Below are 72,089 nucleotides of genomic sequence, written 5' to 3'. Positions count from 1 at the left end.
AATCCAAGTGGATAGGGTACAGGTGATTGGAGTGATACAATAACTGCCTTGGCCTGCATGTTTTGAAGTCGTTCACATTTGAAAACCACGTTTCCATTATAACCAAAGAAACTCAGATTTTTAGGGAAGTGGGGTGTGAGGAGAGGAAGCAGTGGATAATAATTTTCCCTGACTAAGCTTCTAGCTCCTTTCCTTTACCAACCCCTCTCCTATAGATGATGAAAAATACAGCTTGCAAGGAAAATAATAGTGGTTTCACCAGCCAGCTCCAACTTTGAAATATTCAGAGATGAGGAATTTCTCAATACTTTGGCACTATGTATGGGTTTTTGAGATGAAACTTTGCACAAGCCTCCTCTAGATTTGATTACTCAGATTATGTGCAGGAAAATGGATCCCTCATTCTAACTGAGCTATTCTTGACTTGCACCCCATACAAGTATAGCTCTTACAAACTTAAAAGGACCTGGTTTGTTCTTCCTAATTCTATCATTGCTTATTTATGTATTTGTTTTCTGATCTCCCTGACAGTCCTCAAATTGTAGCCTCCTCCATCACTTGACTCATTCTTCTTATTGCAATCAGGCATTTGCTACATTCTTACACCTGCCCTCCCTGAACTCCTAGTAAGAAATACCATTTTTTCATTCTATCCTTGCTGCTTGATTTCTTCCTCGTTTTCCTTGGCTGTTATTACAGAGCACACATGTTAACTGGATTATTTTGGCGGTTGGTGGACTTGATTGTGAGAATATACACTCTCTGAGAGTAGGGACTGAGGCATTTCATTATATTTCTAGGACTAAGAACAGTTCCTAGAGTGTGGAGCATGATGAATAATGTGGCTTGATTAGTCTCCCTGTCTTCTATGCATGACTGGATTCGTGGGATTTCTTTTTATTCGCTTGTTAGCTGAGAAAATTATTATTTGGTGGACAATTCCATAATTGCCCACATGAACAATTATCAAGCACTCACTCCTGCTCTTCTCCCATATCTGCCCACTCTTCTTTACCAGCCTAGGAGGTTTTAAATTTAAAATAGAGGTGTGTTTTTGTTAGATGTCTGTTTTCTGGATCATGTTTTCTTCTTTGATAGTTTATCAGTGTAACTATGTCCCCTTTCCATCTTCAAAATTACGTTCATATCTCTGTCCCATAGTTATAATAGATTTATCCTATTTGTACTATTTACTTTATCACATTAATATAATCTTATGGGAAGATAGAAATGGATGAGTTCTACCTTCTGACTTGTGCCATAAACTCCTGGACAACAGTTTATCAAACATGAGACTCTTATATCTCTATGTCTTTCCATCTCTCTCACTGTCTGTCTGTCTGTCTGTTTCTGCCTGCCTCGACTCTCTCTCCCTTCTTTCTCTCCCTCTCTGTCTGTCCATCTCTCTGTGTCTCTCTCTGTCTCTCTGTCTCTCTATCTCTCTCTCTGTGTGTGTGTTAACTGTACAATAGAGCCAGACATGGTGGCATGCACCTATAATTCATTTTATTAGTTTGGAGGAGGGTGCTGTGGCTGAAGAATCACAAGTTTGAGACCAGCCTTGCTACAAAGCATATTTGGGGCCACCATAGGCTAAATACACTTAGCTAGATAGAAAGTAAGCCCCTGTCTCAAATCCATAGCTTGAAATGAAAAGATATACAATTGTACAGTACAAAGGACTATTATGGGGTCATAGTTTAAAGAAGTCTGAAGTTCACAAAACTCAGAATGTTAGAAATTGGATTTACACACCAGTAAAATGACACTTCTGTTATCTTCTTATAGGTAGAGTTGTAATGGATGGAAAAAGTAACAGGAGAAGCTGCATCCTAAAAACTGATTCAGTAGTTTTTCAGCACTATTAGTATTTAATGTTGGCATTTCACATTTATGAAAGGATGCATGTAAATGAAAAGCAAAACATTTCATGGTAATTCTGAGAAAATCCCCCAAACTTAGATACACTACAATGTATTCTGGTGCTTCTGTTGTGTCCTGATTTTTGTTCAAGAAGAAAATAGCTTATGTATTACTGGGATCTTTTAAGTGTAAATAAGCTTTAATTTCATAATAAATGCCTTCTTTTCAGACAGAAAGGATCATACCAAATAGGCTCAACCTGTTAAATGTGTTGAACTTGTTTAGCATCTGTTGGAAGTTCATTTAACGTTTTTATTATGATTATATATTGATTTGCTAGGTATCTTATTAAAGTTCTTTGATTAAGGGTCAGTAGAGCATAGCCTTCCACATTTCAAGGCCATTAAGTCCTATTAAAAGGGTAAATTGTATAATACATTGCTTTTTGTGTGAAAACCTCAGCTGTATTTCATTAAAGTGGTGCATATAGTGCTTTTCATTAGCACTCAATCATTTACATGTAATATGAATGGGAGGTCCAAACAAGCATACATAGTAAAATTCTAAATGAAACCCCTAGAGCTTGAGGGAGGAAGTAAAATGTCCTGTAAAAATCACAAATTATAGTATTTTACTTAAAATACTATATATTTTACACATTTATAGAATTTTATTGCATGAAATTCTCAAAGAATTAATTAAAACATTAAAAAACTCTGACATACTGTTAATTGAAATGCAAATTAGTGCAGGTATTGTGAAAAACAGTATCCATGCTCTCTAAAACTTAATAAATAACTACCATATGGTACTCAAAATACAAGTACTGGATATGTATCTGTAAGAAGTGAAATCAATCTATTAAATCTATATTTCTTGAATCATTATTCCCTGTAGACAATGCTTGGAATTAGAAAAGATGGCCATCAACATATGTATGGATGAGAATAATGCGTACACAGAAACACTGGGTTATTACTCATTCATAATAAAAATGAAATGCTATTAGTGGCAGAGGACGGTACAATAAGTAAAATAATTCAGGTACGAACAGACAAATTCTGTATATTTTCACTCTTGTGTGGAAGCATAGATGTTGATCTTATAAAAATAGAGTAGAAGAGTGATCATTAAAATTTATGCATGCTAGTTGGGGAGAAAAATAGAAAGCTTAGATAATAGGGACAAAAACACCATTACAGAAAAGAATAAGTTCTAATGTTTTATATCATAATGTGAGGATTATAATCCAAAACAATTTATTATGGAGTTTAGAAGGAGCTAGAAGACAGAATTTACAAGGTTACTAACATGAAGAGTGGTAAGTTAGAGATGGGACTAAAATGTTAATTACCTGCTTTGATCAGCATATATATGCATGAACAAAAATATATTCTATATCATAAATACATTTACTTATTGATCTCATTGTGTTCTAAAATGGCTCTATATTGTAGATATTTGTAGTACACTATGTCCTAACTATACAACCTGTGTCTTCAAATGAATATCACCTGGGAGCTTGGTAGGAACACAATATCTCTGAGCTTCTGCATACCAATGTAGAGTTTGAACAAGATGACCAAATGGTTTATATTCACATCAAAGTATCAGGATCTCTCTGTAAATCTCGACTTCTCAACATGGCTGAATTTTGGTATCATCTGGAGGGCTTATAAAGTTACTGAGGCTCTGGTTACATGAAAACAGGACATGGTTTGGTAAGAAGTAGCCAGGACAGGAAACCCAATAAATAGCTATGTTTGAGAATAATGGAAGCAAAAATAAAACACAATACTGTCTTTTTTGTATTATAATAATTTGAAGACATCACATTTGGGATAGTGTAGTCTTCAGAAAACACAAATGAACTTTAAAATGAGACTTGTAATTAATAGGAATATTATGTCCCATGCCAAATCTATATTGTTCAGCTTATCATATTAGCAAAATGATAAGATGGGACAGAAATGGTAGTACTAATTAGTAACACTTGAAACTTGGAGTGTAGGGTAGTTAAACAAGGCACTGGGAAATAACAGAACTTAGGGTCTTCATAGGAAGAATGCACTATACAAACTAATATGCTTAGAAAAAGGTCACTAAAAATCTTCTTTGGAAAAATCTAGATTCCAGGAAGCTACAAGCGGATCTCTTGTGCTTTCCTAACTTGTTTTGAGCATCCATATATATGTATATCACCTAAGGAAGTCATAAGAAATGGAAAGATCAGTTCCCATGACTGCCTTAACATAGATCCTCATCATTCCACCAAAGTAACAGGAATTGCAAGGAAGGATGTCTCAGGTTACACAGACAAATGTGATGTCAATGAAACAGGGCTATGTAAGCTTCCTATTGGAAGAAAGGAATCTCATGTTATCTAACACAGTACTACCTACACTGCAGAAATTTTCTGCTCCTCATAAAATGAAGTTGTATCTTACAGAGAAACTTACAATTCTTCATTAAAAATGTATCAATGTGTTCAAATATTAATAACAGTATACTATTAGCATAAACTTAGATATAATGACATTTCCTTATTTTAAAAAATTCATTCCTAAACTTTAACTTCAAGACTGTAGGCCCAAGTCTCATGGTAGCACTATTTTAACTAGCATAGGGAAATACCATAATCCATTATCATGACTAGTCTTTAATAATATGAGATATCAGAGAACAAAAAAAAACTCTTACAAAACTTTCTCCTACTGTATACAAACAATTCCTGTTTCACCAACCTATTATTAAAAATATAATCAACATGTTCAATTCTCCTATGGCCACTAAACCACTTACACAGAGTATGGCCAATTGTTTTTCTCATTACTCTAAGGAGTGAAAAGATAATACTGAGATTTTTCAGATTAGATGATTCAAATTTTTCAAATTTTAAATCAGGATCTCTAGCATTCCCCTGCTTAATACAGGAGTTACAGAGTCCTGGTTCTGTTGTTCATTTTTCAGTCAAGTGATTTAACAGGGCTTAACTTTTTCCTTTTCTTTACTAATATTAACTAAATAAGCACTTGACCTAAGAAGGGTCAGCTCTGCTTCATAAATGCTAACAAAAGCAAATAGAAGAAAATTAACTACTAATAATGGTTTTCTTTTTTCTAAATGCAACATAGTTGTATTTTGGACACATTCATTCCATAGTATCTTAATTTAGTAAGGTGCGACAAATGTTATTTAAGTTCATGACACCTATCATTTCTTCTGCATTACATGTTTCATTTATGCTCTCATATGTGTGCCGCTCATAAAATTCTATGATGGGGTTCAATTTTCTTGTGGTTAATTAGAAAAAGGCTTTCTACTATGCATTAGTTAGCTACTTTTCTTCTTGCCATGACTACATGTCAGACTAGAAAAAAAAAGAAAGAATGCAAATTTAATTTTAGGTCACATTGCAACAGACAGAGTCTATTGCAGAGACAAAGGCAGGGCAGTAGGAGAGGCTCCCAGTGCTGCAATGGGAACTTGCTGTGAGCAACTCGGGAAGCAGATAGATGTGCTCAGTTTAGTGCACAGGCACCCTTATGAGGTGTTATTTCCCATATGAGGCTAATAAGTGTCTATGGGAATTTCCACACAAACACAATAGTTTCACTTGTTAACACCTTAGGTGTTTCTTAATCCAATCAGGTTAATAATTGAAATTAGTTACTACTGTAAGATATGAGCAGGTAATCATAATTGAAAATTGTTTACTTAAATATATACTGATAAAAGTAACACATTAGGTTACTGTAGGATATGAGCATTAAATAGGTTTCTTAAATCTTTACTGAGGAAAGTAACACAGAAAGCTTCCAGACCTCCACAAACCTAAAATTCATTCACCACATGTACTTTTAAATGTGACTTTTGATGTACTATTGAATAATGGCATTCTATCCATCCAAGGGATTTTATGAGCACATATATCCCTGGTACCATGGTATTTTGTTTCTTTCAGCCTAAAAGCCTTGTAAATAGCAGGGCATTGGTGGCACATGCCTTTAATCACAGCCATTGGGAGTCAGAGGCGGAGGCAGAGGTGAAGGCGGAGGCAGAGGCATCTCTGTGAGTTCGAGGCCAGCCTGTTGTGCAGAGCTAGTTTCAGGACAGGCTCCAAAGCAATACAGAGAACCCTGTCTTGAAAAACCAAAGAGGGGGAAGGGGAAAATAAAAAAAAATAAAGTAAAAAAATAAAAAATTGTTAGATTAAAAATTAAATACAAAGAAAAACCAAAGTGGGGAAGCCTTGTAAATAAAGTATATATTCTAAAATAAAAATGTCTCAACAACACGGTTTTTGTATAATCATTTATAAATCAGGTCCTTCCCTCGGGGAAGGAAAAGTCTTTTGAATTGCAGGTACAAGTGGCCAAGTCTTTAGAGTAGAAGAATCATGACATGTCAAGGAACTGAAAAATAATGACTGTCACTAAAACAGAATGTGACAATGACAAAGTGAAATATTAAAAACCACCATTGCTAATTGTGAAGTTTTTAGTTAACATGTTATGAATTCAGTTTTTGAATGTTAGTTTATATATAGATATACATACATATACATATACACACATACATATATACATACCCATATTTGTGTTACTTTTCCCTGGGAAGATGTAAAAAATGTGTTTACATCTCCAGAAAGAGAACAGAAAATACATAAAAAAAAGAAAAAAAATATTTCATCCAAGAGATGCTTGGTGAAATTCTGTGGAATAATCCTCTAGTAAACTGTAAACATTTGTCACTTGAATTGGTATAATAATGTGCTGATTGGCTAGTAGCCAGGCAGGAAGTATAGGCAGGGAGACCAAACTAAGGATGATGGGAAGGAGAAGGGAAGAGTCTGAGGAATCACCAGCACATACAAAGGAGAAAGGAGATAAACATGCCATGTTCATAAAGGTATTGTCACATGTCAGAGCATAAATAAGGAGTATGGGTTAACTTAAAATGTATGAGCTAGTTAGTAATAAGCCTGAGGTACTGGCTGAGCATTTGTAATTATATAAGCCTTAGTGTGTTTATTTGGGAGCTGCTGGTATGGCAAAAAACTCTACCGACAGATGTCCATTTATAGTGGAATAATTACTTTAATTCTGGCACCTTACAGGAGTGTGCGTGACTTTTAGGTTGATAAAACATCATGGGAAGTCTTGTGTATGCCTATATCTGTGTTCTGGACACTGGCCATCTCCTTCTGATTCATGCACCCCAAAATGTTTATATATCCTTAGGGGAGGAGGAATTTTGTGAGCACCTTATGTGCTCCCTCATGAATTCTCTCCCTTCCAAGCCAAAACTGTATTGGTCCCATTCTTTGACTGATTTTCTGTGAGGCATCACAGCTGCTGAGAGTTCAAATGGAACATAGCCTTTTGATGTCTGACCATTTTTTTGTTTGTCTTGTTTTTTTTAATTTTTTATTTAAATTAAAACAATCATATTTTACATACCAGTCCCAGTTCCCTCTCCCCACCCACTCCTCCCACTATAGCTCCCCATCTCAAGCCCTATCCACTCCTCATAGAGGGTGAAGCCTTCCATGGGGGATCATTAAACACTGTGAAATTGTTTAGGATAGGGCCTAGGCCCTCCCCCATGTTTCTAGACTGAGACAGTAGCCCTCCATAGGGAACAGGCTCCCAAAGTCCATTTGTACAGTAGGAGTAAATGCTGTTTGCATTACCAGAGGCTCCATAGACTGCCCAGATCCCCTCAACTGACACCCATGTTCAGAGAGCCTGGTTCAGTCTTATGCTGGTTTCAAAGCTATCAGTCTGGGGTCCAAGAGCTCTCCCTTGTTCAGGTCAGCTGTTTCTGTGGGTTTCCCCAGTATAGCCTTGACCTATTTGCTCATCACTCCTCCCCCTCCTGCAACCGGGTTCTAGGAGTTTGGCTGAGTGCTTAGTTGTTAATCTCTGCTTCTGCTTCCATCAGCTACTGGATGAAGACTCTAGGACGGCATTTAAGGTAGTCATCATTATCATTATAGGGGAAGGCATTCAAGGTAGCCTCTCCACAGTTGGCTAAATTCGTAGTTGGAATCATTCTTTTGGATTCCTTGGAATTTCCCTAGTGCCAATTTCCCATTAAGCCCATAATGGCTCCCTATATTAAGGTATCTCTTTCCTTGCTCTCCTCTGTTCTTCCCCCAACTTGACCTTCCTGATTCTTCATGTTCTCCTCCCCATCTCCTGCTCCCCTCCTCTCTCTTTCTCCTACCTCCCTCCATACAAGAAGTGGAAAGCAACAAGATCTCCTGAGTAAATTGGGAGCATGGATGACTGGCCATTTTACAATAGCATTTAAAAAGAAACCTTTTCTTTTTTTCTAAAAAAGAAACCTTTTCTTTTTTTCTAAAAAGGAAACCTCTTTTTCTAAAGTTCATAGACATCAAAAACTTTTGAATTGATTATTCTGCAACAAATAATTTGGCAGAAGAGCAATTATGGTGTCAGCTATTATGGTATTCAGGTTTCTACCAGACTAAAGAATTCATTTTTAAGCATCTGTTTTTCTTTGATATGTAAAATAAGAAAACATTTTTTAAAAAAGAAAATGTGTACTTAGCAAAAGAGTCAGTTTAAATGCAAGATTTTATACCTCTTTCTTATCATAATTACTGAATATCTAAGGCATTGTATAATATTTCTACTTTCAATGTATGCTCATGTTCATTTCAGTTCCATCTCACATCTTTTTTTTTGTTTATTTTTGAGATTATAATATAACTACAGGACTTCTTCCTTCCATTTTCTTTTTCCATGCTCTCCCACATTCCTCTTCCCACTCTCCTTCAAATTCATGTCTACGTTTTAAACTAATTGTTATTGCATTGTATTCACATTGTCTTTAAAAAAATTAGTTGGGTATGAATAAATGTGTTTTTCACAATCTATGATTCAATTTAAAACAGCAGTGCCTTTAACAGAGTAGAATTTCCCTTCAGTTTTACCTACAACTGACCTGTATGCAAATTACTGACCATTCTATTGTTTCTCTCTGATACTGTTACCAGCCTTCCAGTCATAATGACAGCTTTTTGTCCAGCTATCAAATATCCTTTCCAAGAAGCAGGAAAATGAATGGCACACTAATTAGGTGGTAGAACGTTCCTTAACATATTTACTAGTAAAGCAATGTGTTACCATTTTCTCTACACCCCACCAAACTGAACATAGAAAATAATTTTTATTCATTTTTTCATATTTTGATCAAATTATTTTCCACATCCCAAATCTTCCACCCACCCCACCCACCCAATCTCTCTCTGTCTGTCTTTCTTTCTCTCAACTAAAACAAAACAAGAAATCAAAAGACCAATCTGACAACAGCAAAACAAACAAACAAACAAACAAACAAACAAAAAAAAAAAACGAAGCAGAAACTGCACAAAGAAACTCTACATAGAGTTTGTTTTGTGTTGGTGGTCAGCTACTCCTGGGCATAGGACCTGCCCTAGATGTGACTTATATACCCAGTGACACTTCATTGGGGAAAACTGATTTTCCCTTTCTCAGCATGTATCAATTTCAAAGAGCTTCTATGGGTAAGAATTGTCCTCTCAGTGCTGGGACCCCATCTGGCTTAAAACTGTACAAGTCTTGTGCATGCTGCCATAGTTCTGTAAGTCCCTATGTGTCTCCGTCCTGTTGTACCTGTTGATGCTATTTACTTGAAGTCATCTACCACCTCTGAATCTTACAGTCTTTCTGCCTCCTCTTCTGCATAGATTCCTGATCCCTATGGGGAGGGATTTGATAAAGATATATGATTTAGAAGTTAGTGTTTACAAGTCTCTCACTCTCTGCGCAATTCTTAGTTGTGAGTCTCTGTGTTTATTACCATACACTGCAAAACGAAGCTTCTCTGATGAATGCTGATTGATATATGGGTATAAAAATAAATCGTTAGAATTTATTTTCCTGCTATGTTCCTTTAGCTGAGATACTGGTAGGTGCTAAATGTAATTTTTATTCCTCCCAACCATGTGTTCTGAGGAGTTTGTCTGCTATGAAAGGAAAAGAAAATAAAAAGGATTTTGGAGTAGACACACATTTCTAAGGTAGAGCATGTTCTACAATTTTTAAAGTAAGTGTTATTTTATTCATGAAGTGCTATGTGCTAGTTTCAAAGTCTTAACTACATTTCTCTTCCCTGCCACCTTTTCTGCAGCTCTAAATACTCCAGGATTCCTTTGAATTTGTGTTTTGTGGATCAATTGGAAAAGACACTGAGTGTGTGTGTGTGTGTGTGTGTGTGTGTGTGTGTGTGTGTGTGGTGTTATATGAAAATAAGAAAATTCCTGATATTTGTGAAATGCATGAAGAAAAAGGATTTTATATTAAGTAAAATAAACCAAGCACAGAAAAAGAAATACTGTATGGCCTTACTCATGTTTTGATCTGGAAAACTCTAACAAAAATGAAGAGTACCAGTAAAAATTTGTAATCCCAACACCAAGGAAGCTGTGTCAGGATAATCAAAAATTTGAGGCAAGAGGGAGCTACATAATGAGTTCTAGGCTAACCCGAGCTACGTAATGATACCATGTTTAAAGAAAGATGAATGAAGAAAGGAAACAAGAAGTGTGAGCAGTGATTTATTTCAGGACTTGTGCTTGAGGAAAATGGAGATTTAGGTCAAAGGATACAGATTTTCAGGTAGAAGATCAAGTTTTATAAACAAATACATAATATGATTGGCATAGTTAATATCTTATTGAATATTTGAAATTAAGGTAGAAAGTAGATTCTACATATTTATACCACAAGCTTGCCTATAAGGACCTGATGGGAAATAGGTGGCCCTGTGGATTTTTGCCTTTTTAAGCCTCTGCAAAAAGTGGTTGGTGGCTGTTTCCTGGAAACCCTGAAATTAACCTGACCAGAGTCCACCATTCTGGCCAGAATTTAATTAAAGCCTACTTCAAATTTGAAAAAAAAAGAGATTACAAATCATGTCATATTGAAAATGTATATCAAATCACACTGTACACCTTAATTATATACAATTGAATTTGCCAAATATACCCAAAACATTTTGGCTAGATATAAAGAATCATATTGGAATTATTTTTTGCTCTTCTATTATTTGGGATAATATAAGAAAGATTTCTGTTAACTGGGAGTTAAACTAAGTAAATTTCATTACTGAAGTTGCTTAATCACAAATTCTTTGTTGGAAGTTCTTTGATAAATAATTCAAACTCTTAGCAGTGTTTAGATGTTCTGTTTCTTATTGAGTCAGGTATGGTTTCTTATGAGTGTTCAGGAATCTTTCTCGTTTCTTCTAAGATATATAATTTGTTAGTGTACACTTCCTTGTGGTATTACTTGGGATTGTTTTTGTTTCTCTAATGTTGGTGGTAATGTGAAATTTCTATCTATTGTTCTTGGTCAGTTTAGCTAAGCATGGAAAATGTTAATGTTTCAAAGGGTCAACTTTTGACTTTGCTGACTCGAAGTAACTTGAAAATTCACAGAAGGGTGAGTTGAAGGAAGCACTTGGAGTTTCTATAATTCAGTAACATAGGCTTACAGAGATGTGGGTTTTCATTCATTTTTGTTATATTTTGCTTTGATTTTTTGAGACACTATTTTGCTATGTATTTTGGGGTGATCTAAAATTCAGTATAGAGCGAAAACTGGCCTTGATTTCAAACTCTGGATCCTCCTGCTTTAACCACCTGAGTGCATGCACCACCATATCACCTATCTCAGTTATTGGTAAACAGATAAGCAGAATGTTTTCATATCTTAGTAGTCATATGAACTTTTGTTGATTTTTCTTTTGAAAAGATCTGTGTGGGATATTAGTATCTGAACATTTAGCAGTTGATATTTTTTGTATTTTCTCTAATCAGTTGTGAAAAAATATTTGTGAATAAGTACATAATCTTTGTATTAACCCACATCTACTTCAAAAGAAGTTCTGGCATGAAAATTATCTACACACAAAGCCGAAGACACAAATCCTATTTTATTATGCAAGAAAATCTCCCTGATGCTGTATGTTTATGTCAAATCAGTAATAATTATCATGCCCTGATGGTTAATATATGTATTATATTTAAAACTGTACATCAAGACTTTACTTTCACTGGGGCTATTGTTCAAGAATGCAGTGCTTGCTTAGAGTCTGTGAGGCCATTATTTAATCCCTGTAGTGAGGTAGTCCTTCTGTAGCACTGACCACGCCCATTGGGGGGTGGAGCGATGGGCGGAGGTGACCTGAGGAAGGAGGTCGGAGGGGGCCAGGAAGGCGCTCTCTTTCTGGCGTGACTCGGACAGGAGAGGATCGGGTTGAATTTCCTGGTGTTCATCTGTCTAGGTTGTAAGTTATTTCTCCCTGAATAAACATCTATTCGGCCTATTTGTTTATCCTGACCCTTATTTACCGCAATAAATCCCCAGTCAATATTCCTTTTTTTAAAAAACAGAAATTCAAAATTTATAACAACTATCTGCAAAGATAGAATGTGACTTACATGGTAATAATGATTCCAAATAATATTCATTTTTATGAATTTTAGATCTACTACCAATGCAATAAAAACAATGAAAATGAATAAAAGAAGGGAAAGGCAAAGAACAAAAACATGAATGGAGAGAGGGAAGGGGAGAGAACAGAAAGAGGAAGGGGGGTATCTTTTTTTCCCCTTTCTTTTCTGAATACATTTTATTTTGATCAGATCAACTCTTCATTCCTTCCTCCTTCAAATCCTCCAATGTCCAGCTTTCACCAAATCTCCTTCCCATATTCATATCCTCTTAATTATTTATGTATAATCTACTGAGCCCAGCAGTGTTGTCCAAATGCATGTGGATGTATGGCTGTCTGCTGTGGCATGGGAAAACTATCAGAGTTCCCACCTCTGAAGAAAACTGCTTTTATTTCCCCTGGTAGCTATCTGCTATCTGTAACTTCTATACTAGGCCCTGTGATTTCACTTGCTTCCATGGTGAAATATTTCCTGGATTGATCTTGAGCCTTTAAGGGAAGTGATATGATATAGATGCCTTGTTGTAGGATGAAATCTCCATAGTCACTGATTCTCGGTACTTTCATCATTTGTGGTTCTCTGCATTAACCTCCATCTGCTGCAAAAAGAGGCTCTGGCTTGAAAAGTTTTATCTATCTATTTATCTATCTACCTACTTACCTACCTACCTACATACATACATACATACCTATTATTGTTTTGTGCCTATAGACATGGGGAAGGTCACCTACCAGTGGCAGAAAAGCTATTGGCAGCTGAATGGTTTCTGAGAAGAGAGTCACTCACGTTTCAGGTCATGACTGCTAGTAGTTTGCCCATGGTCCAGTAAATGCCCTCACACCTATGCACGCACAAGAAGCAATAATTGGACTCAAGTGATATTATTAGTAACAAAAACAAAAGGGAGGATGTGAAATTTTGAGGAAGTTTGATGGAGGATTAGAGGGAAGTATTGGGAGCATTGGAGGAAGATGATGGTAAATGGATATAATCAAAATACAATGTATAAATTTACAAAATTTAAAAGAATAAAATAAAATAATATGAAGAAATAAGCTTCTGAAGGCAATTATAAGAGTCAGATTACACAAATGTTTTGAATCAGGCTGCACATGACTGTAATCCCAGTGCTTGTGAGATAAAGGCAGGAGTACTCTACCTTAAGTATAACTTGGGTTATATATAGAGTTCAAAGCAAGCATGAGCTATATAGTGATACCTTGTCTCAATAGCAAAGTGTGTCACCTTTCCAATCTATTATGTGAACTACATTGTAATACACTGCTGGTTTTTTATTTTTATTTTTATGTTTTGGTATTTGTTATCCAAAATGGATGTATGAGCTGCTGAAGCTTATTCTATTATTACTGGAAAGAATCCCAAGTCTGGCAGTATTATGTTATTGTCGCAAAGAACTAATAGGGACACAATCTGGAGGAAAAAAAAAACATCATTAGTACTAGAAAAGACATGTATGGAGAGTCTCTGTGTCTCACACAAGTGGAGATCTATTCCAGACTGGTTGATATTTTTGAAGTTAAGAAGAATAAGAAGGAATTATTAGAGATAAAGTACATCAAGGACAGTTTGGTGTAATCAGTTACTTCTAATAATTGGTCAGTATAACAAAATATATGTAGATAAATACATCATTAGTGTGAAATCAATAAACAAGTTGGGACAGGAGGTGGGAAGAATGATTGTTATGGCAATTAAAAATGCTATATATCTTTAAGAGACCCAATGTGTCCTGTTAATTTGGCAAATTTTATTGAATGCTTGTCCTCCCAACATGATTAATGACACAGCTGCCTTTTCTAGCTGTCTAAGATAACTATATATATTTTAAATCTAAGACATATTTTCACTACTTCAGTAAATATGTTCCAGCTATCTGTTGAATGTCATTCATAATTAACTTATTTTTTCACTTTTGTTGATAATTTTTTTATTTAAATTTGCAACAAGCTGGTTTTACATGTCAGTTCCAGTTCCTGCACCCTCCTGTCCTCCCCTGTTCCCCCCACTAACCCCATCCCATCCCCTTTCTGCTCCCTGGGAGCAGACATCCATGGGGAGTCTTCCAAGTCTGTTGTATCATTTGGAGCATGGCCTAGACCCTCCCTCATGTGTCTAGGCTGAGAGAGTATCCCTCTATGTGGAACAGGTTCTCAAAGTCCATTCATATACTAGGGATAAATACTGATCCATTACCAGAGGCTCCATAGACTCCTAACTGACACCCACCTTCAGTGGGTCTGCATTAGTCCTATGCTGTTTCCCAGTTACCAGACTGGAGTTTATGGGCTGCCCCTTGCTCAGGTCAGCAGTTTCTGTGGATTTCTCCACCCTGGTCTTCATCCATTTGCTCCTCCTTCCTCCCTCTTTGATACTGTATTCCAGGAGTTCAACTCAGTGTTTAGCTGTGGGTGTCTGCTTCTGCTTCTGTCAGTTACTAGATGAAGGCTCTAGGATGGCATATAAGGTAGTCATCGATCTCATTATTGGGGAAAGGTATTTAAGGTATCCTCTCCACTATTGCTTAGATTGTTAGTTGGGCTCTTCCTTGTAAATCTCTGGACATTTCCCTAGAGCCAGATTTCTCTTAAAACAAATAATGACTCTCTCTATTATGGTATTTCTTTTCTTGCTCTCCTCTATTCTTTCCCTGACTCAATCTTCCTGCACCCTCATGCCCACCTCTTCCCTCCTCTTCCTCTTAACTCCCTCTCACTTCCCCCATGCTCCCAATTTGCTTAGGAGATCTTGTCTCTTTCCCCTTTCCCAGGGTACCATGTATGCCTGTCTCTCTTAGGGTCCTCCTTGTTTCCTAGCTTTACTGGCAGTGTGAATTATAGGCTGGTAATCCTGTGCTCTATGTCTAAAAACCATTTATGAATGAGTACATACCGTGTTTGTCTTTTTGTGACTGGGTTACCTCACTCAGGATGATTTCTGCTAGTTCCATCCATTTGTCAGTGAACTTTAAGATTCCATTGTTTTTTTTTTCCATTGAGTAATACTCCATTGTGTAAATGTATCACATTTTCTCCATCCATTCTTCAGTTGAGGGGCAGCTAGGTTGCTTCCAGGTTCTGTCTATTACAAATAATGCTGCTATGAACATAGTTGAACAGATGCCTTTGTGGTATGAATAAGCATATTTTGGGTAAATGCCCTAGAGTGGAATTGCTGGATCTTGAGGTAGACTGGTTCCCATTTTTCTGAGGAACTGCCATACTGCTTTCCAAATTGGTACAGGAGACCGCTTCCTGAACATAACTCCAGTAGCAAAGACACCGAGATCGACAACTAATAAATGGGACCTCTTCAAACTTAGAAGCTTCTGTAAGGCAAAAGACACAGTTGACAAGACCAAACGGCAGCCCACAGACTGGGAAAAGATTTTCACCAATCCTACATCTGACAAAGGGCTGAGCTCCAAAATATACAAAGATCTCAATAAACTAGTCAAAAAAATACCAAATAACCCTATTAAAAAATGGAGTACAGAACTGAAGGGAGAATTCTCAATAGAGGAAATCAAAAAGGGTGAAAGACACTTAAGAAAGGGCTCAACATCCTTATCTATCAGGGAAATGCAAATCAAAACAACTTTCAGATACTTACTCCTGCCAGAATAGCTAAAATTAGAAACACCAATGCTGGAGAGGATGTGGAGAAAAGTGAACACTACTCTACTGCTGGTGGGAGTGCAAACTTGTACAGCCATTTTGGAGATTAGTATGGTGGTTCCTCAGGAAATCCCTCTCTTAGGCATATACCCAAATGATCCACATCCATGCAACTATGTTCATAGCAGCATTATTTGTAATAGAAAGAACCTGGAAGCAATCTAGATGCTTCTTAACTGAAGAATGGATAAAGAAGATGTGGTACATTTGCACAATGGAATACTACTCAGCAGAAAAAAAAAATAATGGAATATTTAAGTTTGCAGGCAAATGGATGAAATTTGAAGAAACCATCCTGAGTGAGGTAACCCAGTCACAAAAAGAGGAACATGGTATGTACTCACTCATATATGGATTTTAGACCTAGAGCAAAGGATCGCCATCCTATAATTCACACTGTCAGAGGAACTAGGATACAAGGTGCACTCTAAGAGATTCGTATAAGGTCCCTCACAGAAAGGGGAAGGGACAAGTTCTCCAGAGAACATGTAAAGTGGGTGGGGGCAGTGAGTGGAGAGGGAACTAAGAAAAAGAGAAGGGGAGAAGATGAAAGCATGTGGGACTAATAAGAATGAGTCAGGGAAGGAATAGAAGACAGAAGAGAGAGGGTGGGTGAGGACACAAAAGAGGGAGCCATTATAGGTTTGAAGAGAAAATTTAACCTAAAGAAATGTCCAGAGACTTACAAGACTGATTCCAACTAACAATTTGAGCAACAGTGGAAAGGCTACCATAAGTGCCCTTCCCTGATAACGAGATCAACGACTAACTTATCCACCACCATGGAGCCCTCATCTACTACCTGTTGGAAACAGAAGCAAACACCCACAAGTAAACACTGAGCCAAACTAGAATCCAGATTCAGAGAGGGAGGACAAGACCATGCTGCAGAAAAACATAGAGATAGCTGACCTGAACAAGGGGGAGCTAACAGGCCCACAGACTGATAGCTAGGAATCCAGCATGGGGCTGACTCAAACTCCAGAACATGGGTCTCAGCTTGAAGGCCTGAGGAGTCTAAGGGACCTCAGACAGTGGAACCAGGATGTATTTATTCCTGGTGCACAAAAGGACCTTTAGGGCACATCCCCCATGGAAGGATACTCCAGTAACCTAGAGACAGGAGAGAAGTCCTAGTCCCTACTTAAAAAGACTTCACAAATTTAGATGACCCCTCCTGGAAGGCATCACCCTACACATGAAGTGGGGGGAGGGGAGGGTGGTCGGGGTGCATGTGAGGGAGGAGAGTGGGAAAGAGGGAGGGAGGCAGGTAAGAAGGGAGGGAGGGAGAGGGAACTGGGATCGATATATAAAATAAAAATAAAAAATTATATAAAAAAGATTGGAACAGCAACAACATTTGATTTACTATTTCCAAACCTCCAAATCTATCATGCTACCTGAAAGCAATGTTTTGATAACAAATGAATGAGCTAAAAGAAACATTTAAAATAAGAATGGATTGGAGAGTTGTAAAAGATAGACATTTGGTACATGGGTGGTATAGATGTATAAAGGATGTCAGAAAGGGTAATTCAGAGTTCCTAATTGTGGAGGAGGAACATTTTAGTAGATAATGCTTTACTAAAGACTGTTTCAGAGTCTAAGCCATTTGAAGACAAGGAAGAGCAAAAAGGAATGCTATTGAATGAAATGATACCAAGTGATAAAGATGGAGATGCTTGCTAAGATTCAAGTGTGTTGACTAAGTTTATGTCAATTTGACACAAGCTGGAGTTATCTGTAAGGAAGGAACCTCGGTTGAGAAAATGCCTCCATAATAAGAACTGGCTGTAGGCATTTTCTTAATTAGTGGTCAGTGTGGGAGGGCCCATTCCATTGCATTTGAGGCTACCTTGGGCTGATATTCCTGAGTTCCATAAGAAAGCAGATTGAACAAGTCATGGGGGACAAGCCAGTAAGCAGCACCCCTCCATGGCCTCTGCATCAGCTCCTACCTCCAGGTTCCTGTCCTGTTTGAGTTCCTGTCCTGACTTCCTTCAGTGATGAACAGTAATGCTGGAATATAAGCCATATGAACTCTTTTCTTCCCAACTTGCTTGTTGGTCATGGTGTTTTGTTGCAGCAATAGAAACCCTAAGATATAAGGCTTGCATAATTCAGTTAATATTTAGCGAATATAAAAAGATACTGTCTTTAAGGAACATCAAACAATGACTTAATTTCCTTTCGTGCAAAATTCAAGACCATGAATATTTAAAGTCTCTTTATTGATTACAACATAATTAAGAACCACCTAGCAGGAGCAAGGTACTGAATGCTACTCTAGTACCAAGAAGGAAACAACTGGGTCACCTGAGATTCTGCTTTGTTTTCAGTGCCTAAAATATGCTAGAGATGAAACATAATGCCAGGGATGTCTCCACGTTTCTCACAGGTTTTCAAGTGTTGAACTTTAAATTATTAGACAGAATATAGACCTTCAAAAACTAGCTTTGGAGACCAGCTGTGAGGTTCCATACCTTAAATCCCAGCAATTGGAAGGCAGAGTCAGTTAGAACTCTTAGAATTCCAGACCTTCCAAGGCTACCTAATGAGACTCTTTGTAAAACAAACAAACAAAAACAAAGCAACACATTTGGAAGCATATACAATCAAAGGAAACCCTTTAGTATTCTTAGCATAAAATCCATTGGGAGAAATACTCTCCTTACCCACACCTCTTTTTCTCACAGAGCTAGAGATGAACCTAGGGTGGTACATGCCAGCCAGGCCTGAAGCCCCTGACTAGGCCCCAGGCCTGTTCTGCCTGATGGTTTAAGAAGTCGGTCTTTTCTCATCAGATTCCTGTAAGCAATAAACTTCAAATTCGTCTTCACATTTTTGAGAACACACAGATGATCTGGATTGTATTTTTTCCTCCTTTCTTTGTGTATCTTCATTTTGAAGACTGAGTAAAATTCTTTCAAAGCAGGTGACAATTTAATTTGAATTGAGGCTTCTTCAGCTTCTTAACTATTTGCAAAAAAAGCATCAAAGAGGGCATTCAAAACCTCTCTTGCTACCATGAGGGTGGGTGTTTGGCAGCAATCTCCAACAGAAGTCATATAATGATCTTGAGGTATCAAGTATGCCATCTTTTTTCATTAGAATGCTGCCAGTGATCTCCTAAATACCCAAACACTGACATATTCACTCTAATTCTGACACTACTATGAATACCCACTCTACACAGTTTCACCAGCTTCTCAGGTGTCACACACTGTGACATATTCTTGGAGGCATTCAAAACACATTTTATGGTTTCTAGAAATCAGCAAGTTTAGCAATATCTGGGGCATCCTTCTTGGAACCTCCTTTTATTTTATGTTTATGTGTGTGTGCATGTGTAGGTGCATGTTCATTTATATTCAAGTACATCAGAAACCTATAGTATCCTCCCCAGAAACATCATCAGCTTTCTTTGAGATAGAGACTCTCATTAGCCTGCTTAAGTAGGCTAGACTGACTTGCCGATGAACCCCAGAGAGTAGTGTCCTATCTCTGAGTCCTGGTATTTTTAGGTGGCCTCTAGTAGTCAAACTCAGTACTTCATGCTTTTGAGGCCAACACATTACAGGCTGAAGTATCTCCTCAGTATCTCTGTGTTTTTTAATGACATTTCTACATTGTCTGAACATGTAAAGGTATCTCATATTTCTCTTGGACAGCACTGAGTTAGCCACTGTTGTGATTAGTTACATTATGAAAAATCACAATCAGAGTAATTAAATGAGTATGGGTTTTAAAAAAATAAAATAAAATAAAATAGAATAGAATAACCTTAAGTTTATTATTTATGAAATAATTTGAATATATTAATTCAAATATCACAGGCCAAAATATGTGCAGTAAAAGCTAAAATTAATTGTCTTTGGTATTTTAGGGAATTTCATTACCAGGAAAATAGAAGTTTTCTGTAAATTGTCTTGTTATTATGATATATAAGTTTTATGTCATATAGTTTTCAAATTATGAAAATAGAAGAACACAAATATACTGTTATATTCATACATGCATACATACATACATACACACACATATGATAATGTCATGTTTTACACTGATATTGCCCAGAAATGTGCTTATATGCAAAAGTGTCCATCCTATATCCTCATCAAGACATAGCCATTCATACTCTAGGGCTCATTACAATGAAAATGCCAAAAAAAACTTTTAAACTAATGATTGTGAGCCTAGCCTTTACCAGCTCAGATATCCCTCAAAAGGACTTTGGGAGCACATTCCCCATGGAGGAAAACTCCCTTAACCTAGAGGCAGGAGAGAGGGCCTAGTTCCTACTCCAAATGACATGACAGATTTTGTTGACCCTTCCCTGTGGAGTGGGGGAGAATGGGATAGGAGGGTGATGGGGGGGCATGGGAGTGAGGGAGAGAGGGAGGGAGAGGAAACTGGGATCGATATGCAAAATAAGAAAAATTAATAGAGAAACTAAGAAAAGAAAGAAAATGCCAAAAAAATAATAATAATAATACCTTTTGGAGATTTGTAACCAGACCTAGAGCCTCATGCTGTGATATCCAGAATGACTAAATCATGATCATAAGTAACTCGGCTTATATTACATTCACCAAATTTCAAATAAGATGGGGAGGAGGAATGCCACATGATGACATGGGTAGTGGAATTTTCCAAAATAGACTCTCTATCATCTGGAAGATAAAAGATGCTAGGAAGAACAGTCGCAAGACAAAGTGTGAGTTCAAATAAAATATATATATAAAAAGAAGAACTGTGCATTTTAAATTAAAAATGATAACCCCAGAAAGGAAATACAAATGAGAAAAGAACCAAGTTCCTACGAACGGAGATTACAAAGAGCTGAAATGGTTAGAATGCCAGCAAGTATGAAGACTTAAAAGTAGACAAGAAGAAAGACTAAAAAAGAAAGGAACATAGCCAAAAGTTACCCATGAGACTATTAATGAAACATCAAACTTTTATGCCTTTGAAGTTCCAGAAGGAAAACAGAAAAGATGTGGTACTGGAAAAATATTTGAAGAAGAATAGCTTGTTGATAACTTCCTAAGATCCACCAAAATCCTACAAATTTAAGAGATGAATGAACCCAAAATAACCATAAAAGTTCAAGTTCATACATATGTGTAGCCAAATTGTTAAAATTCAAAGGCAAAGAAAAATGTGAAATCAGCAAGAGAAAAATGACGCTTTACCTGCAGAAGAGCAATGATTAAAATGCCATTGGATTTCTCATCAGAAACTATGGTGGTCAGAAAAATGGAGCAGAAATTGAAGGTAACCAGAAAAGTGATATATATATCAAAGCACATCCATTAGGAAATCAAACCATGACTAAAATGAAGATACTGGTGGTATTAAGTTGCAGAATGATTCAAATAATCATATATTCTTTATTTTTTGTGTATTTCATTAAGATGTGTGGCTATCAACCTGACAAGCATTTTAAATACACCAGTGCACTACAGTGGTCATCTCAGATTAATTCATTCATTCAGATTAATTTCAAGCACTTTTAAAAGCATTCTAAATTCTTTTCGATCACTTCCGTCCTTTCCAACTGTGACACAAAGGCAACAGAAAGATTTGATTCAAGTACCTAAATTTCTCATGATAGGTGCATCTGACCAGCAAACTCCATATCTATGCTTTGTTCTGCTGAGGGCAGAAAAGGGAATCTATATTCCTTATTGTAATTTTTCCACCTATGGTTTTGAATTCACCTTCTGCATCTTAGGAAATTTTAAAAAGATTCTCCAGCTGTTCTGACTTTCCTGGAGCATATGCCTGGATGTCTAAGATGCTTGGGTTTCTTATTTCATAATAAATGTTTTTAATATTTATTTTTTCAACCAAATCAAGCTTTCCCTTCCCTCATTCCTCTCCTACCAATCCTCCCCAAGCCCCATCTTCCTCCCATCTGATCCATTACTCCTTTCTGTTCAGAAAACAGCAGGCTTCCCAGCAAGTTACAGTAAGACTAGGCATCCCCTCTGCTTTCAAGCCTCAGCAAGGCAACCTAATAGGAGGGAAGGGTCACAAAAGCAGGTAGCAGAGTCAGAGTCAGCCCCAGCACCCTCTGCCAGGAGTCCCACAAGAACAAAACATTCAACTGCAACATATATGTAGGGGGTCCTGTTCAGTTCCATGCAAGTTTTCTGTGTGCTGGTTCAGTCTCTGTGAGCCCAGGCATGCTGATTCTGAAGTTTTCTTTTGTTTGTTTGTTTATTTTTGTCCAGTCCTTGACCCCTCTGTCTCCCACAATCTTTCCTCCCCCTCTTCCATAGTACTCCTGAGCTCTGCCTAATGTTTGGCTATGGGTCTGCATCTGTTTCCATCAGTTTCTGGGTGAAGCCTCTCTGATGGCAGTTGGACTATTCAACAATCTATGAGAATAGCAGACCATATCATATGGTCATTTCATTGAATTTTTAAAAATTGCAAGGCCAGGGATGTTTGCTTCTATCTTAGGTGTCTGGGCTGTCTATTCTCTAGGTCATGACCCTCCAAGCAGTGGCAGGAATGGGCTCCCTCTCATGATAAGTGTCTCAAGCTGCACCTGTCTTTGGTTGGCTACTACCATAATTTATGCCACTTTTATCTCAGCACATCTTTCAGGCAGGACAAATTGTAGGTCAGAGTTCATGTGAATGGGTTGAGGTCCAATCCCTCCACTGGATATCTTGCCTCTTCAGGTTTCATAGCCCCCATTTCTAGGAGTCTTAGCCAGGATCATTCTCATAAATTCCTGGGAGATTTTATTACACTAGGTTTCTAGCTCTTCCTAGATGCCCCTGATTCTTGTTGTCTTTCCCAGTATTCTCTTCCTCTATCTTACCCTGCCTGACCCCTCCTGTTCTCATGCTGATAACCCGCCATTCAGACCCTCCATTCGCCTGTGATGTCTATTCTATTTCCCCTTCACAGTGAGGTTCATGTGTTCCCACCTTGAGGCTTCCTTGTTACTTAGCTTCTTTGGGTCTGTGAATTGTAGCATCCTTACCATTTACTTTCTGCCTAATATCTATTTATGAGTGAGTACATACCATATTTGTCTTTCTGAATCTGGATTACCTCACTCAGGATGATGATTTCTAGTTCCATCCATTTGCCAGTAAATTTCATGAGTCATTGTTTTTAACAGCTGTGTAAATGTACCACATTTACTTTATCCATTCTTAGGTTGATGGACATCTAGGCTGTTTCCAGTTCCTAGCTATTACAAATAAAGGTACTGTGAACATTGCTGAACAAGTGTCCTTGTGATACAATAGAGCATCCTTTTAGTATAAGCCCAGGAGTGCTATAGCTGGGTTTTGAGGTAGGTTTATCTCAATTTTCTAAGAAACTGCTATATTTATTTCCAAAGTAGCTGTACAAGTTTGCACTCCCACCAGCACCAGCAGTGGAAGAGTGTTCCCTTCGCACCACATCCTTTCCAGCATAAGCTGTCACTTGTATTTCTTATCTTAGTCTTTCTGACAGGTGTAAGATGGAATCTAAGACTCATTTTGAATTGCATTTCCCTGATGGTTAAAGATGTTGAACATTTGTTTAAGTGCTTCTTAGCCATTTGTAATTCCTCTGTTGAGAATATCTTTTTAGATCTGTATCCTGTTTTTAAATTTTATTTGTTGATGTTTAGTTTCTTGAGGTTTTTTTTTTTGTTGTTGTTGTTTTGTTTTGTTTTTAAATCAACCCTCTGTTAGATGGGGGGTCGGAGAAGATCTTTTCCCATTCTATAGGCTGCAGTTTTGTCCTGTTGATGGTGTCCTTTGCCTTACAGAAGCTTTTCAGTTTCATGAGGTTGCACTTATTAATTGTTGATCATAGTGCCTATGCTATTGGTATTCTCTTCAGGAACTTGTGTCCTGTGCCAGTACATTCAAAGCTAATATCCACTTTCTCTTTATCAGGTTCAGTATGTCTGGTTTTATGTTGAGGGCTTTGATCCATTTGAACTTGAGTTTTGTGTAGGGTGATAGATATGGATTTATTTGCATTCTTCAATATGCTGACATCTAGTTAGAAAAGCAATATTTGTGGAAGATGCTTTCTTTTTTACCACTGTATATTACCTGAATTCTCTGTCAAAACTCAGATGTCCATATACATGTGGATTTACTTCTGAAACTTCAGTTCTGTTCCATTAGACAGCCTGTAGGTTTTATGCCAATAGCATATTGTTTTATTATTATTACTCTGTAGTACAGCTTGAAATCAAGGATGGCAATATCTCTAGATGTTCTTTTATCTTACAGGATTCTTTTTTTTTTTTTTTTAGCTATCCTTCATTTTTTTGTTTTTCCATATTAAGTTGAATAATGTCCTTTCAAGTTCTGTATTTGTGGCAGCATTGTGTTGTAATTTTGATGGAGATTGCATTGAATCTGTAGATTGCTTTTGGTAAAATGGCCATTTTTACTGTTAATCCTATAAATTCATGAGTATGGGAGATCTTTGCATTTTCTGATATCTTTTTTGATTTCTTTCTTAAAGACTTGAAGTTCTCATCATACAGGTTTTTCTCGTGCTTGGTTAGAGTTACACTGAGATTTTTTTTTTTAATTTAAATTTTCAACAAGCTTGTTTTACATGTCAATCCCAGTTCCCTCATCCTCCCCTTCTCCATTGTCCCCTTCCCAACCCCCTTCCTATCTCCTTTCTGCTCCCCGGGGAGGGTGAGGTCTTCCATGAGGGATCTTCAAAATCTGTCATATCATTTGGTGCAGAGCCTAGGCCCTCACCCATGTGTATAGGCTTAGAAAGTATCCTTCTATGTGGAATGGGCTCCCAAAGTCCATTCATATACTAGGGATAAATACTGATCCACTACAAGAGGCCACACATACTGCCCAGTCTTCCTAACTAACACCCACATTCAGAGGGTCTGGGTCAGTCCTATGTTGGTTTCCCAGGTATCAGGCTGGGGGCCATGAGCTCCTCTTTGTTTATGTCAGCTGGTTCTGTGGGTTGGTTTCTCCAGGTCGGTCTTGACACCTTTGTTCATCATTCCTCTCTTTTTGCAACTGGATTCCAGGAGTTCAGCTCTAGACTGAGATATTTTTATTATTTGTAGGTGTTGTGAAGGGTGTTTGCTTGATTTCTTTCCCAGCCCATTGACTGTTTTCGTATCTGATGTTTTTAGTTTATTTTGTATCCAGCCACTTTGATAGAGGTGTTAGCCTGCTGTAGAATTATTTGGGTCACTTACGTATATCATATCATCTGCAAAGTGGAATTTTGACCTCTTTCTTTCCAAATTGTATCCCCTTGATCTCCTTTAGTTGTCTTATTGCTGTAGCTAGAACTGCAAGTACTATATTGAATAGAAAAGGGGAGAACGGACAGTCTTTTCTTGTACCTAAACTTAGTAGAATTGCTTTAAATTTCACTTCATTTAATTTCATGTTGGCTATTGGCTTGCTGTATATTGTCTTTATTGTGTTTAGATAAGTTCCTTGCATCCCTTATCTCTCCAAGACTTTTGTCATGAAGTACTGTTGGATTTTGTTAAAGGCTTTTTCAGCATCTATTGTGATGCTTATGTGTTTTTTCTTACAGTTTGTTTATATGGTGGATTACATTGACAGTTTTTCATGTGTTGAACCATCCCTGCATCTCTGGGATGAAATCTACTTGACAGTGGTGGATGATCTTTTTTATGTGTTCTTGCATTTGGTTTGCAGGTATTTTATTGAGTATTTTTGCATTCATATTCATGAGGGAAATTGGTCTGTAATTCTGTTTCTTTGTTGAGTCTCTTATAGCAACACTTTTGTTGTGTCCCAAAAGTTTGAGTATGTTGTGCATTCATTTTCATTAAATTCTAAGATGTCTTTCTTTCATTATTTCTTCCTTAAACCAGTGGTAATTCAGTAGAGAATTTTTCAGTTTCCATGAGTTTGTAGGTTTTCTGTTGTTTCTGTTATTGTTGAAATCAAACTTTAATCCATGGTTGTCTGATAGGATACAGAGGGTTATTTATGTTTTAAGTTTTTTAAATTTCATTTTGCATTCCAACCACCCCTCCTCCAGCCCCCCTTACCTCCCCCTCAGCCCAGCCCCCATGTACTCCTCTCACATGGTAAGGGCTCCCAGGCCCATTGAGTTGAGGCATGACCAAGTCTCACAGAGGGTTATTTGAATTTTCTTGTATCTGTTGAGACTTGCTTTATGACAAAGTATATGGTTAATTTTAGAGAAGGTCCCATGAGGTGCTAAGAAGAAGGTATATTCTTTAGTGTTTGAGTGAAAGGTTCTATAGATGTCTATTAAACACAACTGAGTCATAACTTCTGTTAGATCCATTATTTATGTTTAGTTTTTGTCTGGATGACTTGTCTATTGGTAAGAGTGGGGTACTGAAGTCTCCCATAATTAATGTGTGAGTTTCGATGTGTGATTTAAGGATGGTAATGTTTCTTTTAAAAATGTGGGTGCCCTTGCATTTAGGGCAAAGATTTAAAGAACTGCCATGTCTTCTTGGTAGATTTTTTCCTTTAATGTATATGAAGTTTCCTCCATCTCTTGATTAAATTTTGTTGGAAGTCTATTTTATTAGATATTAGAATAGCTATACCAATTTTCTTCCTAGGTCCAGTTGCTTAGAAAAACTTCTTCAACCCTTTACTCTGAGGTAGCGTCTATCTTTGGTGCTGAGGGGGGTTTCGTGTATGCATAGAAGGATGGGTTTTTTCATATCCTTCTGTTATCTTGTATCTTTTTATTGGGAAATTGAGTCCATTGATGACCAATGATTGATAATTCCTTTTATTTTGTTGGGAGATGGTGATAGAGTATTGTGTATATTTTCCTCTTTGGGTTTTCTCGGTTTGAGATTATTTATGGTCTTGTTTTTGTGTCTGTAGTTAATCTCCTTTATTGTGTGAAATCTTTCCACTTACGATGTTTTATGCACATTGTTTTTTTTTACCATATTCTATGTATGTATACTTTTCTTGTATTCAAGACATTTGTATATTGATACAATTTGGGATATTTATCATGCTGCCCTTTATAGTTCTACCTCTTGTCTTGATATTTTTACTCTACCTCTATTTTAGGGATTTATATGTATGTATATGTATATAGTTATATTGTTTAAGTATTTATTCTTGCTTTACTCAGTGAAGTTTTAATCAGTTTTTTTTAGCTAAGTTCCTGAGTATTACAGATTATCTTCACTCATGTTTCCTGTACCTATGAGATTAGTCAGATACAGATGCTTAATCTTCAATCACTTCATAGACATGCAGAACATGGATGGCATTTACATATTTTAATATTAGTACTCCGTTGACATGAGACACTGTTGCTCCTGACAGCACCGTGCACTTTCCCGAAAATATGTTGGACACTGTTGTTGCTCCTGCTGGAGTTCATTCTCACCTCAGCTAATGGCCTGTTGGGCAAAGAACTGCCCCCACCTTGACCACTGTTTTGGACATGCAGTCCTATGTGCTTGCAGGAGACAAATATAGAAGACTGCTGGACCTTGCCAAGTCATTCTACCTTCCTGCTGTTGTTGTGGTCTGTCAAGTTCTCTTTGCCTTAGCCAAAACTGGGTGTACCAACGTGGCTGTGAGACCTAGGGTGACTGTCCAGGTGGCTTGCTGTTTCTGTCCTTGCTGCACCTTTTGGAAGTTGTCCATCCGCACTTCCTGTGTACTCTAGTATCGTTATTTTCCTTCTCAGGTCTTGATGAGGTTGAAGATTAAACTATCACAACTATTATTCTCTCTTCCTAGTTAGATATATTAGGTACTAGACTTACATTTTCCAGCTTAGGACAACTCTATTGTAAACTCCATTAAGCCTTCACCCTAGGACTAGATATGTAGGTCATTTTGTTCTCGGTTTTCCTTTTCTTAGAGCACACTTGTTATTCACTGTTTTGTATATAGTTTTGTATTAAGCCTAAATCTTTTCTTTAGAATAAAAGGGGAATTGTAGTGAGATAGTCCTTTTGTGGCACTGACCACGCCCATTGGGGGGGTGGAGCCATGGGTGGAAGTGACCTGTGGAAGGAGGTCGGAGAGAGACCTGGGAAAAGCTCTCTTGCTGGCGTGACTCGGACAGGAGAGCATCGAGTGAAATTTCCTGGTGTTCATCTGTCTAGGTTGTAAGCTATTTCCCCCTGAATAAACATCTATTTGGCCTATTTGTTTATCCTGATCCTTATTTAACCGCAATACTCCTTGGGCTGGAGTTTTCCTTCTAATACCTCATGAAAGTTGGGATTTGTGGATAGGTATTGTTTAAATCTGGTTTTGTGATGGGATATCTTATTTTCTCTGTCTATGGTGATTGAAAGCTTTCCTGGGTATAGTAGTCTGAGCTGGCATCCATAGTCTCTTAGTATATATGACACATGTATCTGCCCAGGCCTTTCTGGCTTTTAGAGTCTCCATTGAGAAGTCAGGTTTAATTCTAGTAGGTCTACCTTTATATGTTACTTGGCTTTTTCCCCTTGTAGTTCAGAGGTAATTCTCTGAGTGGTGTACTTGTTAGGCCTTACATGACAGAAAGGTGTGGCTCTGGTGAATTTCATTGGGGAGGTGCATCCCAAATACATACAAGAAACATGCAAGACATGTATTTGAGGCAAGATTTGATCTGTGCATTCACAGGAAAAGACAAGAAATCTAGTAAAAATAAGGCAGAGAAAATTAAAAGGGCATGGAAGAGTAGGAAACTAGACAATACCCAGATCAGGTAGAATGTTGTAATTTGTTATAAGGAGTTTAGATTTTAAGTATATTGAACTAGGAAATCAATGAACACTTGCTAAATGTGGAGCAATTTATCTTATTCATATTTTTCAAATGTCACTCTATGCTATAGGAAGGCAGGTATGAAAGAGGGAGTAAACAGAAAGTTATAGCTATTGTCCAGGTTGGAGATGTAGTGATGTGGGGATTATCAAAACCAGATATTCTGAAATAGTTGGTATGATTTTCTTATGGATGAAGGAATCTGAGATAAAACACATGTTCCAAGTTCTGTCCTCAAAACTGTAGAAGTCCCATCTCATTGTGGTAGAAGCAAATGAGAAGTGGCCAGGTTAAGGTTGTATTTTGAAGACAGAAAGCAAAGGTTAGCCATAATTTGAAATAGTGTGGAAAGAAGGAAAAAACTAAAGAAGTCTTCCAGGTTTTCAGTCTGAAACAAATGTTTAAGGTATGGAACACCAATAAATAGAAGGTCTTGGAGAATATTTAAAAGGTTAACTCTTTTTACTCTGAATAGAAATACTTAGCAAGCAATTTTATATTAGTGTGGTATTCAGGAAAGAAAACTACAAATTCTGGAGCCCACATTTTGTCACTTATATAATATTTTATAGTGAGTGAACTTAGGGGATCACTAGAGGATAGAGTATAGTTACAAGTAAAAAATCGAGAAAGACTATTCTAGTACACTGACATTTAGAGGTAAGGAAAATGGGTTAATAAAGGAAACTGAGAAGGAATAACAGTAAGGAAGGAGAAAAACCTAGAGTTCCAGGAGAAGAAACTTTGCCAATGAGGAAACAATCAGCAACTGTGATCAATGTTGGTTAACTAAGATGGCAAGGATGACAGGAGCCAAAAAACTGGTAATACTGGTTATTATGTAGCTTATTGGCAGCCTTGATAAAAAGCATTTTAGAATAGAGAGGCTAGAAGATTGAAAGGAAATAATAGTGTAAAGACTGACTTACCAAATTTATTCCCTCCTATAAGGGGTGGATTAAGAGGAGCATGATTTCAAGTAGATGACTTTAAGTGGGCCCAAATATAATATAGTGTACCACTGATAAAAGTGTCTGAATAATTACCATGTTCCAAGGACACATTGTTAGGGAGCTCTATTGTAATTAGTGTTTTAAAATCAATAAAAGTTATTTTCCATCTTGAAATATAAATGCCATGTATTAAATGAAGAAGCAGAACCAAGTTAATATTTAATTCAATGTGAGGATAATCCTTGAGGTCAATTCCATACATTTAAATGAAGCAAAAAACTAGCTCTGAATTAAGCTTAATAACTTTACATCTTTGAGAGGCATCTCTAAAATCACAGTAGCTGATATAGCTATCTTCAGAGCTAGTCATTTAATGTGTGGCATTTACCTACTTTCCTCTTCAATTATTTAAGAATTAGCTGTTCAGTTGAATCTTGTCCTTCCAATGTGAAAAAAAGGAGCATAATGTGTTGCAATTTTTAAGTAAAATTTCTAAATTATGTGCAACAAAGGAATCTCCTGAAAATAAATGTAAAACTACACAAAATAGCAGTTTCTTTAAAAAAGCATTGCCTCTTTCAATATAAAGTTAAACTGCCCATTGGTTACTAATTGATCCTAATTTTTAAATGTTAAACAATGTGCTGTCTAACAACATAAGTTGTAATTTACAGGTAGAAAACACATGAGAAATTGTAAAGATTGATGTGATTGTAAAGATTTTGTGATATTTGATATTATTGTTTTATGGTTAAAAGTTTCGCCTTATTCCTATTTTACCTCCTGGTTAATAACTAAATCTCCCAAATATTTGTGGTGATACGTTATTTATGATTTATTAATGCTTGCCTGAGGATTCAGAAAGCAAAGTCAGCCTCAAGCTACACAGATCAGGCAGTTTTGATACGCACCTTTAATCACAGCAGCCAGAAGCTCAGAAGTGGTGGTACATATCTTTAATCCTAGGACTCATGATGGATCTCTGTGAGTCCAAGGCCACCCAGCTCTACACAAGATTGATCCAGTCCTATACAGAAACAGCTCACACAAAGATGATCTCAGCACCTGGGAATATAGGCCTTTAATTCCAGCACTAGAGGGGTATAAAAGATACAAGCAGGTTCTTCAGTAGTCAATATCAGGAATTCATTCTATAGCCAATGTGAGGACAGGAAGTGTTAGGAACCACCAGTCTGCTAACCCCGCCCCCCGACGATGGGTGGGATGCTAATGGCCATGTCATCCTATGTCAGGCTTTACCTGGCTGCTCAAGCTTTACCTGGCTGTGCAGGGGACTCAGTTACACATGTGCAAGTCCCCTTTTAAAGAAAGCACGCCAAGTGCACCACTCTCTCTGGCCTTCTCTCTCTCTCTCTGCTCTTTCTGTCTTTTGCTTCTCTTTCCCCTGCTTTTGATTGGCCACCAGCTACCCCCCTTTCTCTCCCCTTTCTCAATAAACTCCACGTGGGCTCTGAGTCTCGAGTTCGTGTTTCATAGGCAATAGTTGTATCAAAAGAACAACACGGGTGCAGAAACCCAGTCAGGCTCTCCTTGAGGGTCACTGGCAGAGGTCTGCTGGCGGGAAGCCAGCCAGAGATCCCCAGGGGACCCTCATTCCGAAACCATCCTGTTCGCTGGAAATACCATCCCACACTGGCTTCAATTAGCTAAGGTACCCTTTTTAAATTTTAACCTATTTCCTTAAGGTCGGGTACATTCCTCACTGGTGGATGACATACCACCCTGGGTGGTATATCTGATTCCAGCTTCAAGCCTCTCTGCTCTCGGACTGCTGAATCCTCTGGCCTCTGTTGACCCTGACAACGTTTTAGGGCTGATGAGCTTTGAATAATGCTCTGCCATTCTCGTTTATTGTGTGGCCACACTCATGAGCTGACTAGTTCCAAGCCTGATTGGCCACTTCTCACTTCACCCATGGGGAATAAACCGACCAAGGAAATATCCCTCACCGCTCCACTGTGATGCCTGATAGAAAATTTAAAATCCTTTCACTTAAAGCCTCTTCTTAAGGTATCCAGATTTATTTACCTCTGTATTAAAAGTGGCGTAGATATACCCTAGAAAATAATTAAAATTGGCTGCATAAGGGCTCTCTAGATCCTGATATCTTACAGGATCTTTCAAATTACTGCCAGCGAACAGGTAGATGGAAGGAGTTTCTACCTCTTTGCTACCTGTTTCTGTGATGGGAGATGCCATTATGTATATATGTTTCTCATACTGGTTAATAATAAAGCACTGTTGGCCAATAGGAAAGGAAGATAGGAGGGACTAGGAGACAAGGAGGAAATAGGAAGTAGTAAGGAGGAGTCAAGATGGAGAGTCTGGAGAGAGCTAGACGCCAGCTGCCTCCCCGGTAAGAGAAGGCCATGTGAAAATCCATAGATCAGCAGGAATGGGTTAATACTTAAGACAGAGCTAGCCAATAAGAAACTAGTACCTGGCCAACATTATAATATCAAATACAGAGTCTCTGTGTGTTATTTGGGGCTGGCGCGGTGGCGGCGGGACAAGACTGGCGGCGGGCAGAAAACCCATACTCCTTACACAGGATTGCTCAGTGTCTAGCATTGCCACTTTTGTGGGTGGAGCTTCTTTGGTGTCCATCAGTCTTCTTGGAGGAAATGGGTGGTGCCAGAAGCTGGCCTGTCTCTCTGTTATAAAAGCTTTTAAATGAAACATTTTAAATGCCATATTATCTAGATCTCTGAGCATTGGAGGAATGTCTGACTGTTTAGTATACCTAAGTATACAAAATACAAAATTTGTCTTTAGTTACTTGTCTCCCTTTTCTCAAGAGCATCTTGGCCTCTTAGGGATTAGCAAGTTGCTAGAAACGACTGCTGTTTACCTTGTAGATCCCTGTCTTATAGCACCAAAATCAGTGTTTTTTTTGTACCTTTAACTGCCACAATATGGCTTAGGCTATTATCAGTAGTGAGCAGAAAAATTGAGAGGTCAATAACTTTCTGTTAAACAGCTATTTTGATTATGATTTCCACAGTGTTAAATACCCCCACTAAGAGTAATTTTAGTTTATTAATATGATTCCAATAAACACAGTGCTGTGTAGAGATTCACATAGTCAGCTATCAGTTACCAGAAGAACCCAAAATTCAGCAAATTACTGGAGTGGTATGTGCCTAGGCTACAATTGTGAATGGGTAAAGCTTAGTTTAGAGATGGTACAACAAACTTATTCAAATAGAGGCTGAAGAAACAATGCATTCATTCAAGAAATAACTGGGAAAATATCAAGGTAAGAAACATGGCATGATGAAAACAAAAGTGACATTATGACTAAAATTTTATAGTATATGCAACTGAAGTAAATCAATTAAGTCTAAGAGAGAGTGAGAAGCGATAGATGTCACATGAGAAGAATTGCTTTTGTTTAGAAATTCTATGGAGAGAAAATCAGTAAGATCACTTTTTTCATGAAATTAACATGAAAACTTGAAATGTAGTTTGGTTTTGTGATTAGGATAAAAATTGAAACTGTTTGATGAATACACAGTATTAGTCTTGTCTCTCAAACACTAGAAAATACTTCATCTGATTCACTATTCAACTTCCTTATTTCTTCAGTCATACCTGTGTGGAAAACTAATGCACAGCTGAGACACCGACAGTATGCCATTATGTGACTTGTTTTCATAGTGATGAATGAAAATATTCAATTAGTGTGGGGATGGCCAGTAAAAGATAGACTCTGAACACTTAATTCAGCTCTGTGCAAATAATGGACAATGTTTTTAGATGAGAATTCCAATTCTTGCTAAACGAAGATTCTAACTATTGTAAACCATCAAAACTCTGACAGCAAGAACAATAACATCTGTATTAGGTATTTGCAATTTGGCTCTGAGATCAAAGTAAGAGATACTATGTCTTTTAGAATGGATATGCCATTGTCTCTGATAGTTGTATCAGATAAAGGGATGATGCCATATTTTCAACTGTAGCTGCATCATTACAGTAAATGAACAGCCTAATGAACAGTGGTAGACAGAATAAACAAAATTATAAACCTTCCTAAAACCATCACTTTGTATGATAACTTAGACAAAAGAGTATTTTTGAGATATACTTATATAATATCTTACACAAAACTTCGCTAAACTAAGTTTTAATAGTATAGTACTTTCCTCAGAATAGAGATTAAGAAAGTGATTATCCTAAGCATATAAAGTAAATGTTCATAATTTTTAAATTTCTTGGTATTTCTTGTGATTTGGGCTCTACATTATTTACTTGTTGGCAGATGTGGTCTTAATATACTTTTTTTTAAGAAACATGAAACATGGATCATTTTCTTTTCTTACTTTTTCTCTTTCTTTCTTTCTTTTTTTTTTTTTTTTCTCTTTTGGTCCAAACCACTTTTATCTTCAGTTTATTAAAAGCACCCATATATCACAGCCTAGGGAAGGAAGATAAAATAGGGCATCTTTCTTGCATATAAATCATGACTTGTGGATCATCTCTGTTAATTAAAAAAATCCTCGCAAGGATAAATTCAACATGATGGAAGTTTAGGACATCCTTGATGAAGGACAGACCTGGAAGGAAAAGTATTCCAAATTTCTTAAAGACAGAAAGTAGGATTGTTTTACTTTAGATCACAGCCATATAGATATTGCTAAAATTCTCTTTGCCTATTAAATGACACTTATTAACTATGAACATGCTGAAACTATTGTAGCTGGGCAGTTTTTGATTCGTGGTTTTTCTTTCTTCTATATTTTCTGACAACATAAAAAAAAACTTAGCATTAAACTGAGGTAGGAAATACATAGCCTTCATTATAGAGTGTGAATTCAACAAGGTCAACAAAATATAAGCATAATTTTTACTATCCCATTTCAGTGACATATTCAAAAAAGACTCCCATTAGCCTTGAATATGGCTTGCATGGATATTTGATACACTTGATGCATAAAAGAGAATGGTTAGTGTAGGTGTCTTTTCAAGGTGTGAACACATATTTATCTTAGGGTTGTAAATACTTATGCTTCTGGTTGGTGCCAGTCACGTCAATAGAATTATATTCCAGAAATTGATTTTCCACCAATGAGTAAATAATGAAGTAATTTAACCTCATCTTCTTCCTAATCTAAAACCTTTCACTTGTACTGTGAAGAAAAGCATCTATCTGCCTTCACTTGAGGCATGCTTGTGCACAAGGCCAGTAAATATCTTCAGACTTTATATGAAGGTCATGCAAAGCTGATCAGTCAAGAAATCTGTACAGTTGAAATGCATCTTCTGTTTCATGCAGCCATCAATCCTGGCTTTCAGGGATATTGTCACTTATGTTAAAGGGCAAACACAATACTATATTAATCATGGGCATGGCTATTACCCTGAAAATTTCTGTTTCATTTACCTTTATTTAAGTGTTTATTCAGATAATTGCATGAAAAACAAAGAACAATTAGGAAGAAATGAAAATATAAAGGCACAAGCAAAGAAGTCATTGTTCAGATTATGAAGAATTTGATCCTGCTTCATGTTTTAACTGTTATTTTATTGCTGCACAAGCTGTGTATTCTAGAAGGAAGCTAACATATATAACAATCACAATTAGACACAAAAATTACACTGCATTGTCATAGACAAATATCTTCCAGTGGTAAAATTAGTTCTATTTTCTTTCCTTTTTTATTCATGTAGCTAATAATGATGGTGGCTAACAGGAATATGTACTTTTTGCATACCAGGAATGGTACTGACTTGTTCCTTCCATTATCTCATTCTATCTTTTCAGAAAATAATCTAATGTAGAATTCAAGAGAAAGATCAAGTCACTAGACCGCCAAATCTAGGAGCCTGGTCATGATTTCTGTTAGGCAATGGAAACCACAATCCAGCATATTATTAATTTGCTGCTCATGTATCCTGTACATGTATCCTGTATAATAGAGAAGCTCCTCTGGAAGCTTCCCATTTATGTGAAAAAAAGTAAAGGTAGCAAAGCTTAAAAGCATTATAAAAAGCAATCAGTTAATTGAAAATTATTTTTTTCTTTTCTGGTGTTTTAGAAGCTACTACTTACATCCATTATTTAATAAAATTGAGAGCTTTGAGGTAATTTTGATTACTTCCCAACTTCACTTTTAGCTTTTTGGTAATTTTTACTGAAAGATGTTTAGAAAAGTAAAAGTAAAATCTGTCTTTTCTGGAAGATAGCATTTTAAAATATGAGGTGGGGTTGAGTGCCTTATATGAGTAACAGGTTTAAGAAAAAAATATTTTTCTCAGTCACAAAAATTTTAGTCCCAGATGTATAATAAGTTAGCATTAAACTATGAGATCTAAGTTATTCTTTGCTTTAAACTAAGTTATTGGCTGCTATATTCTGATCCCAGAAACCGTTAGATTTTTCCTGAGCTATAATTATCTAATTATTTGTCTTCTTTCACCATGGCTGGTATTGCTGAGTGACTGGTTTTTATTCACAGGAGGGTGAAGAGTATTAAAGTTAAGTCAAACGTTTTTATGAAAATATTTTTATTTAAATTTGAAACAAGCTTGTTTTATATGTCAAACCCAGTTCCCTTCTTTTTATTTAGACAGAAAAGAGGAGATGATGGGAGATGTCATTCTGTATATGTTTCTCATACTGGTTAATAATAAAGCACTGTTGGCCAATAGGAAAGGAAGATAGGAGGGACTAGGAGACAAGGAGGAAATAGGAAGTAGTAAGGAGGAGTCAAGATGGAGAGTCTGGAGAGCTGGACTCCAGCTGCCTCCCTGGTAAGAGAAGGCCATGTGAAAATACATGTAGCAGCAAAAATGGGTTAATAATTAAGGCAGAGCTAGTCGATAAGAAACAAGTAACCGGGCCAACAGCATTGTGTCAAATACAGAGTCTCTGTGTATTATTTGGGGCTGGCGTGGTGGCAGGACAATACCAGGCGACGGGCGGAAAAACCGTACTCATTACAATCCCGTCCTCCCCTGTCCTTCCCCAGTTGCTGTCTCATCCCCTTTCTGCTCCCCAGGGAGGGTGAGGCCTCAGTGGTGGATGTGTAAAGTCTGTCATATCATTTAAACAGGACTTGGGCCCTCCCCTATCTATATAGGCTAGGTAAGGAAGTATTCCTCTATGTGGAATGAGCTCCCAAAATCCATTCTTATACTAGGGATAAATGCTGATACACTACCAAAGGCCCCATAGACTTCCCAGTCCTCCTAAATAACCCCTACATGCAGGGGGTCTGGGTCAGTCCTATGCTGGTTTCCCAGGTATCAGACTGGGGTCCATGAACTCCCCCTTGTTCAGATCAGCAGTTTCTGTGGGTTCTCCAGCCTGGTCTTGACCCCTTTGCTCATCACCCCTCCCTTTCTGCAACTGGATTCCAGGAGTTTGGCTCAGTGTTTAGTTCTGGGTGTCTGCTTCTGCTTCCATCGCTAGTGGATGAAGACACTAGGATGCCATATAAGGTGGTCATCAATCTCATTACCAGGGAAGGGATTTAAGGTAGCCTCTCCACTATTGCTTAGATTGTTAGTTCAGGTCATCCTTGTAGATTACTAGACATTTCCCTAGTGCCAGATTTCTCTTTAAACCTATAATGGCACCCTCTACTATGGTATCTATTTTCTTGCTCTTTCTCCCACTCAGTCTTCCTGTTCCCTCATGTTCTCTTCTCTCCTTCTCTTTCTCCTAACGTCCTCTCCCATTCCCCCATGCTCCCAATATGCTCAGTAGCTCTTGTCCCTTTCCCTTTCTTAGGGGGACCATGTATGTCTCTCTTAGGGTCCTCCTTGTTTCCTAGCTTCTGGCAGTGTGGATTGTAGACTGGTGATCCTTTGCTCTATGTCTAAAATCCATATATGAATGAATACATACCGTGTTTGTCTTTTTGTGACTGAATTCCCTCACTCAGGCTAGTTTCTTCAAGTTCCATCCATTTGGCTGTGGATTTCAAGATTCCATTGAGTAGTACTCCATTGTGTATATGTACTATATTTTCTCCATCCATTCTTCAGTTGAGTGGCATGTAGGTTGCTTCCAGATTCTGGCTATTACAAATAATGCTTCTATGAACATTGTTGAACAGATATCCTTGTTGCATGAATGTGCATCTTTTGGGTATATGCCTAAGAATGGAATTACTGGATCTTGTCGTACACTGCTTCCCATTTTCCTGAGGAACCATTATACTGATTTCAAAAGTGGCTATACAAGTGTGCACTCCCACCAGCAGTGGAGGAGAGTTGCCCCCCTTTCTCCATATCCTCTCTTGCATAAACTGTCCTTGGTGTTTTTTTTTTTTTTAGCCATTCTGACAAGAGTAAGATGTTATCTCAGAGTTGTTTTGATTTGCCCTGATGGCTAAGGATGTTAAGCACTTTTTAAGTGTCTTTCAGCCATTTTAGATTCCTCTATTGAGAATTCTACATTTATTTCTGTACCCCTCTTTTAAATTGGGTTATTTGGTGTTTTGGTAACTAGCTTCTAGAGTTCTTTTTGTATATTTTGGAAATCAGCCCTCTGTCAGATGTGGGGTTGGTGGATATCTTTTCCCATTCTATGGGCTGCCGTTTTGTCTTGTTGGCTGTGTCCTTTGACTTATAGAAGCTTTTCAGTTTCAGGACAAGTTCCGATTTATTAATTGTTGATCTCAGTGTCTTTTGTGCTCAGAAAGCAGTCTCTTGTAGCAACTCATTCAAGGATACCTCCCACTTTCTCTTCTAAGAAGTATCTACTGGGCTGGATTTATGTTGAGGTCAGTTAAGTCAATATTTATTTATTTATTTATTTATTTTATATAACCAAGTCCATTTAAATGAAAACAAACATTTATAGACAATATTTGGGAATTTGGGTGTCGTTCTTTCCAAACTACTTCCTGCTGGTAAAGGGCACTGTCATGGGGGATTTTAAGAAGATGCAAAAATCCTGGCTGTAGTCTGTAAGGCTACTTTGTCCAGCTGTTTTGAATGTAGGATCACCTGGTACTCTGTTTCAGGCGGTCTGGCTTGATCAAACCACATTAGTCTGGAAGGAATCCACAGCTTTTCATTTTCTGTGGAAACAAAAATAGAAATCCTTTTCCCCAGTAACTTGTCCTTGAACTTAAATTTTGGAGTCAAAGCATATTTTTTAATTTAATTTATTATTTTACATGTCGATCCCAGTTCCCTCTCCCTCCCTCCTTACCTCCCTTTTACCCTCTCTGCCCTCTCACATGCACCCTAACCACCCTCCCCTCCCATCCCCCCACCCCAATTCCATATGTATGGGAATGCCATCCAGTTGGGGTCATGTAGATCTGACAGGTCATGTGAAGTAGGGACTAGGGCTTCTCTCCTGTCTGAATATAAAATTGAACACAAAGAAAGGTCTAGAGAACTACAAGACTGCTGCCAACTAACAGTGAAGTCAATCTTAATCCCTAAGTTCTTATAAGGAAATAACTTCAAACAAAGTCACCCTGGCAAACATTTATTGACTAGAAGGGCTCTATAGAAGCAACAGGATTTGCTTCTTCAAAATGAGACAGAATGAGATCAAGCAACCATCGTCTACAAGAAAAGAGTAAAATAAGAAAGTTAACATGACACAATCTTTACTTTGCCTTTTGTTTTCATTTTCCCCCATAGAGTTGATTTTATATGAAAATTTCTTTGCAATATTAAGATATCAAAGTTTGTAGGACATTGTCTTCACAATGTTCACTTGGATAATGCAGAAGCAATATTTTATTATCTATAAATTCCCCTGGTTGCATTTTTCAAGTTCAGAATCCAACAGCACCCTCCTTTTGTACTTTTTTATCTTTCTTGAGCACATCTCATTCTTCTACTGTTCCCTGAACCACTGAGAAGTGATTTCGTAGGTTAGTTCTTTCCTTCCATCTCCACAAGTTAAATAACTCTTGTCAAACAGTATGGATTTTGGAGATGTCAGAAGAGGAGTTCTGACTCTAACTGCCTGTGAGATTGTATCAGTCCTTTTTGAAACATTGGCATGGCAGTGTGTGGGTAATGACCCAGTTAAAGCATTATTGGATATGGGTTTAACAAAAAGCTTTGAACAGCAATTGGCAAAGGCTCACTTTTTCTGTAAAGCTAAACCAAAAATAAAGTGAAGTTCACTCTTCCTATGGTATTGTTCACTCTGGATGTTTAATTTCTCTCTGCTTTAAAGGATCTTTTTTTTTTTTTTTTTTTTTTTTTTTTTTTTTTTTGCCTCGTTCATGTGAGCAGTATACCAAGAAGTGTAAGAGAAAAATCACCAGCATGTATATCTTAAGGCCCTATATTAGAGTTCATGAAGAGATACTTATTTTAAAAAGTTGTATTTTGCAATGATATCAATTGGAAATATCAGTTTGAAACCATACCTTATTTTTTTAAGCAAAACATTTTCTTACAATACTGTTAGCTCCATTTTATTAATTTAGTGTTAAATATTTTAGATTGGTTATGGTTTATATAGGTTTCCCTTCTCAGTGATGGTACACACTCATGATGTATCAAAGAAGTAGCTAGAAAATGGAGCATAGAAACATTAAGCTTTGAGTTTTGATGTCTTGAAAAATCAAAACAGAATTGGTGCTGTCATTCATAAAAAGTGATGACCTTGACTTTCTTATACTTATTTTTCTCCTGACATGCTGATTTTCCTATTTTCATGTTATGTTTTGTGGAGAGTAAAACTAATCTGACTTCAGTGTCTGATGTAATTAATATGTCAGGGAAAGAAGGAGTAAAGATAGAGAAATTCAAACATGGGTCAAGGGTGTCATTACTGCTTTACTCTAGGGCTGCTGTGTATGGCCATTTATTATACCAAGTCACCAAAGCTAACTACTAAGACAGATACTAAATCCATCCTATGCTTCACTTATTAGTCCATGTACCTGCAATTTAAATGCATTTTCCCTGGGAGAAGAGGTACCATTTTCTAAAACAAACCAACTACAATTTACCCTACCCAGATATAAGTGGTATTGCTTCAAAAAAAAAAAAAAGGGATTCCTTATTGTAAGTCACAGGTGAGAACCCTATATTCCAGAAGAATTATGCTTAGACCCTTACACTAAATCACTAATTCCACAATCTAGTAGCTTATAGCATACCAGCCAATACTTAACATAAATTCATCTCATAAGCCAGGATTCACAGAGGCAGAGCATCATACAATTGTTTTATTCATGTATAGACTGCCTAGTTGCCCTTGCCAGGGTTTGATGGGCCTTCAATGTTAAACTAAAAATTCTCGATAAAAGCCAGGAAGTTTTGGTCATCTTCTAAGTGACTTCTTAAAGGATTTTTTTTGGTTCAAAGAAATAAAGGATAGGGTAAGAAAGCTAAGCAGGGAAGTGATCTCAGTTGGATGCTCATTTAAGCTTGATCCACAGGGAAATTTACAGTATAAATAATATGACTTTGAGGTAGGGAAGCCAGATTTCATAATTTGTTGTTATCCAGCCATGAATTCTTGACCTAAGATGATGATTTCCAGCATTAAGATATTCCTTAAGGTAGAAAGGCCAATTGAGTTCATTGAAAGATTTTAAAAGCCTGTAGGTATCAGCACACAAATTCACTTTCAATTGTAAACAAAATTTACTACTCGTGCTAGAGAATAAAGAAAGGGAGGAAATCTATAGATGAAATAAGAAAGGTAGGACAATGATTTTCAAACTAATAAGTAAGAACCCTGTGGGGCAGGTGTAAAAGCAAAAACCTTAATGGTAATTGGCATGACTTTCAGTGTACCTTAGAAAATATAGCATCAGAAAGACATTGAGAATGTATAAGAACAGAGACGTCTCAAATATCTGAATTAAAGCAATACAATTAACTATCCAATGGATTGAAAAGACTTATTATTCACACACACTCTCAAATGTTTTACACTTTTAGAATTTCATATATGAGTACTGAATTTGTCATTTCCAACCCACTCTCTCCCCCTATCTAACTCTTCCTATGTCACCCTCCCTTCCAAAATTTTGACCTGTACTTACATAGTTCCCCACCACACACACAAATACAACCTGTTGATTCTATTTAGTGTCCTTCATATGTATATTTTACGAGCTGTTTCTCTTGGTCTCACACTGAACTTATCCGAGAATTTCCAGTTCCATCCAAGATATTAGACATTTGGATAATTTGTCTTTGTAAAGTTAACTTAAGATATTGGAGAGAGGGAGCTGGAGATGTATCTCAAGGGAAAATTGTTTGCCAAGCGTGGACAAGGTGAAGGTTCAATACCTACCCAAAACTAAATGGAGAAGAAAAAAAGCTGAGTTCCAATGTAGAGAAGAATTGGGGAGTAGACTGACAGGAAGATATTTAATCACATTCTCTTAGGAACTTCTCAATTTTGAGCCACATGACGTATCATTCACAAATTAACAGAACAAGTAAAATTAAATAAGAAATAACAAATTCTTTAAGAAGAAGGGAAGATTCAGGATGAACCAATCAGATAGTTTTTCAGAGCTGAATTGGATGATTCTGTGTCTGAATTCTACCCATGTTATTAATCACTAAATAACTGACGATTTTCCAAATAATTTTAATTTGGAAATTACTCAGCTACAATTATTTTTCTAATATTTTCACTGTGAAATAAACATAACAAATAAACACCATCTCTCTCCCCTCTCTCTATCTATATGTCTATATATCTTATCTCTCAAACTATCTATAAATGTGAGTGCATGTATACATACACATATATACAAGCAGCAGCTAAAGTCCAACTTAAGCATTACAAAGTGATAGAAAGAACGTATTTGAGAGTGGATCAACTGAGTTCAAATTCTGATTATGTTATATTAGCTGTGAATAAGAGTTTAGTTCTTCTTAATGAGTCCATTTTCTTGTCTGTAAGTCATAAGAATGGCCAAGTAAAAGGCCCATGTTGAGGAATAAATAAAAATCTATATGTGAAAATTCCTAAGAGTAAAATGGGCCCTTCTCTGACAAAGCATCTGGTACAATATTCCACCCACAGATGGTGATAAATAAATGTTAGCTGAGTAATAAAATAAATGCCAACCTATGATTACTTATTTGATAAAAGGTAATTTGGCACCAAGACCATGGTATACTACAGGGGAAACCAACCTAAGAATTAGGCTATCTATGTTATGGCCCTAATATTCTTTGACCTTAAATAAGTCTGCAAACTGTACCATTTTCCTGAGGAACTGCCATACTGGTCTCCAAAATGGCTGTATGAGTTTGCACTCCCACCAGCAGTGGAGGAGTGTTCCCCTTTCTCCACATCCTCTCCAGCATAAGTTGTCATTGGTGTTTTTAATTTTAGCCATTCTGGCAGGAATAAGATAGTATCTCAAAGTTGTTTTGATTTGCATTTCCCTGATAGCTAAGGATGTGGAGCATTTTCTTAAGTGTCTTTCAGCCTTTTTGATTTCCTCTAATGAGAATTCTTTCTTCAGTTCTGTACCCTATTTTTTAAGAAGGATATTGATGTTTTGTTGACTAGTTTCTTGAGTTCTTTGTACATTCTGGAGATCAGCCCTTTGTCAGATGTAGTATTGATAAAAATCTTTTACCAGTCTGTGGGCTGCTGTTTGGTCTTGTCCACTGTGTCCTTTGCCTTACAGAAGCTTCTCAGTTTGAGGAGGTCCCTTTTATTAATTGTTGATCTCAGTGTCTGTGCTCCTGCAGTTAGGTTCAGAAAGCTGTCTCCTATACAAATTTGTTCAAGGGTACCTCCTACTTTCCCTTCTAAGAGGTTCAGTGTGGCTGGATTGATGTTGAGGTCTTTGATCCATTTGGACTTGACATGGGACTATCTGCAGGCTTCAACACACCATCATCCAATTATGCCAGCACCATTTGTTGAAGAGGTTTCCTCACCCCATTGTACACTTTTAGCTGTTTTGTCAAAAATCTGGTGTGTGGGTTAATATCAGGATTTTCTTTTTTATTTATTTATTTATTTATTTATTTATTTATTTATTTATTTTATATAACCAAGTCCATTTAAATGAAAACAAACATTTATAGATAATATTTAGGAATTTGGGCGTCGTTCTTTCCAAACTACTTCCTGCTGGTAAGGGGCACTGTCATGGGGGATTCGAAGAAGATTCAGAAATCCTGGCTGTAGTCTGTCAGGCTACTTTGTCCAGCTGTTTTGAATGTAGGATCAGCTTGTACTCTGTTTCAGGCGGTCTGGCTTGATCAAACCACATTAGTCTGGGAGGAATCCACAGCTTTTCATTTTCTGTGGAAACAAAAATAGAAATCCTTTTCCCCAGTAACTTGTCCTTGAACTTAAATTTTGGAGTCAAAGCATATTTTTTAATTTAATTTATTATTTTACATGTCGATCCCAATTCCCACTCCCTCCCTCCCTCCCAACCTCCCTCACTCCCTCCCTTCCTCCCTCTCTCCTTACCTCCCTTTTACCCTCTCTGCCCTCTCACATGCACTCTAACCACCCTCCCATCCCCCCACCCCAATTCCATATGTAGGCAAATGTCATCCAGTAGGGGTCATGTAGGTCTGACAGGTCATGTGAAGTAGGGACTAGGGCTTCTCTCCTGTCTCTAGATTAAGGCGAATATCAGGATTTTCGATTCGATTGCATTGGTCTACCTGTCTTTTTTGTGACAATACCAGGCTGTTTTCAGAACTATAGCTCTGTAGTAGAGCTTAAAGTCAGGATGGTGATGCCTCCTGAAGTTCTTTTATTTTACGCGGTTGTATTGGTATCCTGGGCCTTTTGTTTTCCATATAAAGTTGATTATTAACCTTTCAAGGTAAGTGAAGAATTTTGCTGGGATTTTAATGAGGATTGCATTGAATCTGTAGATTGCTTTTGGCAAGATTGCAATTTTTACTATATTTATCCTACCTATCCAAGATCATGGGAGATCTTTCCATTTTCTGGTATCTTCTTTAATTTCTTTCTTCAGAGCCATAAAGTTCTTACTATATATGTCTATTATTTGTTTGGTAAGCGTTACACCAAGATACTTTATGTTGTTTGTGGCTATTGTGAAGGGTGATGTTTCTCTGATTTCTTCCTCAGCCTTTTTGTCGTCTTAATAAAGTAGGGCTACTGATTTTTTTGAGTTTAACTTGTATCCTGCTAGTTTGCTGAAGGTGTTTATCACCTGTAGGAGTTCCCTGGTAGAATTTATTGGGTCGCTTATGTAAACTATCATATCATCTGCAAATAGAGACAGTTTGACTTCTTCCTTTCCAATTTGGATCCCCTTGATCTCCTTTTGTTGTCTTATAGCTTTAGCTAGAACTTCTAGTACTATATTGAAGACATATGGAGAGAGAGGGGAGCCTTGTCTTGTTCCTGATTTTTGAGGAATGGCCTTAAGCGTCCCTCCTCAGTTTGATGTTGGGTGCTGGTTTACTGTATGTTGCTCTTACTATGTTTAGGTATGTTCCTGTTATCCATGATCTCTCCAAGACCTTTATCATGAAAGGGTGTTGAATTTTGTCGAAGGCTTTTTCAGCATCTAGGGAGATGAACATATGATTTTTCTTTTTTAGTTTGTTTATACAATAGATCATGTCAATAGATTTTCATATGTTAAACCATCCCTGCAACCCAGGAATGAAGTGTACTTGGTCATGATGTATTCTTGAATTCGGTTTGCCAGTATTTTATTGAGTATTTTTGCATCGATGTCCATCAGGCATATTGGTCTGTAGTTTTCTTTCTTAGTTGTGTTTATGTGAGGTTGGGTACCAAGGTGATTGTGGCCTCATTACCCACATTTGTAAAAGAAATGCTACTAAAACTCAAACCTCACATAAAACCTCATACACTTAAATTGGGAGACATCAACACACCACTCTGACCACTAGACAGGACCATCAATCAGAAACTCTACAAAGAAACCAAAGAACTAACAGAAGTTATGTCTAATCTGGGTTTAAAAGACATCTATAGAACACTTCATCCAAACACAAAAGAATATACCTTCTTCTCTGATCCACAACGAATCTTCTCTAAATTTGACCACATACTATATGGCATAACAAACCTCAACAGATACAAGAGAATAGGAATAGTCCCCTGTATCTTATCAGACCACCATGCTTTAAAATTGGAATTCAACAACATAAATCACAGAAATCATACAAAATCATGGAAACTGAACAATGTGCAATTGCACCACATCTGGGTCAAAGAAGAAATAAAGAAATTAGTGACTTCCTAAAATTCAAGGAGAAAGAGGACACAACATACCCAAACTTATGGGACACCTTGAAAGCAGTGCTACGAGGGAAGTTCATTGCACCAAGTGTCCATATGAAGAAAACAGAGGATAGGCCCTTAGAGAATTAACAGTGCCACTGAAAGCCTTAGAAAAACAAAGAAACAAAGTCACCCCGGAGGAGTAATAATCAATTTGAGGGCTGAAATCCATAAAATAGAAACCAGGAAAACAATACAAAAAAAATCAATGTAACAAAGAGTTGGTTTTTCGAGAAAATCAACAGGATAGACAAACCTTTATCCAAACTAATGAAAAGGCAGAAAGAGAACATGCAAATTAACAAAATCAGAAACGAAAAAGGGGACAGAACAACGGACACAGAAGAAATCCAGACAACTTTCAGGTTATATTTTGAAAGCCTGTATACCACAAAATTTGATATTTTCTTTGTTAATTATTTGATTTGGTATTTAAAGTTTAGTTTTTTATTTAAAATCCTTATTTTAAGAATTATAGTTAATTTTAGCATCTCACAATAATAATACCATTTTGGATCTTGCCAGATATATGAAAAAGTTGTCTATATTGAACTTTATTTGTAAGGTTTGAGAAAGCTGAATCAGTGAAAGACAGCTATGACACTATAAGACAGGGAGTATACCCTAGTGCTATTGGTGAGTACTATAACCACTCTGGTTTCCTATTCCTTAAGAGAAATAAGTACAAAATAAGCACTGTAGATCATTACCCTGGCTGTCTGAAGATGAGAAGTTGTACCTTGGTCTCTTGTGTCTTCGCCTGGAGGTTTTATAAATTCCTGTTTTATAAATTCCTAACATTCCAATCTTAAATCTGAACAAAGAAAACATGACCACCCCTGTTCAGAGATTCTGCAACCAATTAATCACAATGGAAAGGCAACCAAGAAGCCACAATTTCAGATCTATATATTTATTCTGTGACAAAATAACCATGTGTTCACAAGACTGTTTCACTTTTCCCCTAGAACATAGAAAAAGCATATCTTGATCATTTTTGCACTCATATGAGGTCATATGATCTATTCTGTACACTGAGTGGCAGACCAAGTTATGTCACTCAGTTGGAAGCCATACTGCTAAATTCATCCATGGGTACTTCTAAGTTTACTTTATATGTTTAAAAATTATTTATTTTATTAGAGAAATTTTCTTTTAATTATTTCTAGTATTTTTCAAATTGTAATATTTCTTCCTTCCCTTTCCTTCGTCTAAACTCTCCCACCTAGCCCTCCTTTCTCCCAGTTAAATTCATGACCTCTTTTTGATTAAGTGTTGTTATATGCATGTGTGTTTACATATATACATAAGACATATATTTCTAAATATATATATTCATATGTGTGTAAGTATATATACATATATTCATAAATGTAACCTGTTCAGTCTGTATAATGTTCCTAGTATGTATGTTTTCGGGACTGATCATTTGGTGTTGTACAAATAATTGGTGTGCCCTTGCCTGAAGACTACTTCTCCCACTCAGAATTCATTGGCTGCCTATATTAGTTGTACGTGTTTAAGAGGTTTGATGATATTTCTTTATTATCTGCATAGATCAAATCCAATCTCACCCCAACCTTTCTTCCCATGTCCAGATACATCAAACCAGTAGAGTATTCCCAAAACTAATCCATGGAAAGGAACATGTTTTAATCCCAGTGTCCCTACTGAGAGGAGGTTTGCCTAGGAGAGCAGCTTTACCAGTCATGAACACTACATAGTTTGCACAAATGAGAACTGAAGTTATTAATCCTCTTTTCTTTGGATTTGATTTTTATAGAAGCTGGGTCTATCCAAATTAATATGCTCCCTTCTATTCTACAAGCAATAAAAACCTTTTTATACTTGATTTGATATCATTTCTAAATTAAAGAAGTTGATAATTCTAATTAGTGATAGTCATCGTGACTGGAGGAAGATGAAATCTCAATATAGTTTTTACCTGAGTCAATAATTTTTTCTTATTTTTTAACTGAGTTTTTTTCAGCTTTTGAGACTTGTGTTCAGTTTATTTGTTCATTACTATCGGGTCATATGTTTTCTTCTATTTAATTTTTAAAGTCCTTTTTTTGATTCTGGACATTTACCTCCCATCAGATGTGTACTTGGCAAGTATTTTTTCCATCCTGTGAGCTCTGTTTCTGCTCTGCTGATTGTTTTCTTTGCTGTGCCAATGCCTTTTCGTTTTTACAATATTTGTCAACCAGTTATTACAAGTATTTCTTGTGCTGATGGTGTGCTTTTAAGAAAGTCCTTGCATAAACCTCTACTTAGAGTGTATATGTACTTATGAATTCTTGTTGCAGTTTCAAAGTTTCAAGAGTCTCCTACATATATGTGTACATATGTATATATGACATGAAAGTAAACAAAAAACTAATTGAGAAAGGGGGAGGAGAAGGGAGTTGGCCACAGACAAAGGTAGTAAGGAAGTGGACATGATTTAAGTAAATAAGTGAATGAAAATATCTTCATGAAACTTTATACAATAAATATATGCTAACATATATGGTGGTACATGCCTTAAAACCCAGTACTTTGGAGGCAGTGTATCTCTATGAGTTCAAGCCAAGTCTGGTCTACAAAGCAAGTTCCAGGATGGCCAGGGCTACATAGAGAAATTCTGTGTTGAAACAACAACCAAAAAAGTGCCATTCAACCAAAAATAGCTTGAGGTATTGTGAAAAGAGATATTGTATCTCTCTGTCACTGTCTGTCTCTGTCTCTCTCCTTCTGAAGACATACACACACACACACACACACACACACACACACACACACATCCAGAATTCATGTTTCTACACTGTTAAGGGCTTTATAGCTGATCAAGAACAAAGAAAAGACTTCACTCTGTTAAAGATTATGTTTCATATTTTCTAGAAACATAGCTTAATCATTTAAAATGTATGTTTTCTAGGCCAGTTTACAAATTTACGTATAATCTTGTAAATTAAAAGTTAGTTTCCCTAGTAATGTGAAGTCTTCTATTTAAACATGCCCTACAGGATAAGATCAATTGAAAATAGTTATGTCTCAAATAAGAAACTCCCACAAATTTTTAGAAAGCTGAAAATAGCAATTTATTGTACAGGCCTTGGGAAACTTAAATTATCATTTTTAAACCTCTGCTGTATGAGAAAGTGTTTCTTAAAAAATACAAGGAAATATTTGCTCCATTCTTCAAAAAAAAAAAAAAGGAGTATATGTATGTAGATATCTTTCTTCCCTTGTTACAAGATATGTTTTTTAGATATTTTTTAGAAATATATTGTTCCAAGTGGATTTCATGCTAACTTGCAGTTATTTATTTCTATTTTAATTCCATTGCATTCTGACAGCATGCTTGTGTGAATTCTGCTCTCCTATGTTTGTAAAAGTACAGTTGTTGGAAATTGTAGCCTATCTTGGTGAATATTTCACACCAACTAGAAAAGAAGATATACATTTTTGAGTGAAATATTCAGTAAATGTTAGTTACTTCTATTTATTTATGGTGTTGTTCAATTCTACTATACCTCTGCTGACGTTCCAACTGTTGGACCCATCAGTTACTGAAAGAATAGTGTCCCCAAACATAATAACAAATTTGTAGATTTCTCCATTAATTCTATCCATTGTTTGTTTCCCTTTTGGAGTTAGTTTGTTTTGTTTTGTTTTTTATGTTGGTATTATAAAACACTAACCAAAAACAACTTGAGGAGGATATGATTGTTTGGCTTATACTGCTAGGTCACTTTTGATCACCGAGGGATATCATGACAGGAAGCTGGGCAACAGAAAGAGTGATTATTGGCTTTCTCAGTGTGTCATGGTCAGCTGGCTTTCTTTAATCTTTTCCTCTTTATTTTTTTTTGAGAAACTCACATATGAATACTGTATTTACATACTTTCTTCTCTTATACACAACATACTAAAACTATTTAGTGTTACTTATATGTATAATCATTTAGGATTGACCACTTCAGACTGAATAACATATGAGGGTTTTCATCATGGAAGAAACCTGATTCTCCCTCTCTGAACTGTGATTGATTGACTGTAGTGCTTCATCTATAGATGGGGTCTTGTGAAATTTCCCCCACTCACATTGCTGTTATTGCTCTTGATCACCTGCCATATTTTCAGTTGTTTTCTGTTCTCTGTGGTCTTCTTTGGCTTTCAAATCTTTTTTTTTTTCTTTTTGTAAACTTATGTTTTAATTATTTTATTTCTCCATATTTCTTTAAGACTTTATAGATGTTGTTCTAGGGTTTGCAGTGCACATATATGTCCTCTAATAAACTCTCAAAATAATAATATATAATTCTTTGATTACACAGATATGGTATATCAGTTACTCTATCTTAGCCCTTATATTGCTGTTGGTCATTTTACTTATCCATACACTATAATTAACAAGGACTCTAATGTTATTATTAAGAAAAACTTATTATCTATCTAATCAGTTAAAAATAAAAAAAAAGTAAGATTTTTTTTCTTTCACTTACTCCTAATATTTTCTTTTTGTGTTGAGGACCAAATCCAAAGATTTTGCAACCTAAACAAGTACTTTACCATTGAACTATACCCCAGCCCACCTTTTCCTTTTCTAATGCTCATATGTAAGGTTCTAATTTCGATAATTTTCCTTCTTTATAAAATTGATTAACATATATTTAATTGACTTATAAAATCTATAGACATCTATTAAAAATCCAAAGGCAGTTGTACATGCTTATAAATTTAGCCCTTGAGAAGCAGAGGAAGGCAGCTCTCTTTCTGTTTGAGGTCACTCTAGTTGATATAACAAGTTTCAACCTAGCCAAGGCTACATAGAAAATCTTGTCTAAAAATAAAAAGAACAAAAAAGTATATTGATGATCAATTTTTGTTCATCAGAAAAGGTGTGGTAATTTTTGTGTGATAATTTTGCAGTATCTAGAAGTATATGTTATTGAGTATTTTTATTTTAGTACTTAAGGTCTTTGCTATTATTGGGTATGCCTACACTCCTTATGAGTTCATTAAATATAGTCTCAATGTGTCAGGTTTCAATTAATAATTGTAGGTCTAGCTAATCTAGAATCAGTGTGGAGAATTTTCATAAAGCTAAAAGTAAATCCCATATGACCCATATATACCATTCCTTTGCATATGACTGAAGAACATATTCTACTCCATGGATTCTTGACTGGAGAACATATTCGACTCCATGGATTCTTGCTCAATCATGTTCATTGCAGCTTTTTTATTGTCAGTAAGAATTAGAAATAACCTAAATACCCTTAAGCTAATGAAGGGACAATTAAAATGTGGTAATATACAGTACAGAATGCAATTAATCTGTAATGAAAATGAACTTAAGTGAATGGACTCACAAAACATTATATTGAGTGAGATTAACCAAACCCAGAAAGACAATATATGTTCTCTCTCATTTGAGTCTCCGAGCTCCAAACTATCACATGTGACTACATACCCCAGAGGAACTGCAGAAACAATGAAAGTGATATTGCTGAGGTGGGGTTTGGGGGAGGAGTAGAGAGGGGAATAACAGGGCACAAGTGATCTAATGGGGGAAATGAGAGAAATGATGAGAGAAATGGGGGCTTCTAATTAGGGAGGGGGAGATAAATGTAAAAGGAGGAAGGAAGTCAAAATAACAGTAAGGATATCAAAGATGTCATAAGGAATAATACTGTTATCTACATTTAAGTCTCTATATAAATATACATTTATACTTTAAATGAAAAATTTTCCATCTTTACTGGCAATTCTCCTTCTAAGAGCCAAACACCACTTAACAAAACTTCCAGTGCCAGACATGAGAAACCATGTTTTGACTTGTTTATCAGATTATCTAAGAGACTCCAAAATCATTACAGGTTATTGCTGGTTCCATCAATTGCACCCCATAAGTGGAAAGTTAGGTCCCTATTGCTGAAGGAATCATACTCAGGAGGCAAAGGCAGGTGGATCTGAGTTTGAGGAGCTGTTCTACAGAGTGAGTTTCAGACAGCCAAGGTTACACAGAGAAACCCTATCTCGAATAAAACCCAAAACCCCAAACAACAAAAATACCCAAATAAAAAATAACAACAAAACTACATGATTCTTTTTTACTTTATCAAACAACTTTAATGACATTTGTCCCTCCTTCTTCTTCCCTATCTTATCCATATACCTATGGGAAATAGTAGCTATCACACCTCATCATATGTTCATTTTTTAAAGTGGATAAAAATTAAAGAGCATAGTTATACTCTTTTCTTATGTATATTGTGCTTTTGTTTTTAATTTTTTTCAGTTATAAGTAATTAAGCTGGCCTACTGAAGTGTGAAGTGATGGTAGGAGATTCTCTTTTCTTGATGCCTTGTTCACATATAATTAATTAATTACTTATATTACATACTGGTTGCAGTTCCCCTCTCCCCTATCCTCCCAGTTCCTCTCAAGATCCCACTCTGTTTCCACCCCTTAATCCATTTCTCCATTTCTGTTCAGGAAAGAACAGGTCTGAAGGGAGATGTCATTCTGTATATGTTTTTCATACTGGTTAATGAATAAAGCACTGTTGGCCAATAGGAAAGGAAGATAGGAGGGACTAGGAGACAAGGAGGAAAGAGGAAGTAGTAAGGAGGAGTCAGCATGGAGAGACCGGGGAGACCAGATGCCTGCCCACTCCCTGGTAGGTGAAACCTCGTGGAAATACATAGAAATGGGTTAATAATTAAGACAGAGCTAGCCGATAAGAGACTAGTACCTGGCCAACAGTATTATATCAAATACAGAATCTAAGTGTGTTATTTGGGGCAGGCACAGCAGAGGGACAAGACCAGTGGTGGGAGGAAAAACCTTACTCGTTACACAGGTCTCCCATGGATATCAACAAAACATGGCATATCAAGTTGCAGTAAGACTAGTATTAAGGTTGGGCAAGGGAACTAAGTATGAGAAGTAGGTTCCTTAAAGCCAGTAATAGAGTCAGAGATAGTCTCTTCTCCCATTTGTAGGCGTCCCACCAGGGGACCAAACTACACAACTTCAACATATATGCTGCGTGCCTAGGTCAATCCCATTCAGGCACTCTGGTCATAGGTTCAGTCTCGGTGAGCTCTTATGAGCCCGCATTAGTTGATTCTGTGGACTTTCTTGTTGTGTCCTTGACCCCTCTGTCTCTTACAATCCTTTCCCCTCTGCAGGGTTCCCTGAACTCCACCTCTTTGGCTGTGGCTCTGTATCTCTTTCCACCAACTGCTGGATGAAGCCTCTCTGATGACAACTGGGCTGGGCAAAATGGACTGGGGAGATAGCTCAGCTGAGCTGTTAAAGGCTAGGTTCATAACTAAAAATATACTCGATTTTATTTAAGGTCCATGACATCACTCACCCCAGAAAGCTGACTAAATTTCCAGTATTAGGCATAATTTACCTTCTGTTGAGTTGAACTTAAGTGTAATTACAGTTGTTGGCATGCGAGTGCCTCTTAGTTAACTTTTACATATATCTTGCCTTGTTGGTAACTACAGTGGTTTGTAGGTCTCTTCTGGATAGGTCTCTCAGATGTATGTGTGTGTATGTTGTGTATGTGTATCTATACATATACCTATATGTATTGTGTGTAGATTTAGCTAAATATAAAATACTATGATTCTTGGAAGCTTTATCAAATAATTTTGGTGTTATTTGGCTTTCCTTCTCCTTCTATATCTTATTCATATACCCATGCATAAGAGTGGCAACAAATCCTCTTCAAAGAACTTCAGATGATGAGTCAGCATCAAGGTAGCTGTTTGTCAAAGTAACAACCATAAGTATTCCAACTTTTCTATCCCACAACAAATTTTAACATTATCTTTCTTTCATATTGAAGTTGGTAAGATCAATCAACAAAGTAGATCTCTTCCTGTAATTTATTTTTTTAATCAGTATATAGGCAGTTGAAGAACCATTTCTATGTGGAATATTTACCAAGGTTAAGAGAGACTATGTTTAACATTTAATTGGCTTATAATACTGGGAAGCTATCTTCAAGGTCATAAAACTCTTACTTATGAGCACAAAAAGAAAATGCTAGCAGCTGTTATAAAATCATCAGTTTCCCACTCCCTTATGGAATATTGTGGAACTATACAATACATTAAATCAAATATATTTTAAGCATTCTTTTGATTAATAAAATTAAGTGTGACCTAATCCAAAGAGCATTTTAAGCATTCTTTTGATTAATAAAATTAAGTGTGACCTAATCCAAAGAGCAAATAAGTTGAAAAAATTTGACTGTATTATTTTAACAATTCAATTCACTAATCAATCAAGTTATACTGACAATTTCCTACTTATGACTTACTTGTGTGTTTACTGTAATCTTATTCTCCCCTCAGGCAAGAATTTGATCTCTGTAGCTCAATATTCCATATTGACTAAAGTCACTGGATACTAATTAAGCCTTAGTAACTACACCAACCATTTATTGTTTCCATGTAATTCCACTCTGCTTGTCATTACCCTATCAATTAATTTCTGTTTCACTAATACCCTATCTGCTCCAATCTACTACCTATATAGACAGCAGGATGACCATACAGATATTTAAAATGAGACAGTCTACTCCCTTGTTTAAACTCCCTAAGGTTCTTCCACTGCATTTAATGTAAAATCCCAAACAACTTATATGATCTAACTTTTAGGGACACAATTACTGCTAGTCTCATATTTTTCTTTTTCTGTTTCTTTTATATATAAGGCTGTGTACAGAAATTTTCCCATTGCCAAATATTTCTTGTAAGTCAAAATTCAACAGAAGAATCACAACTCTCAAACAGTGACTGAGGTGTGCCACCTTGACTAGCAAGTCTGTGTATAAAACACCATATGATATTGTTTTCTTTTGGAAATCACTGAACATTTGATCCTGGATTTGATGTTTGTCCTCATTACCCAGCCCCCAAACTTGATTATGATTTCCACTGAAGTAGGCACTTGTCAGTCTATCCTTCCACCTTGAACTCTGTTGTCACCAAATTTCTTGTCAATAACTACCTGTGAAATTAGTGAATAAATATAACAAGTAATATAAATGCTATGAAAATATGTCTTCCTTCAAAAATTTCTCTCATTTATAGTCATGAATTCATGTTTGCTTTGAAGATGCTTTCACATGTCAGTGGAAAATTGTCTAGCCACTGTGCTAGCTACCTGTAACCAAGTAAAACACTCAAAAACTAAGTGGTTTAACATAGCACATATTTACCATCTCAATTTCTAAGGGCCAGGGAACTTGGAATGGCTTAGTTGGCACCTGTAGCTCAAGGCCTCTCTGGCTGCAATGAAAGTATTAGCCAAGGAATATCCAAGGAAACATCCATTTCAATTGTCCAAAGAAGAGGAGGCACATCCAAGTTTACTTTGGTTGTTGGATGGATTCAGTTGCAACTGTACAGAGATTTCCAGTCCTTTACTATCTGCTGGCAGAAGCTTTCCTCAATTTCTTGCCATATGGTCCTGCCAAGTGGAATTTTGTTTAATCAGAAAGAAAAAGTGAGCGAAATCAAACAATACAAAACTAGCTTTATTTTTCAGTCTAATTATGGAAATGGCATAATTTTACTTTTATTAAATTATTTTAAAAATATATGTATTTATTATTTTTCATATTTTACATATTAATCCCATTTCCCTCTCCCTCCCTCCCATGCTCCCTGACTCCCATCCTATACCATTCCCCTGTTCCACAGGGAGGGTGGTGCCTTCCAGGGGGGGTCATCATAATCTGTCAAGTCATTTGAAGTAGGGTCTAGGCCCCACTTCCTCTAGACTAAGGGTGTATCCCTCCATGGGGAATGTGCTCACAAAGTCCTTTTGTGCACCAGGGATACATCCTGGTTCCACTGTCAGAGGTTCCTTAGACTGCCCAGGCCTCCTAACTGAGACTCGTGCTCAGGGGGTCTGAGTCAGTCTAATGCTCATTTCCCATCTATCAGTCTGGGGGTCCATGAGTTCCCACTTTTTCAGGTCAGCTGTCTCTGTGAGTTTCTGCAACCTGGTCTTGACCCCTTTACTTATCACTCCTCCCTCTCTGCAACTGGATTCCAAGAGTTGGGCTCAGTGTTTAACTATGGGTGTCTGCTTCTGTTTCCATCAGCTACTAGATGAGGGCTATAGGATAGCATATAAGTTAGTTATCAATCTCATTATCATGGAAGGGCATTTAAGGTAGCCTTTCCACTGTTGCTCAGGTTGTTAGTTGGGGTCATCCTTGTAGGTCTCTGGACATTTCCCTAGAGTCAGTTTTTCTCTTCAAACCTCTAATGGCTCCCTCTATTATGCTCTAGTCTATATTACATTCTAATTGTCATGCATGAGTCACTAGGTTCAGCCTACACTGAAGAGAAGATATTTCTTTTGAATAGTCGAAGGCAAGAATCAGTGGTAAGTGTTTTAAAGACCACCAACTTTTATATTCACATGGATTGTTTACCCTATTTCTTTTTTTTCTGCTATGTCTTTCTGTAATTTTCTGTTCTGAAAGCCATAACTCTAGTCATCATATTCATTCTCTATCACTTAGCTCTGAATTATTTTGGGAAATTTGAGTGAAAGTTTTTGAACATATTAATAAACTGTGTCTCTAAGATTAATTACCATTAAAAGACAACTATTTATGAATTCTCTCTGGGAAATATCTGGTGAGCAACAGTATGTGCTAAGTACTATTCTCAGAGATTGGATGCATCTACATACAAAACAACAACAACAAAAAGATTGCTTTCATGAAATTTTAAATTTGTTGATATAGAAGCCAATATAGCATACTAGTATGAGATAAGGTAAAATAAAGGCATATAATGTGCTTGACTTGGAGGAGGACAGCATTTTAGTAATAGTGAACACTGAAGGTCTCTTTAAGAGGATGTAACTTTAACTAAAAGTTAGAAATAAAAGCAGCATCTATCTATGGGAAATCCAGCAGGTTGAGTAACAGATGAAAGAGATTTCTGAGCAGAGACAATGACTTGGTGCGTTGAAGGAAATGAAAAGTATCTCAGGTTTTTAGTAAATTATTTTAATTTTTGAGGTGATCATACAGTTACATCGTTCTCCCTTCCCTTCCCTTTTTCCAATCTGTCCTCAGTACCAATCTGTCACTCTCTTTCAAATGCATAGCTTCTTTTTAATTGTTGATACACACACAATATGTATGTATTATGTATCTATATATGCATGCATGTATGTATATATCTCCTGTTCAATTCTGTATAATGCCAAGAGTGGAAAAAATAACCTTCCTGAGAGAAGAAAATACCAACTGAAAAGTCAGGCCTGATGTGTCTTAAAATAGTGAATAAGAGCCGATGAAATAGCTCTTTTGGTAAAATATTTGCCTTCCATGTATGAGAACATGAATACAATCCTAAAAATCTTGAATTAGAAAGAAAGCAAAAGAAGGGGGAGGGAGGGAGGGGAGGGAGGAAAGGAGGGAGGGAGGGAAAGAAAGAAAACAGAAAGAAGGAAAGGAAGGAAGGATAGACTGATGAATGGATGGAAGGAAGATTGGATGGAAGGAAGGAAGAGAAGCTTGAGCCCATGGTAAGCAAATAGTCCCAGTGCTGAGAAAGTAGATGCAGGCAGATTCATGAGACTCTATAACCATAAACTATAGCCTGATTGGGGAGCTTCAGACCAGAGAGATACCTTATACCTAAAAGGGGGAAATGATTTACCAAGTAGACTAACACACATGCACATGCCCAAGTGCAGTAATATACAGACACATACAGACATAGACACACACCACATGCATACACACACACACACACACACACACAGAGAGAGAGAGAGAGAGAGAGAGAGAGAGAGAGAGAGAGAGAGAGAGAGAGAAACTTTTAGGGAATTTACATAGAAAGAAAGAAGTATCATACCATGCAAGGGTTGAAGATCATGTAAGGATTTTGGTTTCCTCTGAGCAATATCAGAGCCATTTGGAATAGAAGGAACTTTGATCAGGCAAATTATTTTAAAGTATCATTTTGGCAGGTTGAAAATAAAGTACTTTGAGTTTGAGAATAAAGAAACAGAGGGACCATTAGGTAACTGTTATATTTAGATAGATAAGAAATACTTGTCACTTGAGCAAAATAGTAACAATAAAGGCAGATAAGGATGATCAAATATGGTTTTATTTTAAAATCAAAGATAATGGGGTTAAATGGAAGATTTTCTGGAATATTTGGAAAAGAAGAAAAAGTACTGTCTAGTTTGAAGAGCTTTAGTCTGAACTCAAAAGACAGAAATTTCTACAAACTGAAGTGAGTTCAAAGAAAGGCCATGTTTGGGGGAAGGTATTAGGAGGCAAATTTCAGAGATATTAATATTTAAAACCCCACTAGCCATCAGAACAGAAAGCAGACAATTTTCTAGACTTAGGAAAGAGGTACTCTCTATCTATCTATCTATCTATCTATCTATCTATCTATCTATCTATCTATCTATCTATCTATCTCAACACTTAGAAGGTCTTAAAAGAAAATGGATCCTTTAGAGAACAAAGACATTTAGAAAAGGTAAAGGGTGATAATAAAAATAATGACATAAAAGGCAAGATTCTTGAATAATCTCAGTACTCAAACTAGGTCCAAGGACTGTGATTGTGAAAGTATCTGGCCTTTAAGAAAATGATGGGATATTCTTTTGGTAGTGATGCCCTTTGAGATTTGTTTTGATCACAACTAACATGAAATCAATAAGATAGTCTTCTTTTTTTATTCAGTCAAGTCTCAAGGCAAAGTATAGCGGGATTTTAATAAACTTTGTTATTTCCTTTCCTCACACAGAACATCTACTTTCTCTGTACTAATGGCTTCCAAGTACCGGTGTGCACAGCAATTCTCAAGGCAGCATATAATTTTATGCATCCAAAAACTGTTGAACTCTTGGTTGGACCAGGGATGTTTCTTGGTAGAAAACATTTCAGTTGATGAGAATTCTCTACCTTGAGACATCTAGATAGGCTACCTCAAGCACCATGTAAAAGGTTAAATATAATATTATGCTATAGAAAACTGTTTAGGTACTCATACTGACCTCTAACTTTAAAGTTCGGATAAAATTATAGGCACTTCATAAAGGCTATCACCAATTTTAAGCTTAAAATTATGTATAAGCTGTCAATTGCCTTAACAATCATGTTGAAAACACATTTATTAATTTATTTATTTGAAAGAGCACTGTGAACTGTTACTGGTTCAGGGAGTTGGATCTTTTTAAAAAGACAAAAATGCATTTCTTCATTCTGAAGGCTGAATGGTGCTCACCCATAGCCACTCTGCCTCCTCTTCATATACAGAGGGATATTATACTTTGAGAGGAACAAATAATTTGATATGACCTGTGAATTGTAGACAGAAAGATTACATGTCATTTCCATATCAACATAGTTAATAGCTACTATTTTACACTCCAGGGTTCTCCTCACAGTAATTGTGGGGGATTTCTCATAGTGAATAGATGGAGATGGGGGATCACACATTCAGCATATTATCAGTGAAAAATAAACCTTTTGCTCATTCAATTGAATATTTTTTGTCACTGTGATACAAGCCTCTCCTACCATGATACATTGCCTGGTGATATATCATAAGATCACATAAAATTATAGCTATTTTAAAAAATATTTGACTGTTTATAACCAATCTTTACATTTTACTGTAAATATTTTAAACTATCTTAAAGGTTTAAAGGACATATGAACAATTATTAAAGGCATTTAAGATTATGGTGGATGGTCCCATACCAAAGTATCAAAAGATCCATGAGCAGGTAGAGAATGAGGCTACTTTTTAAAGTTTTTGCTATATACAATGAACCCTTTCATCTGTAATTTGTGATAAGTTCCATTGCCCGTATTCTGGAAATGAGCTGAAAATCTAGTTTTATAGGCACTCTAATTTTATTTGATCATCTTAAGAAGCAAAAGCATGAGTTAATAGTGTATTACCATTCCCATGTACTAGAAAGATGAGTTAATGAATTATAATTACCAAATATTCCATATATTAATATGAACTATATGTGAGAATTTGATATGCTTGTATGCTCTATAAAACATCTCAAAGAAGCTTTTATGAGTATTTTACACCTAATTCAGATATCTCAACCACAATTAAGTCCAGAATAACTCAATTTTGTACCACTCTCTACCTTTCTAAAGAGTGATTATTTTCAGTTTGAGAACAGGGAGTGATATTTTTCTTTTTTCTTTTTTCTATTTTTATTCCACATATAGATCCCAGTTCCCTCTCCCTCCCTCCCTTTCTCCCTCCTTCTCTTCCTCACTCCCTATTTCCCTCTCTCCCCACCTCACATGTACCCTGACCACCCTCTCTTCCCACCCCATCCCCCACTCCACATGTAGGGTGATGCCTTCCAGGAGGGGTTATCTAAATCTGTCAAGTCATTTGAAGTAGGGACCAGGACTTCTTTCCTGTCTCTAGGTAAAGGGAGTAACCCTCCATGGGAAATATGCCCACAAGGTTCTTTTGTGCACAAGGAATACATCCTGTTTCCACTGTCAGAGGTCCCTTAGGCTCCTCAGGCCTTCTAGCTGAGACCCATATTCAGGGGGTCTGAGTCAGTCCCATGCTGGATTCCTTAGCTATCAGTCTGGGGGATTGTTAGCTCCTACTTGTTCAGGTCAGCTGTTTCTATGTGTTTCTGCAACCTGGTCTTATCCACTCCCTCTCTGCAACTGGATTCTAATTCGGCTCAGTGTTTAGTTGTGGGTGTCTGCTTATGCTTCCAACGGGTACTAGATGAGGGCTCCATGATGGTGGATAAGTTAGTCATTGATTTCATTATCAGGGAAAGGCATTTATGGTACCTTTCCACTGTTGCTCAAATTGTTAGTTGGAGTCAGTCTTGTAGGTCTCTGGACATTTCTTTAGGTTCTGTTTTCTCTTCAAACCTATAATGGCTCTTTCTTTTATGTTCTCTCTCTCTCTCTTTCTCTCTCTCTCTCTCTCTCTCTCTCTGTGTGTGTGTGTGTGTGTGTGTGTCTTCTCCCATCCCCCCCTCTGTTTTTTTTGTCTTCTATTCCTCCCCTGACTCAATCTTCCTAGTTGCACGTGCTTTCTTCTCCTCCCCTTCACTTTCTCCTAACTCCCTTTCTACTCACTACCCCCCCACTCCCCATGTGCTCTGGAAAACTTGTCCCTTCCCCCTTCTGTGAGGGACCTTATATGAATCTCTTAGAATACACCTTGTATCCTAGTTCCTCTAGTGGTGAGAATTATAGGTTGGTGATCCTTTGCTCTAGGTCTAAAATCCATATGTGAGCGATTATATACCATGTTCCTCTTTTTGTGACTGTGTTACCTCATTCAGGATGGTTTTGTCAAGTTCCATCCACTTGCCTGCGAATTTCAAGATTCCTTTTTTTTTTTTTTTTTTTTTTTTTTTCTGCAGAGTAATATTAGAACTAGCCTCTCCAGGTATGAACCTCTTAACTTATTATCTAATAAAAGTGGTTAACCTGGAAACCAAATACACATAAACAACAAAAAGAGATTCAGCAAATTCTATTTACATAACTATGTATACAGGCAATGCACGCATGTGGGCACACACACACACACACACGAAAAATAACCTATCAATTTCAGGGTTTCATATCATGGAAGGGATTGGAAAAAGGAGACCTGAGAGGGGTGGAAGGAGGAAAGACACACTGGAAAATGATGAAATTCTATTTTAATTGTAATGTATTATATACGTTTTGTATTTATGAGAATTCTGAATTTTGATTGTAGATTACAAGAAAGGCTCACTTATCCAATAGTGACAAATGTGACAGTACCCATATCTCAGGATATGCCTCAAAGTGACAATGAAAATAATAATAAATATATAATAATGATTGTAGCCTGTGTTATAGTATTCTCTATAGCAGAAAGGCTTAAGCTATAACTTTACTGTTTTAATGGCCCACAAAGTCACATTGGTCTGGAGAATGTATCATAAGTCACCTTCATCTTTCTATTAAAAGAATGGATCTAGGCCTGTAACATTGTTCATCATTAACTTGTTTTTATTTTTTCATAGAGGTTTTTATAAGAACCATGGTTAAGGATACATGGAAATATTTGTATTACAAAATACATGTTAGAATATGCAATAGAAGACTTAGATTTTAGTGGTCTCTAATATTAGCTATATGTTCTTCTTTGAGTCAACTAGGCTCCAAGATTCTTTTGCTGTTGTTTTAACTTTTATTGATTCTTTGTGGATTTCACATCATGCATCCTTATCACATTAATTTCTTCGTGGCCTTGCTTCCACCCTCTGCCCTTGCAACTTCCCAATCCAAACAAAATTTAGAAGTAAAACCAAACTAGACAAAATTAACAAAAAGACAAATTTAAAAAATCTGGGCAGGAACTTAAATGTCCCTCAATTGAAGAATAGATATAGAAGATGTGACACATTTACACAATGGAATGCTACTCTGTGGAATCTTGAAATTCGCAAGCAAACTTGAATCCTGAAGGAAGTAATCTAGTCAGTCACAAAAAGAGGAACATGGTATGTACTCACTCATATATGGATTTTAGACATAGAGCAAAGGATTACCAGCCTATAATTCACACCGCCAGAGGAACTAAGATACAAGGAGGAATCTAAGAGATTCATACAAGGTCCCTCACAGAAGGCGAAAGGAACAAGAACTCTTGAGCATATTGGGAGGGGACAGTGAATGGAGAGGGAGCTAGGAGAAAGAGAAGGAGAGGAGAGGAATGCACTTGAGACTAGGAAGATTAAGTCAGGGGAGGAATAGGTGTGTGTGTGTTTGTGTGTGTGTGTGTGTGTGTGTGTGTGAGAGAGAGAGAGAGAGAGAGAGAGAGAGAGAGAGAGAGAGAGAGAGAGAGTGAGTGAGAGAGAATAAAAGAGGGAGCCATTATAGGTTTCTAGAGAAAAGTGACACTAGAGAAATGTCTAGAGACCTACAAGGATGACCCCAACTAACAATTTTAGCAACAGTGGAAAGGCTACCATAAATGCCCTTCCCTGATAATGAGATTGATGAATAACTTATTCACCATCATAGAGCTCTCGTCTAGTAGCTGATGGAAACAGAAGCAGACACCACAGCTAAACACTGAGCCGAACTGGAATCCAAATGCAGAGGAGGACAAAATCAGGCTACAGAAACCTGACTTGAACAAGGAGGAGTTAATGGGACACCAGACCGATAGCTGGGAATCTAGCATTGGACTGACTCAGACTCCTGAACATGGGTCTCAGCTAGAAGGCCTGGGCAGTCTAAGGGACGTCTGACAGTGGAACCAGGATGTATCTCTGGTCCACAAAAGGACTTTAGGAGCACATTCCCCATGGGGGGATACTGCATTAACCTAGAGGCATGAGAAAGGGCCTAGTCCCTACTCCAAATGACTTGACAGATTTAGGTGACCCTTCCTTGAAGGCATCACCCTACATGTGGAGTGGGTGGGGATGGGATGGGAGGGTAGTTGTGGTACATGGGAGGGTTGAACAGAGTGAGGGACGGAGAGAGAACTGGGATCGATATGTAAAATAAGAAAATTAAATAAATAAATAAAAAGATTTAAAAAAAAATATCTTCATGGGCATGGAAGGTATAGTGTGGCCTAGTGTGTCACACAGGATAGCCTTTAGTACAGTCATCTTTACCTGTAAGTGTTCGTTGCAATGAATCATTGATCTGGTTCAAGTCCTCTAGATTTCGCTACACCCTCAATTCTGGGCCATCTCTGGGACTCCTCTTGGTTATCCTATTGTTGCCCTGTGTTGTTGAGATCCTGTGGCTTTGGGTCTGCAGGACTGGCCCCTTCACATGATCCAGCAGATCATAGATGAGGTAGGTATCTGGGTGGGTCAACTCATAGTCCTGGTTCTGGGCCTGGGTGGTAGCTGGGTTGGTCAGCCTGCCAGCTTTCCCTCATCATCACCACCTAGGCATGCTCTCCAGCACTGCCTTAGCAATCTCACCCAATTTAGCAGACAGCAAGGAGCAGGGCCATGTCTCCTGCTCTCACACCCTTGGGTCCAGTTCACCTGCACTCACACCAACAGGGGCAGCTTTACTGTTTAGCTCAGGCAAAGTGCAGGGCCCACTCTGCACTTGTTGAGAAGGATCAGCTCTTCCATTCTCACGTCCCTAAGGCTGGCTCTTGTGGTAGAACCTGTGGCCAATCTGCCTAAGCCGCAGGTGCCCAGAATAGTCTGTATGTGCATTTGAGGCAGGTACTTCCTCCCTGAGCCAAGCCTTCCCCTATACCCAGAGACTGCCATGAGAAGACATCTGACTCACAGATACCAATGAGGAAAGGACAATGCAGCATAGTCAGCCACTTGAGCCATTGGAATCTTGGGAGGGGGTATAAAGGCAGGTCTGACTACTCACTGACTCCCAGCGCCTGAGTCGTTGATACTGCATCTTCTCCCCTGATCTCCTAAGGGGTATCTGAGCAGGGTCACCTCCAACAGGCTCTTCCACATATAGCAGGTGGCACGGGGTGAGGGGAGCCATCTTTCCCTTACCCATGCCAGCCCATGGCATATCATGGAGGAAGTAGGGGCAGTTCTGCTCTCCCGCCTAGGACGAGTTTCACTTGAGGGTCACAGTCAGCTCTAATATGCTGGCCAGGTGAGGTGCCATTTTTTGCTCTCCCATGTTTTTCTTAATATTTTTGTTCTTTTTGTTTGCTTGTTTTGTTTTTGGGCTTGTCAAGACTGGGTTTCTTCTCTGTGTAGCTCTGGATGTCCTGGAACTCTCTCTGTAGACCTGGCTGTTCATAACCTTACAGAGATCTGCCTTCCCGTGCCTTCCCAGTGCTGAAATTAATTGCATAGGCCAACACTGCCTAACCTCGTTCGCAGATTTTTTTTTTCAAGACAGGGTTTCTCCATGTGTAACAGACTTTGTTGTCCTGCAACTCTCTCTGTAGTCCAGCCTGGATTCACACTCACAAAGATTTCCACCTGCTGCCTCTGCCGCCTCTGCCTCTGCCTCTCTCTCTTTGCCTCTCTGTTTCTCTGCCTCTCTCTCTCTCTCTCTCTCTCTCTCTCTCTCTCTCTCTCTGCCTCTCTGCATCTCACTGCCTCTCTGCCTCTGCCTCTGTCTCTGTCTCTGCTTCTCTGCCCCTGCCCCTGCCTCTGCCCCTGCCCCTGCCCCTGCCTCCTTAAGGCTCTCAGAATTGAAAGCACTTAAGTGCATATCTCCATTATACCTTCCAGCTTAAAAGGGGGCATGCTTTCATGTTTCAAATGTTATTATATGGTAAGATGATTTTGTTTTCAAGTACTGTAGGCACATAGGTTGTAACATAATGGAAAGAATACTATACCGAACTTCAAAAAACAAAATTGTTAGTTTTACTGTTTCATTGGTGGTGGTACTGCTAGATAATAAAACTTAGAGCTTTGTTCATATCAAGCACATGCTCTACTACTGAGTTATACTTGCAGCCCCAAGCCTACCTTATACATGAATTTAGCAAGTTTGTTTGACTAATAAAAAATGTTAATCAAATATTTTCCTCTCAAACCAAAGAAAGGAAAAACATCAATTACAAACATTCTGCTTTAAAATTTATTTTTACTTCATGTGCATTACTGTATCGTCTACATACATAAATGTATAAGAATGCTGATCCCATAGAATTGAAGTTAGACAGTTATGAGCTGCCATGTAGGTGCTGGGTATTGAACCCAGGTTCTCTGTAAAAGCAGTATTTGCTCATATTGACTGAAGCATCTCTCTAGCCCCTGCAAATATTCTTATTTGCAATGTACTCTCTACTCAAGTAGATTAAACTTAAGAGTCTCCTTAATCAGTGAGAAATATTCATGCTGCAGTGACATACTGATAAAGAGAGAAAAGTCAGCTACAATCTTCCAAATTGGGGTAACTCTTTGGGCAGGGTCTTATATCCCAGACTATACTTGAACAGTATGAAGTAACATGATCTGGAACTTCTTATTCTCCACTTCTACCTCCTGATTACTGTGATTACAGACACATACCATCATACCATGTTTATGTGGTATTGAGGATGGAACATAGCTCTTCATGCATGCTAAGCAAGTATTCTACCACCTGACCTTACATTTTATGTTTTTTTCTCATTTTTATTAATTTATTTTTTATATTCCAATCCCAGTTCCACCTCTCTCCTTCCCTCCCACTCCCTCCACTCCCCCCTCCTTCCATCTGCTTCATGGAGAGGGTAAGGTCTCCCTGAGAAGTCTACTAAGTCTGTTCCATCATCTAGATGAGGCAGGACAAAGGCACCTCTCCACCCCACATCCCTTTGTCTAGGCTGGGCAAGGTATCTCTCCATATAGAATGGGTTCCACTAAGACAGTTTGTGCATTAGTATTAGGTTTTGAACCCACAGCTAGTGGTCTCATATTGTCCAGTCGCAACATTGTCACCTATTTTAAGGGAGTCTAGTTCAGTCTTAGACAAGTTCCCCATTTATCAGACCTGAGTCAGTGATCTCTCACTAGCTCAGGCCAGCTGATTCTGTACTTTCCCTATCATGCTCTTGATTCCTTTGTTCATATTATCTTTCCTCCCTCACTGCTATTGTACTCCAGGAGCTTGGCCCATTGGTTAGTTATGGATTTCTGCATCTGTTTGCATCTGTTTCTGGAACAGGGTTCAAGCTTCCCTGGAGTTATGGATTGTAGATTGGGTATCTTTTGCTTTGTCGTGGATCCACTTAATGAGTGAGTATATACTATATTTGTCCTTCTGGTTTTGGGTTACCTCGCTGAAAATGGTTTGTTTGTTTATTTATTTATTTTTTTATTTTTTCTAGTTCTGTCCATTTGCCTGGGATTTTTTGGATATCATTGTTTCTTTCCATTGAGTAGTACTCCATTGACCACATTTTCATTATCCATTCTTCAGTTGAGGGGCATCTAGGCTGTTTTCAAGATCTGGCTATTGCAAATAATGTTGCTATGAACATAGTTGAGCAAAAGTCCTTGTGGTGTGAATGTGCCTTTTTGGGTATACTCCCAACAGTTGTATTGCAGGGTCTTGAGGTAGATTGATCCCCAATTTTCTGAGAAATCGCCATACTGATTTCACACTGGCTCTCTACCCCATTTTTAAAATTGGATTACTTGGTAGTTTGATTTCTAGTTTCTTGAGTTCTTCGTATATTTTGGAGGTCAGTCCTCTGTCAGATGTGGGGTTGGTGAAGATCTTATCCCTTTCTGTAGGGAGCCGTTTTATCTTGTTAACTATGTGCTTTGCTTTACAGAACCTTCCCAGTTTCAGGAGGTCCCATTTATTAGTTGTTGCTCTTAGTATCTGTGATTCTGCTGTTCTGTTTAGAAAGTCTCAAAACCTATCTTTTCAATAGACAGTTATGTACTTTTGTAGACTAACAGAAAAGTCATGCCTTCAAACAGGATTTTATCCATGAGTCAACGTTTAGAAGAGAGGCTAGGACTGGTGTTTTGTACTTGAAATATTTGAGTATAATGTAGGAAACTGAAGCTATTGAAGGGAAAAGAATAAAAGTAGATAATAATACAGTGAAAGGCAATATTAATAGATAAAAGGTTTTTTAAGACAAAAAAGGGAAATAGGCCCTCTTACTGATTGTAAATGAGATTATGAATCATTCCACCTTTCCTGTCAGTTACTTTAGGACTATGTGACAACTAAACATGATTTACTTTCTTTGATCCATAATTCTTTTGCAATAATTATTTCTACAAAATATCCCAAGGAAATTGTCAAAGATTTATGCACAAGGGTGTATATAGCACTTTTATGTATAATAGAGAAAATTAAATGGGTTAAATACTCAATATTAGAGAAATTACTAAGTTAATGACAATTCATCAATCTAATATTTTATCACACAGCAATCTTCAAGTGAGTAATTATGGATATAGAAATATATTTACATTTAATATAAAACAAAACAGGTGAAGTTACTATACAGAATTTTTATTTATTAATCTATCTCTATGAACATTACATATGTATATACATTATAAAATGTTATCAACAATTAGTAATATTGAAAAGGTTTTTAAAAGGTTTTTGTACTCTTTTAACTGTCACTTTTGTTATATTTACCTGTTTAGTTGGTGTGTGTGTGTGTGTGTGTGTGTGTATTTATGTATGTGTGTGTGCATGTGCATATGCCTTGGTAAAAGCAAGAAGGTCAGAGGACAACTTGAGAGAGTTAGTTGACTTACAAGTAGGGAGCTAAAGAATTACAAGACCAATAAGTTGGATCACATATGCTTATGAATGTAAACAACTCCTAGAGTCAGATAAGAAAAGAAAGCTTGGGACACAGTATTTTGGGTCAATAAATGAATGGAGCTTGCAGGTATTACAAAGAGAAGATAGGGTTTTTGTTTTTTGTTTTGTTTTGTTTTTTGTTTGTTTTGTTTCATTGGTGCATAAATTAAGAATTTTTTTATATTTTTTCTTATTTTAAATATCGATCCCAGTTATCTCTCTATCCCGCCCTTCCTCCCTTCCTCCCTTCCTCCTATGCTCCCCAACCACCCTCCCATCACACCCCCACACTCCACAGGGAGGGGGGTGTCTTCCAGGAGGGGTCAACAAAATCTGTCATTGGAGTAGGGAATAGACCCTCCCTCCTGCCTCTTAGGTTAAGGGAGTATCCCTCTATGAGGAATGCACTCCAAAGTCCTTTTGTGCACCAGGAATTCATCCTGGTTCCACTGTCTGAGGTCCCTTAGATTGCCCAGACCTTCTAACTGTGACCCATGTTCAGGGGGTCTGAGTCTTTACAATACTGGTTTCCCAGTTATCAGTCTGGGATCCCATTGGCTCCTCCTTGTTCAGGTCAGCTGTCTCTGTGGGTTTCTGTAGCTTGGTCTTGTCTTCCCTCTCTTAGTCTGGATTCCAGTTCAGCTCAGTGTTTGAGAGGATATGTTTTAAACTGTGACAAATTTCCAAATGGAAGATTTTACAAGAGGTTAGGGAAGATGCCTAGAAATAACACTGGTACTGCACTAAAATGGTAATTCACATCTTGGATTCATCCTGGTAACCACCACTGAAAACAACAAAAACCAGATATCTGAAGCTGATAGAGAAGCTTGTTATAGCTACTAAAAGGAAAAATATTTCTTCAGCAGCAACTTTTGAATAGGGAAACAATAAAATAAAGTTAACCAATCCCAGCTTCCCCTCCCTCCCTTCCTCCTGCTTCCCCCACCTTCCCCTACAAAGAGAAGGTAAGGAAGGCTTCCTGTGGGAAATCAACAAAGTCTGTCACATCACATTAAGGCAGGACCAAGGCCCTCCCCTCTGGTTCTAGGTGAGCAATGTGTCCCACCATAGGGAATGGGCTCCAAGAAGCCAGTTCATGTACTAGGCATAAATCCCAATCCCACTGCCTGTGGCCCCACAGACTTTTCAAGCCACACTACTGTCACCCACATTAAGAGAGTCTTGTTCTGTCCTATACGGATTCCCTAGTTGTTAGTCTGGTGTCAGTGATCTCCCACTAGTCCCACTAATTCGGATCAGCTGTTTCTGTGGGTTTCTCCATTATGGTCTTGAAGGGAAACTGGGATTAGTAAATAAAATAAAAAGAAGATTGTTAAAAGAACATAAATAAAAAGAGGAGACTCAAACTCAAAAGCCAAACTTTTGTGGGCAACCTTCTTTAAATGTCTCTCAAAGGCAAAGTGAAAGGCCCTACAATATTACTATACTTTCAGTTCAATAAACGGAAGTGTTTGGAAGAGGAAAAGAATAAAGTTATCAAGAAGATCCATAGTTCAATTAGCCATGTAATTATAAGAATCAGGGCAGAATATAATGGTGAGTGGATAAGATGGTATAAACCAGGCTTATTATTCTGGAATTAATGAAGGAGTATAAAACTCTAAAAACTGGATTCTAGTACTCTAAATCTGTACCAAATGCTACTGGGTGACTCTCATGCAATTTCTGCACCAGGAAGGTGGGTGCCAATTAAGCATGAATTAAAAATTATTAGAAAATGGTATTTTTATTTCATAAATATCCACAGTATAATATCCTAGGTTTCTACTTTGTAAGTAGCCATACACATGTTTTAAATTATTTTACAAACTTCAGATTCACATGTAGAATTAATCTCATTTTATGTGCATTGAATATAGAAACAAGAAAATGTTGATTTTTTTGGATTGCTGAATGAACACTGTTTTAATTTGCTTTCTTAACCTAAGGAGACTAGTACCCGTGTCCTAAGCTCCTTAGGAAGAGCAGTCAACCTTAGAAACAGGCAAAAGAAATCAATTTCGTGAACACTATGATTGTCATTTGTCACTAAGAAAAATTTAACTGTGTACCCTAGATTAGGTTCAGATTCTAGATCCTCCTGCCTTAGTCCTGGCATGATGGTAGTGCAGTCATGAACTCTCATGCCTAGCTTGTTTGCCATTTTACGCCTATTCTCTAAACCCTGTTCATTTCTATTTGGAGACTATCTACATTATGCATCACCTTCCAGGCTTTCTCACATGTCCAACCTTGACATATAACACAGGATTGGCCTACCAGCTGTTCATACACAGACTTTGAATCAGAAGGCAAATAAGAAATTAAGCCAGAACAGGGACACTTCTTTATGTCAGTAATATTCAAGAGCCTGATGTACCCGTGTACCACCAACAAGAATCTAATTCTGGTTATACAAAGTATGAGGTATGGTGTATAGTATGCCTACAGTTCTGTTCTCCTGAAGCTACCTTGCCACATAAAGTTAGTTTCATGTTAAATCTCACAGCCTATTTTCCTGAGACCAATTTCAGATCATGTTAAGTGATTTCCTGACTTGCCAAGTGACATTTCAATAAATATCAATTTTGAAAGAATGAGGGTTTACAAAAATGTAATTACAGTTATCAATTGTGTATATGTGTGGTATAGATTAGAACAAATGAGGTCAGAAGGCAACTTGTGGGAAGTGGTTCTTTTGTTCTACCATGTAGTTCCTGGATATTGAATTTAGGTCATCAGACTTGGTGGTCAGTGCCTTTATCTGCTGAGAAATCTTATCTCCAAAAGGCAAAGCATAGGTCTGCCTCAGATTCACAATCCTACTTCCTTCTCTTCAATGTATCCTACTGTTATGCACCACAACAACTAAGCAGTTTATTGTCTGTATGACCAAAGTACATCACAATTGTATGTGTGTGTGTGTGTGTGTGTGTGTCTATGAAAATGTCACAATGAAACCCATTGTTGTGTATGATTATTATAAGATACTAACCAGAAATAAAACACATTTGTCCTTCCATCAATCATGGTAAGTTTTTGGTCTTAATAACTAAAAACGCTGAAGCTTTAAGACAAATTATGATAGTCATCACCAATTTCGAATATTCTTTGCATTAACACACCTTTTAACTTAGCAATTCTTTTCCTATTTATAACCCAAGAGAAAGGAATATGCATCTTAGAACATTTAGTCAATGTTACCATAAAATGAAAAATAAATGCAAGTCCATGCACATATAAATACTTGTTTGTTATGTAAAATTAATACATTAATTGTAACAAATTCTTTTATCAGAATACTATACAGCAGTGAAAATGGTAATGGTCTCATTTCCAGTATGTACTAGGATTGAACATAAGATCTTGCTAAGCAAATTATCACTGAGACTCTAGCTCCTGAACTTGTAATTAAAAGAATCTTGTGAGGAAGTCATTGATAGCATCCTTGATTTGGGCATCTTGCTCACATCCCCAAATGTGTCGTCAGTGGGTAACAGAGTTAAGCTTCTTCAGCTCATATATGTTTACAACTTGCCATACAATTCTAAAATTAGAAAAATAGGAGCTATTATTGGTATGAAAATAGCATGCATAATACTCTTATTTGACCTGGCAATGGACTAATGTATATAAGACATCCATGCAAACCAAGCAGTCAATATGTAGTAAAATTCCATTCATGTAAAAGCTAAAAATACTGTATGTGCATATGCTTAGCATGCCTGGTGGATATGATTAC

Source organism: Phodopus roborovskii, unplaced genomic scaffold (genome assembly GCF_943737965.1).
Source record: "Phodopus roborovskii unplaced genomic scaffold, PHOROB, whole genome shotgun sequence".
NCBI classification, from domain to species: domain Eukaryota; kingdom Metazoa; phylum Chordata; class Mammalia; order Rodentia; family Cricetidae; genus Phodopus; species Phodopus roborovskii.
This window is presented reverse-complemented; position numbering follows the sequence as displayed.